Here is a 71,450-nt window from a genome sequence, read left to right as displayed (position 1 = left end):
CGTACTGTCGTTAGCCTACAATGAGACGCCGCAAAGTGATGTTACATGACGCTCAGGCTCCTTTTATTGGAGACGCCTGCCACGCGGGCTGATCGTCCCATCCCAACAGCACCGGAGGGAAATGATGAGAGCAGGGGCTTGATGACGAGAGGTTTTAAATTTCCTGCACTAAACGTCATTTAATTTGGAGATTTGGGCGAGTAAAAGGCATCTCGCGCAGTTTGCGGGATCAAGCTGTCTTGCAGCGGCGGGGTTTTTACGGGCTGCTGGAAAATGAGGTGCGCAGGATTCGGGGCGGGGGCCAATCGGCCCCCACGCGGGCTCCCGGTGACGCCTTCAGCTGCTCTTTTTGGAGCCGGACGCGAAACGAGGCCGAGTGCCGCAAATAAAAGGCTTTATCACAAAACACATTCAAACTTGCGTCGTTTTCCGCACCGGCTTTAATCGAATGTGCAGTCAAAATGATTAGCCGCAATGACTGAGATTATGTAGTTGTAATTACAAACAGATGGGAGGCTTTATCTGCACTTACGGCGACTATGTGCACGGGAAATGCAGTGTGAACAGCAATAATTAACAAGTTGAAGTCCTGCTTTTGTTTTTTTGTTTTTTCTTAATCCAACTTGTGTTTAAATAATCAGCGCTATAATGCAAATTTGTTCAAAATTAACTACGTGGTGAGATGAACGCTTTGCCAGAGGCGGCGCCCACCTTCCAGACTGGAGGTCAGGGAGACGCAGAGATTGTTATTTATTTACTGAGACCTGAGTTTGTTTCTTTTTCTGGCGGGAAGCGGAGTGTGACGGCTGCAGAGCGCCGTGCTGAGAGGACTCACAACACCCCCAGGGTGGAGACTGGCGAGGGTGGTGCGAGGATGTGACCTGCACCACATTCACCGTTTCATTTGTGAAAGCGAAGAACGAAGTGGCCCTTCAGCTGCAGCTGACACGAGGCCCCAAACAGAAGGAGAGCTGATTTGACATGTGGACAATGACTCCTCATCGGTGAACGCTGACTCAAATTTAAGGTGACCCACAAAGGACAATAATATACTAATACTAGAATAAAGAGAGAAAATAGAATTTTTTCTTTTTTAGGATGATTGTTTCCCACCAACAGTACTAGTTCTGAAAGGATCAATGATATATGTTACTTTTTGCATACATGTACCAATCATGACTCTTTCCTCTTGACTCCTATGGATTGGATGAATCAGAACTGCTGTCACTGCGTCCAACAGCAGCAACAACAATAATTCGAATGAAGATTTGAGAACTGTTCTATAGTTTTGTTTGTATTTCACCTGTCCAAGCAAAGTTACGCGGGACATTTTTCAAAATGGTGATTGGAACAAATTAAACATTTGCACTATATTGCATTATGCCTAATAGCGTTAAACAATTACATTGCATTAAGAGGTGTGATGTTTTGCTACGTGTTGGTGTGCAAATCCTGGAATAAGACCTCTATGTGTTGGCCATTAGAAACTGATGGAAACTACTTCCTTATTTAAGGTGAAATATGCAATTGGTCACTTCTGAGCTGTTTTCGCCGATAGAGCTCCCCCTAGAGTTCCCTAGCTCGTGTCACTGTCATCTGGCCATCTGCATTTGTTTTCATCAGTGAGAAGGAGAAGGGGGTGAGTAACTTAATATCCTTTTATAAGGTGTATTTTAGCATTGTGATAAAAAGTGGAAGGCCATTTGGTGCTTTAAAGACAAGAAATATAAAGACCGACTCGGTGTCCCAGAGCTTTTGCGGCTGGTTTGAAGCCTCGTTCTCCTCGCAACGCATTGTTTTAACCATTGCAACATCTCCGGAACTGTAGAATTATGTTTTTTTTTTTTTTTTTTAATGTTGCATGGCTCCTCTTTAACCTTCAGGTTTGGTGCAGGGCTCCCACCAACCTTGCTGCAGCAAGCGGGCTGAGCTGTTTTTCTCGCAATTCTCCTCTGTGAACAATAGGGGTCAGTAGACGCCGCTCTTGCGTGACGCTTGAAGTCTTTCTCCCAAGCCACAATTGATGAGCAGCTTTTTATCTATTTTCTTTAAGGCTCCCCCTTCCTCCCTCCTCCACTTACCACCCCCACACCCAACCGAATCAGCAAACCCGCGGCCTGCTGCTGTATTTATGCCGCTGCATTGTATTGACAGTTCTGCTGAGGGGAGAGAAAGAAAGGGAGGCGGGTGGGAGAGTTCCTCCTCCTCACTGTAACTCCTCTCCGGCCCCGCCCTCCCCGCTTGACAGTGGCTCTGCCCCGGATGTGACCGTGTGCGCCAGGAGTGTCATCGAGACAAATCACTGTTAGTCCAAGCTGGCACGGCTCTTCACCGGGTGGCAGAAGGGAGAATTCCGCGCGGATCAAATAAATACAGATGTGGAGCCATTAGTCGCGCTCCCAGTGGAGCCCATCATGGGCGTGTTAAAGATGTCTGGGATCAGCCGCCCCCAACCCACCGGCAGCTTTCATCCATTTAGACGTGAGCAGAAGTGCGGCGGGTCAGCGGCCAAGGCCCAGGCCGCGGGGCCCTGGTTTGCACTAGAGAAAGAACAAAACAAAGAAAAAAAAGAGAAGAGAACACCTTTCCAACACCTGGCGGAAAGATGCCGTTCCCTCCCAGTGTGAATGCTCGTTCAAACAAAAGCGGATTGTGCACTTGTGTATATTCCCAGAAACGATAGGCCGCAGATTTTTCACTGAGGATCTATTTTTTCCACGCTATTTTGAGTCTCTCGCCTTCATTGCTCAAAATGCAAAAGCAAATGCCCATTAATGTAATATCTCACAAAGTGGCCGGGTGGAAGAGCTCATTCACTGGCCAATTAAACGTGCCCCACATTTTCCTTTGATTTAATTACTCTTCTTATTTGTGCATTTTTGAGCAGCTAACGTCCCTGATTGAAACGCAGCATAAAGACAATATTGTCTATTTTTCAAAAAAATAAAATAAAAATTACACTACTTAGACTAAGTACAATTTGATCTCATTTACAACTAAATACACCTTTGAGAGAGTGTGCCGCTCCGACGGCCTCGCCTGGCAAACAAAAGAAGTTTGCTGCATTATACTGCCGCCGCAATTAGTGCTCCCACTCCTTGTGAAAATTGAAACCCACTTTTTATTCTTTCTTTCTTTATTTAATTATTTTAACCCCCTGTTTTTGCACACGCAATTACAGACTCCTTCAGGAGGGCGACGTATTTATGCCTGGCAGTTAGCAATGCATTGATTTAATATGTTTCTAATCAGGACATACAGCTTCGGGCCTGAGATGTTAATTTTTTTTTCTCTCCCCCTGCTGCTTACAAAGTAGCCTTTGATTTCCTGTCACGGCAGTAATTACAGTGTTTTGCCACTAGACAGGGGTAGCGCTTTGTCTCCTCTAATTATGAGGTAATCATTTGCTGTAGCACCAGCGTCTTGATCCCGCCTTTTTCTGCTACTGCTGCTGCTGTTATTGTTGTTGTTGATGCTGTCGCTGATGCCATTATTTTATTCACTTTCACTTTGCGGCTCGCGGTCGTTTCCGGAACGCCGTCAGAAGCGCCCCGTGCTTTGTTTCCCCCCGCGTGCGTCCCCACGTTCGGAGAGTTAGCGGCCCAGTGAGTGTAATTGCTGTGGTATGGGTGCCGTTAATTACTGGAGTAAACGGTTGAATCGCGGCCAGGGCCCCTTTTGTGGCTGCAGAACGGTCGACGGCAGCACGCAGAGAGAGACAGAGGGCCGGGAAAATTGTTTTCGCCATCTGGGGACCGGGGCGAGGAGAGAAGGGGAAGGAGAGAGGACACACAAGCACATACACACACACACACACACACACACACACACACACACACACACGCACACACACAGGCCCAATTGGTGGCCAGACCCTAAGGGTCTCGGGGTCCATATGGAAGGCAACACTTTGCCTTGCGCTTTATTGCACACCTTGCTGTTTTAATCAATGGCAAGCCTGTTCACAGAGCCTGGAGCGCCCGTGCTTGTCTCTCTCATTGTCTCACTGCTACTTGCACTTCTTCCCGCACCACTGCACAGCCACACTCTCAGCCGAGTCTCCGAAGAGCCGCGCGGCAATTCCAAAAGGCCTCGGCGCCGCTGTTAGCGAGACTGTTAGCGCTCTCGCGCGCTAAAGCTTCCCTCCTCCCCCCCGTAATTGCAACTGATGTTCTGATGATCTTTCGGCTCCTGCCTGTTTGCCGCCCGCCTCCCGAGCCTCGGCAAAGAGCGGATGAGACCGCAGACCGCCCGCTGCGTTCACAAGTCGTTTCCCACATCGGAGGACGGCGCTCCATCTGAATTTCCATTTGAGTGCCGAAAGTAATGGGATTAGGCTACGAAATCTAACGAGATATAGCGCGGAGACGCTGGGCACGCACTAATAAAGTGCCCAGCCAGAGTCAGCAGCGGTCCGACTGTCTCGTAGGCCCCCCTGCCCTGCATGACACTGATGGCTCTGCTCGGACCACGCGGGGAAGTGAGGATAACAGCCGGCGTCTATGTTGGAGGCTGATGGTTTGATCTGAACATCGATAGAATTGAATTGGAGCCATTTAGTGGGATAAAACACACACAAAGAAATCGCACAAAGCTACCTGTTTGAGGGGGGACGTCGTGCTGTTTTAGCTTTATTGCACAGACGTCGTCACCCCGGTGGAGTTCAGAGGGGCTCCGTCACGTGACTCCTGCCGAGCTGCAAATGCATGCGTTTGATTTTCATTGCATTGATCCACATGTGAGCTAATATTGTGGTACAAGACACGGTGCAATTTTATTGCGCGTAAAAACCTCAAAGATATTTTTGTACGATTTCTCTCTTGCATTGCGACATCGTATACAGGAGCAGCTGACAGCCTGACTGTAAACAGACAGGGATTTGCTAAAACACAAATATCAATTTGATATCACAAATAGCCTTGGGTTAGTGAGTTACTTGTTTTTTGATATGATATGCTAAATATGATTTTTTTTCGGACAGCAGAAAGTTTTTTCATATATATATATATATATATATATATATATATATATATATATATATATATATATATATATAAATATATATATATATATATATATATGTAATTGAGGCCACTAGAGCTGTAAAGATCAAATAAAGGACAAAGTTTTGGGCCTTCAAACAAGAGCCAATTCTTAACTAATGAGCAACTCCAAATGATGAGCAACTTTTACAGAAAAAAATAATTCTGACATAAAATGATGCTAAAGTCTAACGTTGTGCTCATGGTGCCACATAGGGAGCGTTCCCATGCACAAGTCAGATGGTCGTGTCTCTGCTGGTCGCTCGGCCTCCTCAGTTACAGCTTTTGCCATTAGTTGGATTTGTGATTAAATTTAGCCGAGTGCTGCCGATAGTCCACAATTGTCCAGCCACTCTCGATTACCGTCTGGGGAGGCTACCTGAGAAAGCTTAACACAGCAATTAACAACTTAATTAAGTGCTGCGGCCATTGTGGCACTTCTGGAGCCATGAGGCAACAAGGGGCCCATTGATTGCAGGGGATTGCCAGTTGGTCCCCGATTGATCGCCAATTGATTGGCTTGAATAGGCATTCTGCAATGACCTAAAGTGTGTGCGTGCGTGTGTGTGTGCATGTGTGTGTGTGTGTGCGTGTGTGTGTGTGAGACACACTGATAATGACCCGTCTGACAGGCCGCATGGCTTCTCCCAATCCTCTAAAGTGTGACGCACGTGTCTGGTGTCAATCACTAACTCACTCACTTAGTCTCAATCTCTCTCTCTCTCTCTCTCTCTCTGTCTCTCTGCCAGTGTTAGGTACACACCAAATCGCATTGACACACACGCATCACATCCATAAACACAGTCATGCTTCTCCACTCTAGTCTAAGTTTCCTTAAAAATGCTTGTTAATCCTTAAATGTTCTTAAAAATGTTTAATTTTCCTGAAAGACACTGTTCAGTGGGACGGTGGTTCGCATGCAGATTGATAGAGCAATTCGATAACAAACAGACACACTCACAAACACCAAGAGAAATCTTAAATTCATGCTCCGACACTGAATCTGGAATCACAATCACACTTTTATTTAAACTGAATCCCATTGTACATCAAAATGATCACTGATGTGTTTTGATTTCATTGTTTGTTGGTTAATAATAATAATAATAATAATAATAATAATAATAATAATAATAATAAAAATAATAATTATAATACATCAAATTTATATAGCGTTTTTTTTTTTAGGACACTTAAAGATGCTTTACATTAAGGGAAATAAATGGATTAAGCAAAGGCCAGTTTGAACAGTTGAGTTGCATCTCTGTGGTCGGACCTTAGAAGCCTGTGATTAACACCGAGGCCCAATTCCTGCAGTCGTTCTATTCAGACAAACAGATGAAAATTGGACACACAGATGGACACATCAGTTGGATGAGACGTGCAGTGGAAAACACACACACACACACACACACACACACACACACACACACACACACACGCACGCTGCTGAACAAATGGATTCAGTGCTCCCACGGGGGCAGTTAGGATGCGGGACAGCGGCTGGATGTGAGACGTCAAATAAACTGTCATCTCTTATTGTGTCAATGAAGTAATTCCCTTTTAAAGGCCTGACCTTTCACCCCTGCACAGCTCAGCCAATTGAGCCGAGCGTCGAAGAGAGCACGAGGTGATAACAAATGACAAGATGAGCGGGTGGGGGGTGTGGGTGCGGGGCCTGGGGAGGCGACTCGACCTGCAGCATTCACACCACTTGACCAGGTGAAGGAAACGTCCAAATCAATTACATAGAGGCCAAACAGACACAAAAGTCGCTCTCGCCAATGTTTGATAAAGTTGATACACTTAAATGTTTAACTCATTTATAGAAAACAAGAAACTTTTTCTTAATCTAAAATTTCCAAATTGTAGAATCCTCTTTAACGTAACCGGCTAACGTAGTTCCTTAACTCGACACTAGAGGGCAGTGTTATATGGGCAGACTCCAACGTTGTCACTGACATGGTCAGAAACAAGTGGAACCTATGTGCGGCTCCATACATTGAAGTCGAAAGTGTGTGTGTGTGTGTGTGTGTGTGTGTGTGTGTGTCAGAGTGGCTGACAGGCTCGGCTCTCCCTCCACCTGGCTGTGGTTCTTAGGTGGTCAACTTATGACCTGTAATTATGCTGCATCTCACCGGAGCCGGCTGGTCTCAGCCAGTCATTTTACTCTCCTTAAAACCAGTTTGGCTCTCGCAAGCCGAGCAAAACCCACAACTATAGTGCCGGAGGTGGTGGATTCACTCACACAAAGCAGTGGAGAAAGAAAACCTGCACAACAAGGCCACCTCTGGTTTTGGAGCCGTTAACTCTCGGGATATTTTAACGCCTCTTAATGAACGATATTTTACGGCTAAAATAGCTGAACGGGACTAATTATGCATCAAAATCCCCGCGTTCCCACTTCAGTGTCTGTGGCTTAAACAAGGAGAGGTTTGGGAAAGCACAGCAGCGGCAAGGCCGCCGACCGCGCCGCAGCCTCGCTCTTCACGGCGAACGGCGGGGAATCAATTTGCATTTAAACTTGTAAAATAGAGCCGAGCAAGAAGAAAAAAAAAAAAAAAAGATCCATCTATCGGGCCATATTTGAAGGTTGCGTCCAGGTCGCATATGTTTGCCCTTGTGTGGCTTTGTCACATTGTGGTGTAACGGAGCCTCAGCTGCACCGTCGCGGCTTTTAATGAAAAAAGTGGGGGGCCGCCGCACGCAGGTAAGACCCCTGGAGGTTTTCAGGGCTTTGTTGAGTCCCACAATGAGTCGGCGTGGACACACACTCGGGCGCAACACAGACAGACACACACTGATTTAAACAGACAATAATACCAACAGTGGTGCCTGAAGATGCGTACGTATGTCGCCCACCACCACTCAATCCTTCCGCCATGCATCACTTGATAGACGCCTCCTGTAAGAGAGGCGGAATTATACCAAGTTCTACCAAGACTGACAAATTAAACCATTCTATGAAAATAAGAATATTAATTTTAAAAAAATGATGAAAGAAGAAGAAATGATCATTTATTCATATGATTAACTGTTTAGAATTTCAGCTTTTTTTGGGGGGGTCATATTTCTCATTGTTTCTTCAATTATAATGAATGTTGTATTTGCCTTTAGAATAGATATCACATTTTTGTTTGCAAACTGTTTTAGTTAATCCATTTGAATTGTGGTCTAATAAATTTATTTATTTATTATGTTTTGTATGCTACAGGACAACCCACACCCACACCCACCCCTCTGCTGTCCACAATCACACAGCGAAAATGTCAATACTTTTATTTTAGAGCATTATTGCATAAAAAAGACAGTAGAATAAAGTAAAACTATGCCCCTTTATAAAAAACTGATTGAATTAATCCCTTTGCATGACATTATTTGTTTGATCATGTAATATGTGGTAGCCTGCCTTTGCCCGATGACAGCTAGCTAGACTAGCTAGCTCCAGCAAACCCCCCCGCACCCCCCCCCGACCCTAAGTGTAGGCAAAGCTGGTAGTAAAAAATGGATGTAATTGTGTTAATATCCTGATCCTTAACATAATGATATGTTTTTATTATAAGATGTTAATGCCAAAAAAAAAAGAGAAACAGTGCATGCTTAGAAACAGGAGAGCTTGCATTTTTCTCAAGGCCTCGTCACTCGGCTGTGACGTTCAAGAGACAGCGATCAAATTTACATCACGCCCCCCCACCCACCCACCCCACCACCCTTCCCCCCACTACCCCCTCCTCCTCGTGCACGCTCATTGTTTGCCGCCGCTGACCGTGTTGGGCTCATAAATCAGTTTACTCAGCAGTTTGGCTCTCGCTGCTGCGCAGCCCGTTCTCTGCGAGAGGACGACTGACTCATGATGCCTTGAAAATGATCAGCTCAGAAATTATTGGCAAGTTTAGCACTTCTGTGCTCGCCCTTGCGTTTGATGATTAATGGAGCTTAAATCGGCGGCCCCTGTCTCCAGTCAGCTGTTAATTACCCTGCTGGACACAGAGCAGGAAATAACCCCATCCCCATCAGTTTCAGTGGTTTGGGCTGCAATAATAATAAAAAAAAAAAAAAAGATTCTGTGTGTACAGTACAGTATATTCAGTAAAAGCGGGGGGAGGGATTTTCTCAATAAGGTCAGGAAGTCGCGATATCTGAAACTGCAGCATGGCTCTAAATAATGATAAATAAAATAACATTTATGCATTAAAACATTGATTTTGTATTATAATTAAAAAATGTATCATAAAACGACAACGAAAAAAGAGATGTGTATCAGTTAGAGCAAGTTTTCAAAATGACTTTTTCATTCATCAGAGGTGTCATTTTTCCCCCCGATGTAATATTTAGTCTCTCTATTATATGCGTGCATGAAACTCTCATATGTTTTGTTTGCGCCTCTTTATTACTTTCACTGTCCCCCGTGCCTGACTTTATGTGACATGTGAGCACTGACCATGAGGAGGTCCTTTCACACGCCTAAGGTCAGTGGCATCGGTTACCTCAAAGGAGAAGGACTCCCAAACACTCACTCAAGTCTTTTAGCTCACTCCGTATCAATTATTGACACGTGGTTGTCCGTCCAAAAGCCAGCCAGACTTTCCGTTGAGCTGTTTGATGAATATTTCAGCTGACAAAGAGGCCACCTGACACGCCGCTCCAAAGCAACGTGTGGCTCATACAGACGCTGTGCACGCATGCCTGTGCACGTAACGTGAAGTTAAAGGTCCCGCACCATGTGAAAGTTCACGTCACTGGTGTTGTTTTAGGAAGATGGCTCCAAAATAATAGCAAAAGTCCGTCTTATTCGTCTTTTGTTTGCGTCCAGTTTTCTTTTTAATACCATGCCTGTTCTGCAAATAGGTCCATTGTGACGTCACAAGGGAGCCAATACCTCACCCAGGTTAGTGAGAACCTCCCCGACTAGGTGTTTGTTCTGCCGTCTTAGACCTTTTCTCGACCCCAGCTGCTTTAGTCACCTCCAAAAAAATGTTGAAGGTGCAGCAAAGCATCATTTCCTGAAGTTATTTCTGCAAGAGGCTGTAAACTGTGTGATAAAAATGCTGTTTCTTGGAGATTTAGGCAGGATTTCCCCTCTGTAATTAGTTAAGCTGCTCAATAGAGTTTGATGTGAGAAAAAAAAAAGAAATCAAGATTTAAAAGTTGTCACAATATTAGGCATTCATCATGTGACGTACCTTTGCCGCACGCATTTCAGCGACGTCACATCTTGCATTAAATAACGTCACTTGACCGCGGCGTGAGACCGGGGCCAACAGAGCTGCGGTGAACCGGCAATATATTATTAATGTCTGCCCAGTTTAAAAACGTTCTCTACGGGAAAGACACACCCCATAAATTTCTCTATGGCCCCTATGAGCAGGTCAGAGAGGAACCAATATTTCCTCTTTATTAGAAACAACGTCCAGCCATAAAGAGGAGCTCCGAGCTGAATCTGGAGCGAGGGGAAACGGTGTGCAATGAGACAGTTTCACACTGTCGGTTTCCCGGTAAACTACTTGTCCACATACCGGGACAAGTACTGCTCATAACTCTCTCATTGCACCCACCTCCACCACCACTACCACTATCCACCCAAACCCCTCCCGGCTCTCTCCATGCTGCATCACAGGTCAACTGGAAGATGAACTTTGAAAGAAGACGTGACGAATGATCGTACCCTCACAGGTGATTCATATCTGGCACGGCGCCATAACCCCTCTACATATCCTGACCTCAATTTGGAAGCGGTGCGTTGAAGGCCCATCGGAGGGGAGGTGGTATCGATCTGAGTGGGAGATCTGGCAGCGTCAATAAACAACGGGCTCCAGAACCTCAAGGCCGAGGAGACAAATCTCCGCTTTTGCCGGAGGGTTCGAATCGGGATACCAGGGTTGCAGTGCCACCCCGGACGGAGAATGGGATGTATCCCTCTTCTTGACCTCTTGGCAGGCCCAGCCTGCCGTGTTGGCCCCCTCTGTTTGTGTCTATCAAGGTAAATAAAGCACCGTAAACAGAAACCTGCATGGCAAAGGGGTCGATATCCATGAGAATGATCAGTGCTTAAGCAGCAGATAAATAGTATTTCAAGAACTTCTATATCAGCACTTAGTAGGGGAATACAGTGCTGACTTTAGACCCCTGATCAATAAATATAGGGGGCCAGCCAATAGCTTTGGCCCCAGCTAATGAAATAATAATTATCATTTGAGAAGAAGGAAGCAAACCCATGCTGTTCTTATTTGTTTTGACCCCCCCTCTGTTCATGAGATTTCCATCTCCCTGCCCAGAGACTTAAATAAGTGTGCCTCATATATTTAGAGTCCGACCGAGCTCACTTTGCACTAAGCAGCCTGTCAATAGCGAGAGGAGGGGCACAGGGCAAGAGAGGAGGCCTGATAAAATGGGTTTTAATTACCAGACAGTGAATGCCGGCCTTCCTTTCCCACTTTCCTCTGGCAGCTAAGTCAGGTGTTTGATTTCTGATAATGTGGATTGCTGACTGGGCTTCATCCCGTCTGCCCCCTAAACCAGAAGGACCTAACGTCAAGTCCTGGGAGAGCTTTGTTTGACAAAGTGCCATATAGATCCTCTACTTTTCATCAGAGGCCAGTGCTGGTGGAGGCATTAATCAGAGAGCTTGATGGCCCAGCTTTGTTTTACCCCCTCCTCCTTCTTTACTTCAGTGTAACAATTAGGCAAAGCAGTAATTTCAGGCATTACAATCAATTGGGTGTTTAACCCCGTCGTTGTTACAGATGGAAGGTTTTCAAATTTGGTAAGATGGAGATCAATAAAATGAACTTACAGATTCTGTGTTTTTGCACGGGTAGATACAGGTATAGAGATGGAGATGAAGATTTACTTTGTCCGTTTGAAGGTTTTCGAAGGTTTTTTTTTGTTGCCGTTAACAAGTTAACAACTAATGGAGAAGTTCAGTCTGAGGCCATCCTGAGGTTGACACTTTCATTTAAGCAGCAAGTGAAAGTTTAACTTCCTGTAATGGCAGCATATCATTCATATTGTCATGCAGTGTCACATTTGATCCAAATGACTGGAAATGACAACTGTCTTTAATAAGTTTTAACCATTATTCATCCCTGTAATTTCAGATCAATGAAGGCACTTTTATTTTAAGCCCGATAATATGCATTTGAATTGTGAAAACGCACACCAAAAAACAAAAAACAAACAGAAAACGAATGTGCACAGTACAGACATAACCCCCCCCCCCCCCCAAAAAAAAAAAACCAAAAAAAACAAGAATTATGATAAATTAACACACTATTATTTTCATATGTAGCTCCTCAATATTGGACTCATCTATCTGCCTATTCAAAAAGCATATAAACTTGTGGCAGAATTCTTTCTCAGAACATTCTTTACAGACGAAATTATGAACAAAATGAATTGAATGGATTTTATTTACAGACTTGAGGAACACTTGTTGGTTTTTTAAGTGTCCGTCCTGAAAAAAACGATTCCTGCTGTCCCTTAGAAAGGACAGCGTGAGAGCCCGTGCTCTTATTTTGAAACACCCCGAGCGGATGTTGATTCGGAAGCACTGACAAGGAGGCGGGCAGCCGTGGTGGTTTCCTGTGAAGTAGCTACACGGCTAAATGACTGCTGTTTATACAGTTTAAAACTTTCCCCAATGACCGCACACCTTTAGTTCACGTCGACGAGCGATAAGGTGACGTCAGCTGTCCACGCTGAACGTTGACGTGTTTGAACGTTACTTCGCTCCACCTAAGAGTGTGGTGAAGGGAGCGGGATGCTGTAGCCCGCGTCGTTCTCCACACTGCAGGAAATGAGCTCGTTAGCTTAGACGACCAGAGAGGGTGTTGTTATGAGGCGTCCACTTTCCTCTTTATGCTCTTTGTCAGTTTGAACAGCCTGCGCGACATGGACACCGAGGCCATAGTGATCCGCATCAAGACGCCGTCAGGAGACATGGACTCGTCCGTTGACTGTCCATCTCTGCTGAACTTCAATGACTTGCTGGTGAGTCCCCCCAGAATGCTACTGGAGCTAGCATCGTCACCTGGCACTCTCCATTCCACTGCACAATGAAGCAACATAGTTTAGGGATCAAGTTTCCCTCTCTGTGCGATTCACTGAGGTGACACAGCACCATATTATTGTCACGTTAGCCCACATGTAAGGGCCCCGGGCTGATGAAGTTATGACTCTTTTCTTAAAACACTGACCAGCTGTTAACATCTGGATGCAGCTGACCGTGTTGTGCTCGTTTCAGGTCGCAATCAGAGACGTCATGCCCGAAGCCACTGTCACAGCCTTTGAGTGTAAGTTTCTGTTTCTGTTTCAAACTAGTTAACACCAGTTAGTCAAGTTTTAAAGTCTTATTTTAAACACTTCTTTTGCTAGATGTGGAAATGACTTTTTTTTCGCCCCATTAAACACCATTATGATAGTTAAAATAGATAGAAGAATTATAGTTTGCTAATCCGTCCACCCATCCGTTTTTATTACTCTTGCTCTTGGATCCAATCCCAGCTGTCTTCAGGCAAAGGTTGGGTTTACACCCTGGACAAGTTGCCTGTCTATTGCAGTGCCACATAGAAACACAAGGAGCCATTTGCACTCATTCCTATGGCCAATTGAGAGTTCTCAAGTTGCCTCTGCATGTTTTTGGACTGTGGAGGGAAGCTGTTTAATCCGGAGAGAACTCACCGAGACACGGGGACAACTTGCAAACTCCACACAGAAAAGCCCCTCGGCTGGGGAAACTTCTTGCTGGGCGGTGGAAGTGGTAACCACTGCACCGCCATGTCGTTTGCCGTTTACAATTTCACATGCAGAACAGCATGCAAGAGAGGCGTCCTGGTAAAAGACAAAGGCTAAGCATCAAGAGCCAGCGAGGTGCATGTGCTGCAGTGCTATTCGACATAATCCAATCATACAAATCTACGTGATCTATCAATAAAATGTCAAACGTAGTTGCTCACCTGCCTTGTGTTTCACAGATGAAGATGAGGTGGGTGACAGAATCACCGTCAGAAGTGACGACGAGCTGAAAGCCATGGTGTCCTATGTGAGTATCTGCATCGTTCTGGACGTTCTAGGGGCCTTGACGTGATGCAAACAGGTTGCCTATCTTCCCCAGTTCCCCTGAGGAGGACGCCATTGATAATTACTGAACATTATGTGCTGTCATGAGCCCCCACGTTTTGTTTGCAAAAAAGATGAAGTCATAACTTGAAAGTGACGTTGATGTTGAGTTTGATTGTCTAGATCAGATCTACAGCACTATATTGTGACTTAGGAAACACATTCAAAATGTATAGTGTTAGAAACTGAAATTGATAGGAAGAATCACAGGTAAATGACAGGAAACATAAGCATATGATTGATGTGGGTGCTGAACTAACAACACTTGACAGGAACAGAGATACATCCTGAGGTGCCCATCAGGGCCTGCTTTTCTCCCTTCTTCTTTCCTCGGTGATCCTCCATGTAGGAACTAGGGACGCTAACAATTAATTGATTATTGATTAATTGTCGAGAGAAGAAGAAGAAGAAGAAGAAGAATTTAATCAATTAAATTAACTTAGTTGCAATTAATTTAACATTTTTTACACAGGTAGTTAATATCATCATAATAGTGTAGTGGCAGGAAAGAGCAATTCACCTGTAGATACTGTGATGGTCATAATATACATAGAACAAGTGACTTTTAAACAACTTAAAAAAACAAAGAAGAAGTTGAAATGTGACCCATTAGAAGTCAACTTCAAATGATACATGTTTAGGATGTTTTTACTTTTCTCGAATGTAAAAATGGGTCACATTGGACCCTCAACATTATTGAAGGGTTAAATAATGTGTTCCTTACACATTTTTCACAGTGAAATGTTGGTTCTCAGGAAATATTCCCACTTATCAATTAATCGTTAATCGATTTATAAGGTCAATCAACTAATGATTAATGAATTAATCAATCATTTGCATCCCTAGTTGGAACAATGGAAGCTGGTGAAAAAATTTTTGTCTCTGTGATTTTATCTCTATATATTGACAGTGTATTTGTCTGCAACTGAGTGAAAAATGAGGCATTCTGGAACCGTGTCCTCAGCCAGTTGCATTTAACCTTGGGGAACAGCTTATTAGTAGTTTACACACACTCACACGCACTCTCTCTCTCTCTCTCTCTCACACACACACACACACAAACACACGCACACACACAATGCGGTACATTGTCGTATTCCACCATACTTACTGTTCACGCCACGGACAATGAGAGTAATGGTGTGTAATGGGTTTCTCTACGAGGTACACTGAAAGCTAAATGAACTGTCAATTTTTATTATTTATTATTCAGTACTTAAAGTTTTGCCTCATTAAGGAGCGGGCCCCCCCGGGCTGCAGAATTGTTCAAAATCTACTTTCATCTGTGGATGTCTTTTACCCCCTATCAGCTCACAACCATGCCGCTGCAGCCACAGGCACAATTTACACTTGTTGTTTTCTGTCCAATCTTTTTATTTTTTTTTATTTTTTTTAAACCGTGCGTTCATTTGTGGTTGCTTTTTAATCATTAAGTAACACAGGGTTGCAAGGCGATTAAGCAAAAAAGAAAAAAGTGACAGCTGTTGCTAAAGTGTGATGAAACTCAAACACCTCAAACTCTTTCATTTTTTCTGGAAACAAAGAAATAATATTACATTCCTTCTTCTGTCAAGGTTTTTTTTTCTTGCATGCCATGAAAAGGTTCGGTTGACTCATACAAACCAGAGACTTTACACAACATAAAGTCGATACATTAAACTTGCATTCTAATTCATTTGCAAATGACTCGTAGAGAATGTCAAATGGCGTGTGACACAACTAATCATAACCCTGACCTGTACCTCCATCTAACCGGCACAAATGTCAAGTATTAATACTGCCCATCCTTTCCTGCTTCATGCACACATTAAAAAAAAAAAAAAAAAAAAAAAAAAAAAAGAAGCCATTTCTGCAATGAAATTATTCTTCATTTTGGTGAGCAAATCCAGAGGCCGTGTTGTAATGGTTTTCTGGCCCTCGTGGGGAATCCAAGAGCTCAAAAATCTGCTGATCACCTGAAAAAAGAAAAATACCGTTTACTCCAGCAGAGTATGTTAAATGTTACAAGGGTTATGCATTACAGCCCGTCATTTGCATTTGTTTGCACTTTTTTTTTCTACCCCAATCTCTTGTTGTTTGCTGTGTTTGCCATTTGGCCTCTGAAGAGAAGCCCAGTGGAATTACTGCCTCAGCCGCTGTTAACGCCAGGTGAGCAGACAGCCATTATGGGAAATTAATAGGAATTACACCAAGCCAGCATGTTAGGCGAAAGGTGGGACAATTCATTAAGAGTCTCTCATGGTTAGCTAGTGCAAGTGTGTGAGTGTGCAGTTGGATGTTTGTAAAGGTAGATTTTAAAAACAGACTTTGAAGCTTTTTTTCTCCCTCCTCTCATATCTCTGCTTTGACATTACCTTGTAAAACATTCACGCTTGGTTCGGTCGGGCAAAATTAATGCTCAAATTCCACACTTAATTAACATCCGTCTGCAGAGGGCATTTATTGCGGAAAAAAAAATACCCCCCCCTTCCCTCCACACACACACACACACTCACTTACACACACCCATCACAGAGAACATTGATTGCTACATGCTCCTGCGAGGCCCACAGGTCTTCCAGGCATCTCTAATCATTGTTCGACACCTTGAAAGACAGACGCCCCCTGTTCAAAGTTAAAGACTGGCCTGTGTCAGGTGCTAAAAAAAAAAAAAAAAGGAAAGAAAGAAAAAAGTGACCTCATCCCTTCGTCAACTCGGCTCCCCCCGGAGGTAGAAGCTCTAATTCCAGCATCCTTACTCCCATTTTCCCCTTTGTCTGTTAATGATGATGAGACCCTCAATCGTGCTCTCCCGCTCTCCCGCTTGTCCCTTAAGGCTGAGTGATAGTATTTGGGATCGGACACTGTTTAGTTATTGGCCAACAACGGAGAATGTCTTTTAATAACACGCCTACTTCAGATTAGGTGGTAATTGTAGCCTTAATCAATAAGCTAGCTGTGCGGAAAATTAAAGGTATGTGAGGCCCAACACCCCCGGTCTTTAAACACGCAGGCACACACGCACACGCACACACACACATACACACACACACGCACACACACACACACACACACACACACACACACACACACACACACACACACACACACACACACACACACACACACTGTTAACATACACAACATGTTTTTTGTAGTTTTTTTTTTTTTTTTGTCGCGGGGCCCATTGTTCAGATGTGGCCCAGTGAGAACGCCGGAGGGCGAGAGCAGAGGGCTGCGAGCGAGAAGGGACCTGACAGTGATAAATAGGCCTTTTAATAACAGCTGTGCCACTTGGGTAGCCATTCTGATCCATTCCCATCCACGCCGGCCCCATCAAGCCACCTACCCCACCGCAACGAGAGCCTGAATTTACATAGAGCCTGGATGACGTGGAAGTTTTATTGGGAATTGTGCGTGAAAAACAACAAATGTTTGCCCGAGAACATCGCAAAAAAAAAAAAAAAATATTATTATTATGAACAAAGGCTCGGTGTGGAATCTGCTGGTCTGCAGCCTCTCAAAGGAGGACACACACACACACACACACACACACACACACACACACGCACACACAGTGAGACACTCGGAGTTTTAACAGATGGTTTGGTTAACTGAAACATCAATTATTGCGATGCCTTGGCAAGCAGTCTGTGAGGCTCGTGTGTGTGTGTGTGTGTGTGTGTGTGTGTGTGTGTGTGTGTGTGTGTGTGTGTGTGTGTGTGTGTGTGTGTGTGTGTGTGTGTGTGTGTGGGGGATGCAAATGTTTGGCGAGCTGGTGACCTGCAGGAGAGGAGGGTTAATGCTACACTCCCTCAGAACAAGCCCACAGGGCTTTGGTCGCCGTCGGCAACAGATTTCACCGCAGAACGCTCACATGTTTTGGAAACCGTGCAGATTTGTCGTGATCTCTTCTAAATAAACCTCACCATGTGCTGAAGTGAAAATTAAAACGAAACAAACAACAACAACAACAATGAACAAAAAAAAAGAAGCTTAATTTCTCATCAAATTTGATGTTTTTATCCTTCTGTTGACAAACACGAAAGTTTTGGGCAAATTTTATTTAATGGCTGCTCTCATTTTTCGTCTCTCCAAACTATATTTAAGTACCAATATGTCTAATTATCACCTCCAAGCGCAATATCTGTAAGCTCTGTTAATGCGTCGCTCTTATTTCCCCCCTCAGTACTGCAACACAATGAAGGATCAGCGAATAAATGGACTGCTGCCCGACCCGCTGCAGATCTTTCCACGGGGTACGTCACCAAGAACAGATTTTCCTGCTTTTTTGCTTGTAATTATGGCCGGCACGAAGCTCATGAAAAAAAAAAAAAAAATCGGATTATTGTCACATTTTGGCTAAATCAGGTTGCTGCTGTATTCAAAGAATACAAGCATGTGGAGGCATGTGGTGGATGGAGCCTGTGGACAGCAGTAAAATTGATTGGTTGGACCCTCTTTTATTTTGTTGGCTTCTGTGTATAAATCTCCCCTCTCTTTGCTCCCAGGTTATTAAAACTGTACTGTTCAGATTTAGCTGAGAACTCTCTTTTTTTTCTTGGCTGTTTCCTGTTTTGTTTTTGCAGGTGTAGCATTTGCACCAAAGTCAGTCTAACAGGCCCCCAAGTTATGTGACACAACATTATGTTGTCCTTCACTCCCTTTCGCTCGTCCTCTTTTTCTCTTAACTGAAGCGACTGCGGTGCTCTTTGCACTCCCTCGACGCTTCCATCACAACTGAAGTCTTATTCTGACTTCAGTTTCACTCCATTTCTTTTTCCACCACCGCCTTCAGAGTTTTTTCTTTTTTTCTTTTTTTTTTGTTGAACTTCCTCCATATAAAGAACCGATTCCTTCTCAGCACATTTGTAAGTGGCCCAGTGATGTGTTCTACAATCTAGTCAATTACTGTTTCAGCCGGCAAGACTCCAGGGATCCGGAACATACATGGCCTGAAGGTACCTATCTCAATAATTGTTTCAGCTGCTGTACACAGAGAGAACAAGGGGAAGGTGGAGGAGCGGAGGGCGATGGGGGGAGGGGCGGAGGCAAATGGATTGGTAACGCTGTGTTCCACTTATTGAAATGTCAATTGAAGTCAAGGCTTCTCCTTCTCTTTCACTCGTTTCCTCGGCCCCCGTCGGCTCCCCCCCACCCCACTCATACCCGTTTCCTGCGCGTCTCTCTGCGTTCTTCCGATATGCCCGCATGGCCATTAAAGCCGTTTTTTTTTTTTCTCTGTTGTTGTTGTTGTTATTGTTGTAGCTGAAACCATTATGATCCGCCTCTATACGCCGAGCCTTGTGAAACCGAAGCGATGAGGGGGGACGCCATTCCTCAAGCATGAAATCATTATTGCGCGCCGCGCTCCGCCGTGTACAAATGGCCTTCTGCAGACCCTCCCATCTCGCGTCGGGCATATGTCGCCATTGAATTGCTAATTAGCGCGGGTTAAATGACTTGACACTTGTGCCGTCAAACCCGGGTGATCCATTTTGCATTCATATCCACTTTCAATGATAAAGTTTCCCCCTCAGCACGCATCCGGTCCGAGAAGTGCCTTTATTTAAATGTATCCTCAGAGGAGGTTTGCTAACAACCGATGGCGCTGATGATGTTTTCCAACAATGATGATTGCCCCACCCCCCCCTTTCGCCGCCGCAGTTTCCTCCAATTTTAATGTAAAAGTAATTTGCTAAGGGGAGTCGTGTGCACTGTTTAAATTGGGTCTTCCTGGGCACTAATTAAAGAGAGGATCCCCGTGCCTTAGTGGACCCAACACGCTGGCTTCTTGACCTCAATTAAGTCAGTTATTTTTAGCCCGGCTCCTCTTCGCAGGGCCCTGTCTGTTCTTTTGTCTTCATATCTGGGTTAAAAATCAGAGGTCTTGGAAATAAATATTGTCGCGACGAAAGCAAAGCAACGCGGCGTCCCGTGGAATCTGTCGGAATCAAAGCTTTTGCCGTCTCTCCCGTCCTGTCCCCCCTCCCCCCATTTCCTCTCCTCCTTTCACATCTTTCCTTGTCCCTTCACTCGTTCTCCCCCTGCTCTCTTCTCCTTTCTACTCCTCCTCTCTATCTGGACACTCCTTTTTTTTTTCTCTCCCTCCCCTCTTCCAGCAAAAGCCAATTAACCTTCAGGCTGAACCGAGAGCTTTCTTCTTGTTCATTACGAGGTCCGGCCATGTCTGGCTGTCTGTCTCTTTGGCCTTGACCACTTTGTGTGTGTGCCTGTGTGCGCGCCTGTGTGTGTGTTTCTGTGCCATTGCCTGCGCCCATTTGTGCATTAGACTATTCCTCTGCTCTCTCAGGTCAACACTCGGCCAAACCCGGCTAACGACTGTGCCCACACTGTCCCGGACTCGACGACCAACAACAGGTGAGCGCGGCGCAGCGGCACGAGTGGCTCTGATGAGTTTGGAAGAAAAAAAAAAAAAAAATCTGTGTGAGTTCATGTCGTACAACTGCGCTCTGCTCCTCCTAGTCTGAAGAAGTCGTCTGCCGAGCTCAAGAGGATTCTGTCAAATGGTCAGGTGAGCACCTTCTCAGCAGGAATTCAGTCACTGCCGGCTTGTTGGCACCTCTGTGCGTGTTGTCTGCGTCTTTACGAAACGGGAAAATCCAAGGTTCCTTAACGACAAACCTACTGCAGTCATGTCTCACGCTCCTCCTCTCACCGTCTCCATTTCTGTTCCACACAAGCACACACACACACACACACGCTCGCGCACACTCAGAGGGCTGCGAGCGTGTCGGAAAGACAATTAAACTCGCAGCTTCTCAGGTTCACTGCAGTAACACAGTTAACTAATAGAGCTGTTCTCGCCCTCCTCCATCCTCTCATCCATTTCTGATCATTCCCTCAGCTCCCTCGCCCCCGCCCTCACATGTTACCTCACCAATTTAGTGCAATTTAGCAGGGCGGGGGTGGGGGCGTTCGGCTCATGATGACAACGCATGTGTGTTGCACATGGAGTAAGTTGGGTTGGCTGTCGTGCCAAAATGTACGTTTGTGACAGCAACTCGAAACCAAAGCAAGCAAGGAAAAAGTAATAAACAACAAACCTTTTCGAACCTCGTCCCGTAAGACCAAGATCAGCCATGAGTTAAGGCTAGCGGAAATTTCTGGAAACTAAAGAGAAGTTGTTTTTTTTTGTTTAAAAAAAAGAAAAAGAAAAAAAAAAAGGTAATTAAGCAAGACTACTGCAAAGGATGGTAAAGAAAGTTCTGGAAAGAGGTACAAAATGGGCCTTTTACTTACTCAGGCCTGTGATCTGTCAAGAGAAAATTCCTTGACCTTCTAGGAAAATTTAATTGGTACTAGAAATAAAGTACATCCACATTGCTGGCAAATGCATGACATTGCACCGACAGGTTTTGCCGGGGAAATTAAGGAGGAGTGGGATGTCACGGCAAACAAATTGTCAATAAACTCCACATCAATCACTCCTCACTAAAGCTTTGCAACAGTGTCGCTTTATAAATTGGACGGCAAATGTTGTATTGATCCGCCGCCTCCCGTTTTCTCTCCTGATGTCGCTGAACTTGGCGTGACCTGAGCGGCCGCCTGGTTTATAGCCTGCGGCGACAGTACAGTCCCGTCTTCTCCACTCGGTCTTCCCCACTCTTGCTTTTCTTCTCTCGTTCACTGTTTTTTTTTTTTTTCGCAGGCCGTTGTCACATAAATTGGCATCCGTGGGTGCGTGCGTGTTTACTTGTAAACTTTTACAATTTTTATATTTGGTAGGTTAGGTCATGTGCACAAACTAGTCGTCCGAGGCCTTCAGATGATTGGTACCTCTAAGAGAAAGGCTAAACAGCTAAAAAGGTATCGCTCAATATCTGCTATCATTGGTAGCCGCTTAGCATGGAGAAGACGCTGCTTTTTGCAACCACAGAGTGGATGTGGTATCACAGTGTTGCCTCCTGATTGTATGTATACATTAACAGTTTCACAGTTTCGCGAGCACAAATGCATCCGATTGGCTCCCAACGATTTATTTGCACTACATTAGTATTTGTGTCCTTATTGCACTTTGTACATACGTGGACCTAAATAAAGTTCTTAAAATGTGTGTTTTTGGCAGATTAATGCCCAGGATATCCACTATCAGGAGCAGCTCGGCCAGGGAAACGGTGGCACAGTTTACAAGTAAGTGTTTTTTAGCCTCACGTTCAAGTGCTGCCACAATACGAAAACAATGCCTTCGACACCTCGCCACAATATTTCCATACAGACACTAAAATGAAAAGCTGAAAGGAACAGAAAAAGTGCTTCCCGGCTTCGGTCGGCGTCACAGAGTGGCTAATTCAGTTGCGCCAGTGTTGTGCTCTCTATGATCTGCCCATTCATCTCCGAGCGTTTGGTGCGACATCAGTCAGACTGCTTTGTGTCTATACCTGCATTTATTTATGCTGCTTTGAAGGTTGCAAACGTGTGTATGGTATTGATTTTGGGGCGGGGGGGTGGCTGTAAGGTATGAGAGCAGTCGGCTTAATCCGTCTGCGCTACGGAATATGAGCTGCCACCGCGGAACAGCTCCATCCTCTTCAGCGGGACACATGTATTACCGCTCCGCTGGCGTTATGACAAGGTTGGCATTTGTGTTGGTCCGTCTATATAGATATATATTTTTCCCCCCACTTTGTGTTACCTCTTTCCCATCAATCCAACCTATTGAGCTCTTTTATTGAGATTGAAGTATTGATCACTGCTCAGACTGACCTTGAGTTGACGGAGTGGTCTGCCTTTACCCAATCCCCTCGCAAAAATAAATAAATAAATAAATAAATAAACGCGTAAATTTGTATCTAGCAAATCCACAAAGCAGCCCCTCCCCCCCACCACCTCTTGTTTCTCAGGCACCTTTTTTATGACTTGATATAATTTCACCCGGGCCAAGAGTCAATCTCCAGAAATGAAAGGCGAACACACTCTCAAGGCTAGGAACACAATCCCAGCATCGCTTTCACTTCGAGCGGCCCGGGAGAAAAACAATCCGACGATCTCACTTGTAAGTTTCGAAAGGTCCCTCCTTTACCAGTGTCCTCTTCTGTTCGCCTCTGACCTTTCACTCAACCATCCACACTGAGTCAACTCAGCCGTTCATTTATTGTGACGCTTGCACTTTTCAGCAAGTGTGCCCTTGAAGAGTTCTGGGAATCAGCCCTTTGTGATGTCACAAATGACTGTGATGCCTCAGTGATAATTAACTCCCCCATTCGGGCGGTCATGGAAGGTGTAAAGCGGCTTGAGATTTAGCAGTAAGTTTAAAAACCTGCTTGTTTTGCAGGAGGCTGTTAGCTGAGTGCCACACATTTGTTTGTTTTCTGGAGTTCTGTAGAGTTTCTGGATAATTGGTCACAGAGAAGTTGCCCCACTGGACAAAATAATAGAATCTGACATTGAATATGAAATAGGGCCTTTAAAAATGTATCTTTATTGTACGTTATTGTAAAAAGCAAATGTGTTCTTCTCTTTTAACAACAAATCTTATGTTATTATTTTTCCAGCGACTCAACTGCACAGCGACAGCTACTGGGGGATTTTTTATTTTCTCACAGCAATTTTGATTGATTGATTGATTGATTGATTGAAGGTGTTTCAAAGGCCTTTTAGGTCCATAAAAAAGAACCAGGCTGCCATTGGTCTTAGCCTTTGGGTTCCTCTTCCTGTTGAGTTGACATCAGCCGTCGACTCTGCCTTGCTGCACCCATCCTCCAACCCAACAGTGTGAACCGGCTCAGTGATTTGGATTCATTCCAGTCTGAATTGAACTCTTAACCAGGCAATGCCGGCATCCGTGAGGCCCAAAGTGCGTTGGGGTGGAAGGAAATTGTAGAGTTGGACCACTCTGTCACTGCGAGCGAATACGAGTCGATACAAACATTCATTCATTCATTCATCTTCTATACCCGCTCATTCCTATTCAGGGTCACGGGGGTCTGCTGGAGCCTATCCCAGCTGTCTTAGGGCGAAGGCAGGGGACACCCTGGACAAGTCGCCAGTTCATCGCAGGGCTCGATCGATACAAACACACTGTCTTAAATGTTATTAAATTGGATTTAAAATGCTAATTAAGAGAATACAAGTAACAGTTGTTTGTTTTCAGCAGGGAATTATTGACTGCATATTTACCAGAATTTTTATATTTTCAAGCAAGACACCACCAGGCGTGCGGCTCTCTCTTTATTTGTGCACACATGGAAAATTCTCCTTGCCAGCTGAAAGGCACATGCCCTGCTGTCTCCGTCTAATTAATTTTTGAAAGCACTCGTCAGTGACCCGGACGGGACCTCCTTGTCCTGCCGCTTTAAAACAATCCTCTGCCCTCCGCAGCGTCTTCCCTGCGCTCCAGCTTATATTAGGCTTATCACATGTGTGAAGCACTTCCACTCTCCACCCCTTAACCCCTCAGCCCATTTATAACCTGGAACCATTTAGACTCAATTGGATGTTACCAACACCTCAGCTCTCCAAAGCCACGGCTTGACCCGGCCATCCGTCAGTGTCAGCCTTCTTCTCCTCTATTTTTTTATTTATTTTTTTTTTATTACACACACTCTCAGGGCTCCATCGTGTCGACCAATTTAGCGGAGTCAACGGCTTAGACGTACAATAGCAAGGACACATGGACAATTCCTGTTGGTCGAGTCAATAACTTGAGTATATTTTAAGGATTATCATATATATTTGGATAATTAATGGAAACGCCCTTCTTTTTTTAATCCCCTTTTTATAACATTTTATATTATGACCAGAGTCCCTTTTATGGTTTTGTAGTTGCCTGACATTAAAGCCTTCATTTAACAAGTTGTTTCTTTTCTTAAAGTCGCTATAATCAACTGGTAATGGTTGATTAGATGTTAGAATATTATAGCATTGATTAAACAGTTTGATGTTACCTAGAAAGCGATGCCTCTTTATACAGCAGTGTTGACTTTCAGCCAATGATTGTACGACTAACTACTAACTAACTACACTTGTAAGTAATGGTTAGATCAGCTCTTCTCACTACATTGATATTTTTTAGCTTATGGCAACTTGACTATTACACTCTCATCAGAGTGTTGTTTGAAGAGCTTGTAGCATTCACTTCCTGGTTTCTCAACTGAGGTGAAGCTGATTGGTCCTGGAATCAAGGAAAAAACCTTGGTGCATTTATCAGTCGGAGTTTGGCGAGATGGACGAGTCCGGTTCCGGGTGGAACTCTTAGTGATCCAGCTGGAATTAAAGCTTACAGAAGTCATGATGTGCTTAATAGTGCTCATCATCTGCAAAGTAAAAAATTAAGGAATTTTGAAGTATTAAAAAAAAAAAAAGGAAAACAAAAATGAGCAAGACAAACAGCAAAAACATATTTTTTTTTCCTTGGAAGTTAAAGTGCTGATACAGTTAATTGTTCTGGACAGACATCCACCCCTATTGTGTCTGCATGTACATTATTTGCACGTGTGTGTTCAGGTTTCTATCTGCCCGCGTCTGACTTGAGACTCATGACGGCAGCGTCGGGTGAAAGAGAGTCTGGCTGAGTGAGACGGCAGCCCCGTTGTCCATGTGTCGGTATAAAAGTACCACGTTAGCCCTGATCTGCAGGCCGGTCCGGCCGACTTCGGAGACACGGAGAGAGGCCCTATGAATACTGCATGATGGAGCTTTTATTACAGCGCGAGCTGGAGTGTAAATAAGATCCAGGCGACGGGGCACGTTTACTGGGGTCAGATCAGGGGGAAGTGGCGGGGGATTGGCTGGGTAACCTTGTCCCCACGTCTCCTGCTGTCACCGCCCTGTCATAGTAACTCATACGGGGACACTCGGCCCTGAGGTGGTCAAGGACAGCCGGAGAATTAAGCCTTAAACTAGCTGTAGTCACAGCGTCTCTTTAGTAGCCGAGTTGTGGTTTACATTTTGTTTTTTTTTTGTTTTTTTGAACGTCGGCTTGTCCTCGGCCTTAAAGTTAATGTCACGACTGTCATGGTTTTAGTATGTTTGACTTCCAGCGTGTCCACGTCTAGTTCTTCCATGCAGTGCCGAGCAGAATTTGTTTAATTCCTTCTTGAGTTGCCCTGCACGTTGAAACTTCCCAGACAGTATTTAACACGTCTAACCCTGCAGACCTGCCTCATTTAGCATCTTGATGTTAATTAGGAGCGAACGGTCATCCTTAACCAACATTGATCGAAGCTTAAAGAAGCTCCAAGACATCAAATGAAACCTTGTCTGTCAGACTGGTTTAATGACGGTTTTTTTTTTTAAGTTTTTTTTAATGAAAAGTCAAGAGTTGCCCAAAATCAAAAATATTGAGATACAAAATCTTGAAAAAAATCCCCCCCCACAAATGCAAATGATACAACTGACTTAAAATATTTAAAATGGTCTTTGTGTGTTTGTCTTTAAGAAACTTTTTTTTCATTCTTTTTTCACAAAATATCATTTAAACCAGAGGTGGGCAAACTTTTTGACTGGTGGGGCCACAGGGGGTTGTTGAATGTGACACAGTGGGGCGGAGCAGCAGCAGGTGGATGCGGTGCTTTGGCGAGCCACCTCATAGGAGGAAAAATTATATGATGGGATATGTAGAAAACATGTGCTTTAATGTCAATTGGAAATGAACAAGGGTTACAACAAAATATGTCTTTGAAGCCCCCACGGTATTTAGCTCTGTATTGAAATGACTCTTAAAATACTGAAAAAATGGATTAAATGCAGCTTTTTTATGACTTATTATTATGTTATCATTGTTACAATTTCTTCAAGTTCGGCGGGCAGGATTAGAAAGTTTAACGGGCCGCATATGGCCCCCGGGCCGTAGTTTGCCCATGCCTGATTTGTACCATCACATCACGATACGTCCTGCTCCGAAGCTCCCTAAGCACGAACTGGAGATGCCAGCAACCAAATTTATCTTATCAAGTCGTGGGGTTTTTTTGTTTGTTTTTTTTTTTGCTCAGACATACCAGGCGAGGTCCATTCTTGCCTCGCTATGATTAATTAAAGGTGCGGGCCCCTTTTTTTCGGGTGTCTGGCCAGAGAGCAAGGTGATAGTCCAATCCAAGACGCATTAATCACACCTTGCGCCGTACACACAGTCTGCGGACGGACGGCTGACAGGCGAGCGTCCAGTATCACGTTCACCGAGGCTGTTGGCGAGCTGACCAGACTGCGTGACGTGCGCTGCCCTCGGCCCGGCCCGGCAGCAGCAGGCAGCAGCAGCAGGCAGCAGCAGCAGGCAGCTGCCGGCCAGTATTCATTCCTGCAGGATTAAATGTTCAGAGGTCCCCGGGTATTATCAGCGGTGCCGTAAACTAACCTTCAAGGGCCGTAACTAAAGCCGAGGTTTGTCACTGAGGACTTGGATAATTAAATTATTACGAGGGCAGTCTGCGAGGGCTACTTTACTTGCAACTCAAAACTCCTTTGTCTGGAGCGACGTAGGCATTGGCTTCTTTACCTGGTTTTGGGTGGAAGCTCGCTCAGTTTTACTGTAATTAATTTTAATTACTTTAATGATTAATGATTGGATTGCATTGGATGTGCTGCATTTTTCGGGATGAAATCTGGACAAAAAAAAATCGAACAAGATTGTGCATTGGAACATGTTGGCCCGTTTATCAAACCTTTCGTCTGAACCTCTGTCGTTTCTTGATATCTGCCCTCTCCCTCCAGAGCCTATCACCTTCTTGGCAGGCGGGTACTGGCGGTGAAGGTGAGAAAATGTCTTTTGTCTTTTGTTTTTTGTTTTTAAATAACTGTCCGTCTTGTCCACATCACTGCCAGTTGGTGACCTGATCCTCTTCCTTTGCAATTGCCAACACGCAGGTCATTCCGCTGGATATCACGGTGGAACTGCAGAAGCAGATCATGTCAGAGTTAGAAATCCTCTACAAGGTCAGTGGTCACCTCGGCAGCGTTTCTACTTTATTCACTGGCTGTTTCAATCACATCTATTATGTTTTCAACTAAATGAAAGCAAGAAAAATTTGAAAATGAAAGAAGCTCGACCAGTTGATTGACCGGGAGTGTATTCTTCCACTATTAAACAGATAAAATATAATCAGTTCCTTGTCACTAAATGGCTTTGTCATTCAAGTGGTAAAAAGGTCGATTCATTCCGACACTCTTTACGACATATCGGTCCTGTTGTGCTCACACTGCCTCCTGTCTTGATTGCAGTGCGACTCGCCGTACATCATCACTTTCTTCGGTGCCTTTTTTGTGGAGAACCGCATCTCGATATGCACAGAGTTCATGGACGGTGAGTTCTCCCTGCACCCCATCACGTGCTTCTCCGTTGCTTGTGTTTTGGGAAGACTTTGGGGAACCTTGTCTCTCCACCTTGTAGCCATTTACACTTCTGCACTCCCACCCCCACCTAAAAAAAAAAAAAAAGATCTAGTGGCTGCGAGCTGCTTAGCATGCCTATGCGCTAAAAGCTACAAGGGTGTGATCAACGTTGACTTGAGTGCATCTGTGCGCAGGTCTCTGTACGTGCACAGATTTTTTTTTTTTTGTCTTTGGATTTGCGTGTTGCCCCAGTGCGTGTCCATGCAGTCATTCCCATGTTTCACACATTTGCCGGCTTGTCGCCTCGGTCCGTCTCACCTCTAAACGCTCGGAACTTTCTGAAAACTTTGTTTTCAGACACAGCCCTTGGTTACAGCAGTGCGTGCACACTGTGTTTGGGAAAAATGTGTTTTCATTTGTTTTGATGATTTAGGGGATGGATGCCTTTCGTATGATTTGTGGATGTTTAAAAGCAGACAGTTCGAGGCACTTGATTGCGCTTGTGTCAAAAACAGCTTAAGCAAATTGCTATTGTGACGGTAAAATACAAGTCAAGTCTAAATCTGTTTTTTTTAGAGGCTTGCGTGTTTCCAGAAATGGTAGCAAATCACTTTTAAAATTTTGGCAGGTGGTTCACTGGATGTGTTCAAGAAAATCCCGGAGCACGTCCTGGGGAGGATTGCAGTGGCGGTAAGTTTTACACCACAATCCTCTTTTTGTACTCTGACTTGTGTTTGTGAATTTGCATCGTTTCCACGCTTACAGCTGTTTTCACCAACTAAGGCACATTAGGCAGTTGCATTGTGTTTGGCCCTTGTCGGCCACCGTACGCTTCAGTGCGACAAAACAAAACAAAAAAACGTACGCTCTGCAAGTAGTGACGGATACGCAATCATGGCCAGTGATGTAACTACATTTAAACGGGCTACTATCACGCTGCTCCAGTAAACATAGTTTAACCATATTCTCGTCCGCTGCATGTAACGTTCAGCTCATCACCACCAGACAAATGTAATTCAATAATTCAGTAAGATAAAATAGCGCTGGTGTAATTTTTTTTAATTAGCTGCTTTAGCAAAAAAGAAATTAAGGTTAAAGTCAGTGTCATCCTGCCTTTATCCTCTCTCTCTCTCTCTCTCTCTCTCTCTCCCTCTCTCTCTCTCTCTCTCTCTAGCCCTCTCTCTCTCACACACACACACACCCAGCCTCGGTTGAAACCAGCATCTTGATAGAAGTGGCCTTGATGTTGATTAAAACATGTATCTTTACAACACTTATTAACGTCGTCTCTGTTTGCCTGTAAGCAGGCAGTGACATCTATTTAGTCGGTGTTAATTCCAATTCGCAGCTTCACCTCCTCTGCGCTGTCACGGTGGTTAATTATCAGAAGGCAAAGCAGCCGGGAGGTGTGCGAGCGAGGCTGCGCTTGTTGCTCTCACGTCTCCGCCTTTAGAGGCAGCCGGACTTCAGAAAGTCTTTCTGTGCCTTTGATTCCACTCAAAGGGTTTTTGCGCATCGGGGGACGGGTGACGGGAGCAGACGTGGGCACAATCAGAATAGTTTCTTTGGCTGAAATGTCAGACGTGGAGAATTTAAAAAAGAAAAAAAGGAAATGAGGGAAAATGAAAGGTTTTATCCTCCCGGGTGTGGGTTTGTCTCGTCCAGTGGAGCTGTCGCATCTGTTGTTGTCGTCCATCGCTTGTCTTGTGCTTGCAAATTGATTGCACACTCCAGTTTTAGACCCACCGCCGATTCTTCTGCAGCACGTTCCGGTGTTGCTGTGGTAAAATTGTGAACAAAAACTGCTGCAATGCGAAATTGATGCCAACCCTACAAAGTGCTGCCCAACGCTGCGTTATGGAGCTCTGGCTGGTTTTTTAAATAATTAATCACTGGGGGCTGCGCCAATGCAGCCCGCAGTGAAAAGCAAAGGCGTGAAAGTAAGTTTAAATTTCGACATGCAAAATGAAATTGCTATGGCCGCGTTTAGACTGCCAGCCAGAACCTGATTTTTAGCGCATCCAGATTGAAACTGGATGGCTCTTTTGTAGTCTGAACAGTCACAAATCACACCGATGAGTTTTGGACTCGTCTCCACTGGAAGCAGAATTCACAGACATTTAAGAGTGAATTGAAGTTGCTCCTCCAACTAAGTTCCCCCTCCGTCATCCACCTCACTCACTCAAATGTTTGCTCCTCTGTAGGTCGTCAAAGGCCTGACTTATCTTTGGAGCCTCAAAATTCTCCATCGGGGTGAGTAAGTCAGTGCCTGCCTGTGTGCGTCTGCGAAGACGCGACGCGCTGACGCTGCACTTCCATTGAGCCGTTTGTCTGCGCAGATGTCAAGCCGTCCAACATGCTGGTGAACACCCGGGGACAAGTCAAGCTGTGCGACTTTGGCGTCAGCACGCAGGTGCGCTGATTTTGTTTGCGCGAGTGTGACATTGAGAAACGGCGAGGAAGAAGGAAAACCAAACACAAGAGTGTCATTGTGTGTGTGTGTGTGTGTGTGTGTGTGTGTGTGTGTGTGTGGTCAACCTGTCAATCACTGCTTTTCATTTTCAACTTGTCCCGAGGGGTTTCCCGCCATATGAACTGCCCCCCACTGCTATTGTTCTGCAGCTGCAGAAAAAATCACTTGTAATAATTATGAGCACGCACGCACACACATACACGCACACACACACTCACTCACTCACTCACTCACACGCGCACGTGCATTCACACATAGCAGCCGAGCCTCATTGATATGTATTTAGTAAATGTGGGAGAGCGTGGGTGGAGGACAATGGCCGTGTGTGTGTGTGTGTGTGTGTGTGTGTGTGTGTGTGTGTGTGTGTGTGTGTGTGTGTGTGTGTGTGTGTGTGTGTGTGTGTGTGTGTGTGTGTGTGTGTGTGTGTGATTGCTGTTTTGGCCTTGTGTGTGTAACATAATCATCTGGGACAGACCTTCAGTGAACCCCAAAACATCAACCCTGAGTACTCTGTCACACACACACACACACACACACACACACACACACACACACACACACACACACGTTGGTATTGCTATCATTGTGAGGGCTTCACATCCACTTCCTCACACAAGCATACGGGCCCCTCTGTCGTGAGTTGTTATTCATTTTGAACCTTCGCTCCCTCAGGATCCACAAGGTGAATTTTACATGTGATGCGTGCACCACGCGCAGCTCGTGCACATCCTCTTTCTTTTAAACTCTATGCTGCCTGTTTGTTCCACTGCTTCACAATTGACTCTGTCCCTCCTCCCCACACAGTGGAGGCTATCCCACACGCAGTCAGAAGCCATGAGGGAGCAGACACTCATTATCACAGTCCTGTCATTGATGGCATGTGCCATTGTCAACACACACACACACTGCCGCTAATGTCTCCCTGCCTTGCTCCGCCCCCTATGTGTGTGACTTTAAATCAGTCCAAAATATCACCCTGACCTGCCATGAAACTCATTATTTAAACAGGTTGCGGTTTTTGTGCAGTCATATCAGTTTGTGTTGTGATCCGGCATCATCATTTCCTCATTTTCCTTGTTTCCAGTTGGTTAATTCCATTGCCAAAACGTACGTGGGAACAAACGCATACATGGCGGTGAGTGATTAGAATTAGTTGACTCAGTTAATGACACAAACCATTTTTGTAGCATGTGAACAAATTTTCATTTGTGCCCTTTTTTGTTTCCCAACAGCCGGAAAGGATATCCGGAGAGCAGTATGGCATCCATGCAGACGTGTGGAGTGTGGGAATCTCCTTCATGGAGGTTGTCCTTTTGCATGTTATTGCTCTTAATTCCCTGAAATTCGCACCTGCGCTCGTGACTAACATGGGAGTCGATGGAGTGTTGGATTGACAACCTGCTTTTCCCAGATTACCTTTTAATGTCACTCCCGCATCTCCCTGCTCACTTGTCCCCCACCATTGACATTATTGATTAGCCATTTGTTTCTGTCGGCGTCTCACCCTCGGCAGCGTAATAAATGACTCGCCTTTGTTTGTCAATAAAGTTTAATATCATTATAATTGTGCCGGTAACGGATGTGTTCCGCGGGACGGAGCCGGCGTCAAAGCCGTCGATATGATCTTTGTCGACGGGAGTTTTTACAGTGGCGGTCCCCTCTGGTCAGCATCTCTTTAGTCCAGCTTTTGGCTTTGTGCATTAAGCTAAATGAAATGGGCGTGCAGCCGTCCCACTCCGCCCGCATCGATCTGCCCGCTGCTTGTTCTATTTACGCTCAAGGAGAGACGGCGAGCGTTTTGACATTTTAATAACCTAACGTTGCCAATAAGCTGCCCTTGACCGGGATGAGAGATGCCCACTCTCCTCGAGGAGTGAGTTGGCAAATGTCACACGCTGCCAACCCACCTCGCCCAAGACAAAATGACACACGTGCGCATTCTGTCTCCTCCTCTTCCTCCGCCTTCGTCTCCTCCTCCTCCTCCTCTCTGTCCCCTCCATTTTGTTCGCCACAGGGGTTTATGGCGGAGGGGGGGTTATTAACTAATAGCTGATGTTTTTTTTTTTGATGATGAGGAAGTGGTATCAGCAGGTGGGCACTAAGCTCACCTCAAAGACAGAAAGCCTCCACTGCCACATGCTTCAGCAGCTTTTCCTCTCATCCGTGCCCGCTTCCAATCTCCACTTCATTTAAATGGTGGAAATAGCGACGCGTCTCTGTACATACACATCAATGCGACAGTCCTAAATCCTTTAGGGAGGGAGTGCTTATTCTTTAGACACACCAGTTGGTGTTTCCTCAGATTAATACATGTTATCCAGACCAGTCTGACTCACCTGTTTTTTTCTTTTCTAATTATTCAAAGTATGTCTGTACTAACCTAAGAAAATCCAGAAGTTCTCATAATTTCTCTATCCTTTGTTCTCTTTATAGTTGGCGCTCGGTATGTTCCCGTATCCTCAGGTGAGTTCTTCTGGTTGCCAGGTCACATTAAAATTTAAATAATATTGTAATCAAATGAAACACCAATATGGAAGTATTGAAGAGTTTTTCTTATGCTTCTGACTTGGTGTTTAAGTGTCAAAAAGGTGTCTTAATTGTTGTAAAATGTACATTCTGCCAAACGCTGAGCTAAATTTGGCTGCTACATGAGGGGAAGATGGATGGAGACAGAGAATCTGTTGACCCAGATGTATAATTCCCTGTCCATATGACTTTCCAGATTCTTCTATTTTTTTTTTTTTCCTAGACGTTGACTTCAGGGTTCATATGTTTTCCCCTCATTACTTTAAGCTGTTTTACTCAAATGTAATTGCCGGCCACAGAAGTGACTTCTAAATCCCATCAAGTCTTAATTAGTCCTTTAAGATGGGTTTATCTCTCTAATCCCAAGCTAAGCAATCTAAACCTGGTTACCTCAGGTTACCTTGCCTTTTGGAAAATTAGCCTTGAAGATTTGTTCCCCACAGTGCGGTGGAATGGAATTTTGTGAAACACACCAAAACTCAACTTTTTGGGGTGTCTTTTTTGATTTATTTGGGGGGTGCACTATTGTCACATTTGTAAATTAACTGCAGACATAATTTCTATTTAATGTGGAGTGCCTCAGTTGAATTGACCTTCTTTTTTACTCGACAACACTATGGCAAAAGGATGAGCCATATATCTGAATTCCTTCAATTGGTCTTCCAGGAAACGATACTTCTGGGTTACCATGAAATTAAAGGGCAAAACTGACTCTAACAATCCCTCTAAGTAATAGTAATTTAACTGTTATTTCACCTTTAAGGTCCTATATCAAGCAAAATTCACTTCACCAGCGTTTTCTAACGTGTCAGTTTGTGCTAAAACCTAATGATGTCAAAAGGGACATGGAGCCCTCAGTGACGCTGATCTTCCCAGGTTAATCAGGTTAATAAAAACACTTCCAGACTCACAGCTGCCTTCAAAAAATGCGGAAAATTCAGCAGAACCCCCGCAACCATAAGCCGTCTTCTGCTTTTGTGGGATAAATCCGAGCAAGCTCGCTCCACTGGAGTCCGGATCAGGACGAATAAAGATCTGGAAGTGGGCATTAGGACATATGCTGTGTATTTTCACTCTTACCACTGGTCTCCAGGACAGCCTGTGGGTTCCTTTGCGTGTCACACTGGAAGCATACAAAGTTTTGATTGAGGTGTAGTTTTGGCGTCCTTATCGATGTCGATTTTCACCGTGTCTCGGCGCAATACGCCGCGAGCAGGCGCTTTGGTTTTGATAAAACGGTGGTTAACTCTCGCCTCCTTCGCGCCAACGACGGCCGGCGGAATTTCGGAGACGCTCTTCTCTCTTCCCGCGGCGTACCTTTTTTTTTTTTTATTATTTATTTATTTTTTCCTTTTCCGGTCTGCCCAACTTCCATATGGCGGTGCAGACAGTTCACCTGCGGGCTGGAGCAGAGTGGTGTGGCGAGAGCGCTCGGATCCAGCTCGTCAGGCGCAGCCAGCCAAAGTCCTCGGGCCCAAACTGTCATTTTGTGCAGACGCCGGCACAGCTGTCTGTTGCCGAACCCCCTGCTACACTTCGCAGAGAACAGTCGAGCGCAGACTTGACGCTGGCAGAGAGAGCAGAGGCGGAGTGGGCGAGGGAGGGAGGGAGGCAGGCAGGCGTCTTAATTTTCACTCGAGACTTCGTGGAGGAACGGAGGTTAAGTCGTCTGAAATGATTTCAGGATTTTGCACTTTTGGGAAGCTAATGTAATCATTGTTCGGGGTCCCTTTGTTCACTCAAAGCGGGCCTTCTTTTTTCGTAGTCGGTTTGGTTTTGCTTTGTTTATTGTCTCTTGTTATTTTTACTCCGTGTGTGTGTGTGTGGCACCGTCGCTTGACGTCTGCCGTGATTAGAGATGGCCTCTTTAATCCCACTCCGCATGTCAGCATCCATTTGCGCCCTTTGTCGGGAGTTAATGGAGTTTTAGTTGGCTCGCTCCGAAAGTCTTTGAAGACACCAGAGCTGATGGGATGTGTATACAGCCGCCAGCACTGTTGCTTCTGATTGATTTGTTATTGTCGAGGGAGGGGAGGGGGGCTTTGGCTCAGCGCTTGTACAATGAGACATTGTGTCATTCGTTGTCTCATCTTTCTGTTCATCAGAAGCGGTGAAGAGCATTCTGTTGTTGTTTCTGTTTTTCCTCCCTTAAATCAAATGGGACGGAAACGCTCTCTGTTGTCTGTAAGTTGTGAACAGTATTTCCGACAAGCTCTTGACGCCAATAACCTGATGAGACCTCCAGCCAGCAATTTCTCCCAGTTTCCTCAACAGCACTGGAAGCCTCTCTTATCTACTCAAGCTGGAATTGAGAACGGTATTCTTATGAATACATGAAATAATACATGAAAAATTCTCAAAAGTTCTCTGGTTTATTTGTCACATTATCACATAGACTGCAATATTGCATTAATACATGTAAAATCAACTTTTTGATTTTCAAGAGGAATTTGACATCCTCACAGAAACCACTTGTTAGATCCAGACTACGAGATGTGACATTTTTATGCTGAAATGTTGGAAATCTAAACGTTCTCATCTGGATTTGAGCCCTTCGGCTTCCTCCAGTGAGGGACTTTGCTTAGAGGGTGAAGACGAACCTCTGTGATATGAGGTCAACTGAAGTAGAACAAGAAGAGCGATCACTCAGAGCTACTGTTGGCTTCTCACCCTGCAGCCTCAACTCCTGGAGCAGCAAGCAGCTCGGTCCTAGTAATTATTTCTGAGCAAATTACTTTTCCATAAGATGCCTCTAATGCGTCTGAATCAGGCAAAACTGGATATAGAAGCATTTTAGGAGTCTCTTGGCATTTGGGTGGGAGAGAAAAGCTGTGTTTAATTGAGCAAATCAATAAGTGTTCCAAAGTACTGTCAGAGACCCGGCGAAATGAGCAATTTATTTACCAGCGTTCGACATTTAGCTCAGGCCTTATATCCATTTAGTCAAAGTGGTGAAGTTTTAAATTTAGGCTTTTAATAAATTCTGTCTATTTGTCCTGATGAATTCAGTCCTCGGGGGCTTTAAATTGGAAACGTTGAAGCTTTTTTATTTATTCACCTCCATGCTCTCGAAAGACCCGCTTGCAGATTCAGTTTTTGATCCGTCAATTAAAAAGTTCTTGCACTGGTTCTTTTGCACTGGCACTGTGCTTTCAAGGCCCTGCATTATGAAGAACTCTAAAAATAATGAGTCTATAGTTTCCAGAAATGAGAAAAGTACACTTTTTTCTTTTGTTTGTTTCTTTTCCTCATATCCAATAATAAAAAAAAATGACATCTGGTAGCCTCTCCTAAGTTTGTGACAGTACTCCAAATCTTTGTTTTTTCTACCCTCTGATACCAAAGCATCAGTTTTAGCTAAAAGCTAGCCATTTTAGCAGGAAGCTGTAAAAAGAACAGTGACCTGGAGATCTGTGTAAGAGTTTTATGGGGATTAAAGGCTGGAGTCGGAGTTGAGCTCATGGTGAGTTTGGTTTTCAATATCTTATTTAGTGTTCTTTGCCCATTTCGCCCAGTTTAAAATTAAAAACCCGGTACTTCACCAGGTTCGAGTTCGTCCTCATCGTGCCCCCCCCCCATGCCAAACTGATGCATTGAACTTGCTAAATACAAATCTTGCTCTTAGTGTTCACAGCAAATATTCAACATGCCGCCACATTGAGTTAACCTGGAGGGCAGAAATAAAGCGCTGCCGCGACTGAAAATCCGCTCCTGGATCTTGTGTCCCCATTTCAACACAAATGAGAACGAGACCATTAACATTTGTGTGTTTTCATTATGTAAATGGTGTTAACGCATGCTCACAAATTGCCAACAGGAAAAGCGATAATTTTCTCCCAGTGATCATAATGTGTCCAAGTGCATCATCTTGATTATGATGCGCTAATTACATATCCCCTTCTTTCTCCCCCTCTCTCTCTCTCTCTCTCTCTCTCTCTCTGCCCTACAGATTCAGAAAAACCAAGGATCTTTAATGGTAAGTTTTATTGCATTAGAATAGGAGGAAGGAAAATTGAGGTCCCCCACACGGCGCTCTTGCTTGACTCCATTTGAAAAAAAGAAACAATTTGAGTGCACACACACTCAAATTGTGTTTTTGCCATGAAATATTAGATCATGCTTTAACAGCTGGTATTGCATTAGGTGCTATTATGGAATAATAGAAACATTGAGAGGCTGAGGGACGGCTTTGCCTGGGCTCGCTGCATCGGATTAATTTTAGTTGATACCTTTTTTTGGGTATCACGCCATTGATTTTTCCTATTGCCAAGAAATTCCATGTAGGCGAACACATTTTTTTTTTTTTTTCATCTTCTCACATTTCTTTTTCCTCTTCCAGCCTCTCCAGTTACTGCAATGCATCGTTGATGAGGTGAGTCGTCGTCTTATGTGCTTTTGCATCTAAAGTCAGCCCTAATGGCCCGGAAAGCTTATATTTTGTTTCTTAATGAAGCAAACCACTCAGGCGGCTTTGTTCCCCACTCACTCAACCCTCACCCTATGCAACTGCCTTAGGGAAGTACATGTATGCCCCCACCTCCCCCACTCACACACAGACACACACGCGCACACCCACCCAGACACACACTCACCTGCTCTCAGCAGCAGCAGCAGCAACACAGTCGTAGATTCTGATCCAGAGCCAAATCACACACAAAAAAAGGCTTATCTGCGAATTAACTCACTATGTTTCTGGGCAAGTGTCTCCATATTAAAAACAAAAGTCGCCTCAGATGATTTTCTTTTTTTTTTTTTACAATATATTATGCACACAACACACATGTGTTAAAAGCAATAGCAAGATAATGCAGCAGTTCTAAAATAATTCATAAATCAAATCACTTCAATTTTATGCACAAAAATATGAATCTAAATGAATTTCATCAACGGAGTATTGTGTGCACCAACCACAGTGAAAATACTATAAACTGCGTTCTGTAGCTGATCCAATGCAAGGAGATGCAAAAGTAATTCATTTAGTATATTTTCACCGGTGTCATCTGCAGTAGGTGTGCTTGAACTACAAGAGTGTTTGCATTTGGCATTTTAGTGCTTTTCAAGCTGAACGTTGTCCTGAACACAGACGTTCCTCTTGTGGAAGTCTTTAAATGTTGCTCTATTCTTTATCTTGTTATGTATCCCAACTGAATCCAACAATAACAGTAAGAGGCTCCCCACTTGGGGCGTTGCTGCACTAGTTTTACCTTGTACAGCTTGAAACAAACTTACAGCAGTTATTTGAATCTTCACAAAACATAAAAAAAACAAAAAAATACCAATGCCTTTAGGCCAAAGTAGTTCTCCCCCAACCCACATTAAACATCACATCACTTGTCCTCAACTGACTATAGATTGCCCATAATGAATAATTAAAAGCTTTTGGTTGTAATGGATTGGCCGTGGCCAAAGTGTTCATTAGTGTTTAGATGGATTCATCAGTCAAACAATTTTTCATGCACTTTATGCTGTATTTGTACCCAAGGTGAGAGAGCACTCTGTTATCCCAGGTCAGTCTGGCTGTTTCCAGCCGCAGTCGTCCTCCTTTAAAGAGACAATTGAGCACTTCCTGAAAGGAAGGAGCGAGTCTGAGAGAAAATAAAGGTTGGGGAGTCCACAAGAGTAGAGACCTGAAGTGCAGGATAAAATACACAAAGAAATTTCACAAGTGTTTCCAGATTCTTGAGCTCACAGCTAATACACCGTGACCCCTTTGCATTGGCAGTTATTTTACAGTTATCAACCTAAAATCTTTGGGTTTTTTTTACTTTCCAATAATGTGTCTGTCTTTTTGATTTTTTGCAGCCATATTATCGCAATTTTCAAATGGCTTTAATATCTGATTTTATTTCAAGGTTTCTGGTTAGATTGCAGCACCCAGCCTGCCCTCGTTGAAGTAAACACTCATTCACTAAGCAGACAGCGGAAGCTGTTTGATTTCAATCTTTATCATTCACAGTAAACTCACATATAACTTGTACTGGGTCTCAAATGATTCTGAATATCCTATAAATAGCAGTTATTTAGTTAAGTTTGATGAAAAAAACGTGTATTATAGCTTCATTTTAGAAAAATATCAATATATTGAGATGATCCGCTTGCTGGCAGTGGTGTTATGACATAAAGAAACTGTACTGAGGACACCAGCACAGGTTGGTTAAAATTGCCCCCTTTTTTTCTTTTACATATCCATGGTGAACCTGCACTGTCACGAAATGAGCAAATGCTCCCTTGAAATGCTATTTGTTGGCAGCATCGACTAGAAATACACGCCGCTTGATGGAGCCGCTGTCTCCCGCCAGAACTTCTCTGCAGTCGTCTTCCCATCTGTTCACTGTCCACCCTCATTAATGCTCCTCTCGCCCCCTCCTCCCATTCGCTGAATAGCAAGCGGCTTCACTAATAAAGAACTCCCACTTTATTTCCAAGCCTGTAATTACTGATCTAATTCTGCCTAATAATTGCTCCGCGGCAATGACATGTATATTTACTCGTACCCTCGTAGCGTTGTGTGTGTTCCGTCTCGTCGTGATGCGCGGTTGACAGGCGCTGGAATAATTCACGCAGACGAGCCACTTTCATCAGCCTGCCCGCGTGCCTTTTGTGCGCGCCGCCTGCTGCCACATCAAAGCTGCCGCTGCTGCGCTTGTTCCTGTCCGCTGGAGACGTGAATACATGCATAAACGCGGCCGGCGGAGGAAAAGGGCGCATGCGCGCGCGAGACGACGACGTAAATGAGCAGGATCGGCGGTAAAAACCGGGGCTCAGAGCGTGTGTTATGCACTACAGCGGCAGCAAATTATTTGCTGCTCTCCTTCTAAATGGAGTGTACACTCCGGCTTGTGGTGTGCGGCGCTCAAGGGCATTTTGTTTGTACATGCCTGTGTGTGCGCGCGCGCGCGTTTGCACGTGCGCGTGCTATGATATATTGCTCATCCGAGCGGCGGCAGCGCTGTGAAGTGCAGCGAGATTAGAGGAGAGCCCATTCCTTTGTTAATTTAAATGGGTTCATGCATCATGCTTTGCGGGGAGCCTGCCGATCGGAGCATTAAGGAATGGCGAACACTGCCCAGAGGTGTTTTTAATGGCACAGCAGGGCTTCAAATTTAAAGAGGTTTAATTCCCCGCATTTGAATAAACACCCAGGGTTGTTTTTTTTTTTTTTCTCTCTCTCTCTCTTCTGCTCATATCACTGGATGTCACCGCTGTGTCGTTTTGAAATCTCTCAGGATCCTGACCCGCTATTCATTTTGCTGGTCATCTTTTAATCTGCTTTAATTATACCGCTTGTAACCAATTCAGGCATCTCACAGGCATTCGCTGTAGACACACGAGGTTCTTTACGTCCCCTGAACGTTTAGAAGAGGGTTTTTTCCTCACAAAGTCCCAGCAGTGCAGCAGATGTGGAAATGTCAGTTGTGACGAACAAAACAGGGCCACTTCTCTCACGTGGAATCCATCGGCTCTAGGGGAAAAAAAAATGTTACAGTATTATTTGTCATTTTTATTACCACTTGTGTAAGACATCAGACAATTTGTCAAAAGGCGATTTGAACTCAGGCAAATTACTTCCAAAGGCCTGTTTGTAAAGACTGAGTGTTGCAATCTGTAGGTAGCACCTCATATTATAAAAGCAATTAGAATTTCCTATTTATACAGAAAGAGTATGTGTATATTCGGACCGTTGCATCGTTTTGCTTAAAATACTGTGTGCACAATGGACAAACAGCTGATAGGCCCATCACTCTATATTAAGGTTTGGCACCATTAAGTTTTGATGCAATCAAATGTAATCTTTTTTTTTTTTAATCTAATAGTTAGGATAATTGTTTCCTCTTCCTTTGTCTGTCACTGTCTTTCTGTATTTTTATGAAATTGTGCCAAAGTACAAACATTTATTACCTTGCAGAAGGGAGTAGAAATTGTATTAATAGTAATTTAACACTAGACTGGGTCTTTGCGCTATTTTGATAAATAGAATTGTACACCAGCCCCAAAGCGCCTACTCCAGGGAGTCACCAACATCAACTGCCACAGCAGAGCAGATCCCTTTTTGCTTTTTACACAGGTGTTATATTTAGTCACGCCAATAATGACACAGTGGCAGATCACACTGTTATATCTCCTCATTCCTTCTGAAGAATGCGGATTCCAAATACTAAGCCTCTGTGCGAGGAGCCTGCGTTCAGGGTTGTTGACTAATGAGGTGAGGGAGGCTGAAACAGAGGTTCTACATGACAGAGTTCAGGGGGCCGTGGCAACATTTAGCCTGTCTGACACACCAATACGTCACACTGCTGCTTATTTTATTACATTTTTGATGAAGTGAATGAATCTTTGGCCAATACACCTCATGCTCAAATAATGTTGTCTTGTTCTATCAGTGTGGAAATTGTGTCTGTTTGACTCCATTGAAGATCTACCTGATATTAACCACCTTCCAGCCTCTTTCACAGTCAAGTAGTTTGATCCTTAAGGCACTTTATTCCAAATTTAAAAACTTTTTTTCCCCTCCCCCCTTTGTTGTTTTTCTTACCAGGATCCTCCAGTGCTTCCTGTTGGCCAGTTCAGTGAGAAATTTGTTCACTTCATCACACAGTGGTGAGTCAGTTCTTCTCATTATTATCCTACCAGACTTTGTTTGTCGTGTAATTTGAGAATCTGTGCACTTGGATAGACTTGAATTATCCTGGGGAATTATTCCTGTATTGCCTCTATTGCGCCGGGATGGTTAAACATAGCAAAGACCACAGACTGCATTTCAAACGACTGAATGACTAAATTGTTGCTGATGAGCCGACTCTATAATGGATAAGTGCATTTACCTGTGTGCACTGCACTAAAGCCTTGAGGTTTTTTAATAGCCGGCGCTATAATTTCCACTGCTGCTGATTTTGAATAAAAAAGGAAGGACGGTTTACCCACTGCGGCGGGACAAAGACAGTGTTTACCCTGCACTTGCCTCGGATTCATTAGCCTTTGGTAACCTTAACAAATAGCTACAGACACACCCAGTGCGTGTGCCCAGTTGGATGTACCAGCTGTTGTGTATCCCCAATGCCAGCTTTATTTACTCAAACATGGATCCTTTTCTCTCAGGACACACTGGGGTCCTTGTAGCCCGCCCGGCCTCCTCCAAGGCCAGTTTTATATAGCTGCTGCAGATTTACAGCTACGCGTAGTCCTGATACAGCAATATGGGCCAGAATGCCCTCTGCTTAAATAACATACCTAATGTAAGTCATTAGGTAAACAGTGTAAAAACAGAGGTGCCACACTTCCCTCTAAGCAGGTAGTTTCTTTGAATTAAGATGCTCCAATCCCAAAGGGCATCAGTCAGCGTGTCGGCCTGGACACAAAGCGTAAACTGTAAAGTAATTCTTCCTCAAGTGATGATGATCTGAACTGTTAAACTGATTCGTCTGTACGTATAAATGCAGAGTAAATGCCTTTCATGTTTTGTGAACGTGCCAAAGTTTATGGAACCTGCAGGTTAATAACTACTGCAGTGTGCCTTCAGTGTTGTGAGTTGAAGGACATTGAATATAAGGACATCTGGGGGAAATTGACCCCCCCGCACCCCCCACCCCCCACGGTCCTCTTTAATAATCCCCAGTCCTGTTTTTTAGCAGCTACACTTTGAATCAGTGGTTGTAGAAATATTAATTAAACTATTCTATCGAAGATAATTGTCCTGTCTGGTGGCGACCCTCACTGTCAGCTTCTTTGGAGTGAAGTCACCTTTTGAATATTAATTAGTAAGTGAAAATTATTCTGCTGCCGTGTGAATATCGACTGCTTTTCATCCATCTATCTATATTTTTTTTTTAGCATGCGGCGGCAACCGAAAGAGAGGCCTGCCCCGAATAACCTCATGGTAAGTTAAACTTGCATTGACGAGTTCCAAGGACCACTGAGAGACAATATTCCATTTTTCCCAAAAGAAAAATTCAATTAAACAATTTCTGGGTATGCAATTGAATTTGCAGTGATTGGGGTGTTTTTGGGTCAAGGACCCTCGAAGCTGCTATTACTGTCTTAGAACAAGAGTATTTTCTTTTTTAGTTATTTTAATTTTTTTTTTAACTAATGAACTTTTTTATTACCAATATAAGATGTCAGAGAGGTTAGTGAGGAAACCTTGATGGGGGATTGAAACCTCCTCAACCATCATTTGTCAAATTTAAATTGAAACCAAGCTCAAAGTTTTGTTTCTGGACAAACAACCATCAAATAATAAATACAGTTTACAAAAATACTGTTTTAAAGCCAAATGAAAGGTTGAAGAAATCAAACACAAAAGAAACCTAATAACAGTGTTTTGAATGTTCAAAGCAACAGTAAAAAAAAAAAAAAAACTTTTTATATAGTTTTTTGTTTTGTTTTTTTGATAGCTGTGCAGCTTTGAACTGCAAACTTATCATTTTATTCTACTAGTTTCTGAATATGTTTTTTCAAATGATTTATTCAACTTATCTCCAATATCTGATGTTTTTTATTTTTTGATTGAAATTTATTTTTCCGGGTAAACATTGGCATCGATTGGAGAATCAGACAGGGCAGATACATGTACATATGTAAATGTATATGTATGCATATATGTATGTATACATGATTATACATACATATATATGTATTTTTATTTCTTCACTTGTTTGCATAGCAAAGTTACGGCTCACCTTGTCACTGCTCGGGCGACTGCGCCTGCATTTGCCCGCAAGGCCGGAGCAGTTTGCACAAACTGCCTTTTAAGAGCTGCGACATGCTCTGGCTCCTGCGTCAGGACCGCGGACAGCGACACGCCGGCTCCGCCGAGACGACGCCAGCTTACGGTGCTGTTGTGTCGGCAGTTGGGGTGTGAATGCAGAGCCGATGACAGATTTGATGTTCTCAGTCTCACACCCCACAGAGGGAGCGAAGGGAACGATTATTGACAATTCACTGCAATGGGTCGGGGGGGGGGAGGGGAGGGGAAGGTGTTACTCCTGAGGAAACCTCCAAGCGCGGCTACTTTTCCCCTCTCCCTCGTTCACTCACTGGAGGAAGTTGCTGTAAGGAATCGAGCGCCACTTCAAATATACTAAATCCTAGAATGTTAAGAGTATAATATGGTGCATTTTTCCGCAGGTCCCTGTCTTTTCCACTTGCCTATTGCCTATTTTTCTCCAGATCTCTAATCTGCAACCTCTCCACCTTCATTGAAATCATTTTACATTATATCCATATTTCTTTTTATTTTCTACTCCTGTTTTTTTCTCTACCGCCGACTGTCTTTCTCATATATTTTTTGGCCTTTCCTTACTCTTTATGTCTCCCTGCTCGAGGATGAGCTGAGATATAAGGTCATGGATGCCTGCCTCTGCCGCACCAGGCCGCTGATTGTCTCCCCGCCCCATCCTCTCTCTTTACCTCCAGCCTCCCGAGTACATTAAAACTCTTTACCTATTCCATCTGTATGTTAATGCACCCAGCCGCGGCTTTCTTCTTTTGTTCTCCCGTCGCTGCGGAGAATGTCCCGCCATTTGCTCCCGTTTTTCTCTCCGCGCGACTCGATTCTGCTGAAATGTGATGTGGGAGATTTCACGGCGGCGTCGAAATGTTGTTTTACGACCACGCAAGGTCACCCAGAAGCCCTCTGTTACTCATCAGGTTTCAGCGTGTGGTTTTCTAATCACTAGTGCAGCTTTTTATTGTCAATATCTGTGGGATTTTATCCTATTAGATGTTCTTTATAGTGCTGTTGTCAATTGCATGGCGGCTCTTTATGGCCCCTGTCCCTGAAGCTTTAAACAGTAGTATACCATAACTACTTTCACTGGATGCTTGGCTCGTACTATTTATACTTGGTCCAATACAGTTTTCAGAATTTTTCCCATCAAAGGAACACAGTGAGAGACAAAGTATTTTCTTGGGCCTTTTTTTTATGCCACATAAAACCTCACAAACCACCAAAAAGGGCATCCGAAGTGCTGTCCTGTCTAGTCCTGTCAGTCACATAGCTGCCTCATGGAAAGGAGTAGCACAAATCACACCCCTTGAGAATGTTGTCGTATCTAAATGCTTGAATTTGTTTACTTGTATGTGTGTGTTTTTTTTTTTTTTTTAATGGATTTTCATTTAAACTCCCAATATTGGGCTATAAACTTGAATAAATGTAGTTCAAATCGCCCATCAGACCAAATGTTGTTTTGGTTTTGGTCTGCTTGGCGTGCTGCTTGGTGGTTGCAGCTGCTCTGATGCATTCACAGACATATAGCTCTATTTAGCTGCACACTCTCATCATATTTTCTTCCCCCGACACATTTTGGAAGCGTCTGCCGACGGAGATGAAAGTGAGCGCATTCGTCTCTCCGCTAATGCATCTTTCATTGCGGACACCCAATCCTGTCATCATAAGATCATGACGTCCTGTCCAGGAGACTTTCCATTGGCCGGCTCCCAGGACATTAGTTGCACATGTCACACATACTGGTGACCCGTGTGAGGATTATTTCTTAGGGGTTTTTTAGGTGGATTTTTGAGGGTCATGCAGCTACCCTTTAATATAGCACGAAGGATTTTAGAAGTAGACAGGCAGAGCTGTGTTTTAAGTATTTTTGTGCTTGTTGCTTTGTGTTAATGAGTTTGCAGAAAGGATATTTCTGTTGGTCTCTGGCCCGTTTTTGCTCATCAAAGTCTAAGAGTGTTGAAGCCGCTCCCTTATTTTCTTTGATTGAAATTTGACATTGGACAATTTAACCCCCCACCACCATCACCACTACCACTACCACCTGCCCCCACCCACCTCCCCCCATCAAAACCCCACACCGCTCCATTCCCCAGTCAGCAGCCTTCACGCAGCCTTTTAGCACCCTTGTCAATGCGGCCGTCCCATTCTGCCTCTCTATTCAAAGACACACAAACACAAATTTCATTGCGCCCCCCCCCCCCCTCCACCACCTCCCCCCCCCTCCCTCCGCCCGGACGTACCAGATGAGCCCCTCGGCTTCTCCACAAAGGGACCCCTCCTGTCGTCGACTGTCCCCCTCATCTAGTTTAAACACACAAACAATAACACAATCAGAAGCAGAAAGTTCCATCCCCTGACGCTACCAACACCCCCATCACTGTTTGTTTAATTATTTATTTTCAAAAATCTGTTTTTAAATACCCTAATATAGTTAAACACAATAAGCATTGCGATTTTACCACCTCACACTGCTCGACTCGTTTCAGTAGCTGCATTTCAGTAGCTTCTTTAGTTGTTGTCTCTATTAGCTGCGTGTCTTTTACTTTCCGTTTTAAAATATGTCCATATTACCAAATCTGCGCATTCTTCCATTTCACCATTAATCTTTTTTACTAAAACTTTGCCTCTCTCTTTTTGCTCACGTCACATGTCTTGACTTAATCTTTGGTAGCAGCTTCAGTAAGAATCTGTCAGGCGGTGCACACCTCTGTATGTGCAAAAAGCATTTTAGGGTTTCCTGTGGTCCCCTCACAGACTTGTGTCAAATCCACTGGTGTCTCTACATCACTAAACTTTTCTGTCAGCACCTTTGCTGCCAAATGTTTTCACTTGTCACCCTTGGGTCTTCAGCGACATAAACTCCATTCACACTTACAGTGATGTGCACGGCACTGGGGTCTACTTCATTTTTGTCATTTAAGTGGTAAGTCCCACAAAAGAATTTCCGCTTTTGGAATTTAAATGTTTTTTGCTAATTATTTTTCTCTTCTACATTCTATTTAAGGATCTAAATTTCTTTTATTCAAAGCAACATATTTATTATTTTTTAGTATTTTCAACGAGAACTCCTTCTCGACATTAACTTCATTAACTTCATTAACAGAAATTTTAATATGAGCTCCGATCACAAAGTTTGGGGAACAACAGCATTTTAAAATTCTGTGAACTTCGCAAAGTGCAACCAGTGTGTGCGCATGCACGCACGCACGCACGCACGCCCGCACGCACACACAGTTCATCCATACACATTTCAACTCATTTCAACAAGCCAACCAATTTCTAGAGGGAGCTGGCAATTACCTTGCAAATCTCTAAAAGATCTAGTTTTTCTAGCTACCTTTGTAACCCTGCTGACACACACACACACACACACACACACACACTATCACTCCTGCGCTGACAAATACACGACGTTGGCTCTGACATGTTCTAATGAGGTGATGACCAGTCTCCGGTTATAATTGCCTCCTACGCGGTTTCATTTCTTCCGAGCGTATTAATCATGTGTAGAGTTATTTAAAATGGCATAAATTAATCTTAGATTAAACGGACCCTTCAAAAGGCTTCAAACAATTAAAGACTTAGGTAGAATTTCCCCTGGGTTTGGCCCATTGGTATTTGAGTGCAGCAGTTTCAGGTGATTATCCCATTTTGGTGTGGCCAGACGGTGATTAATGTTATTTTTAACTGAGTTCTTCCTCATCTCACCTCCGCCCGCGACCTACTGCAGCGCACAAAGCACTTGAATGACCCCCGACGAGGAGTTAAATCACTCCCCATGCCGATTTTCTTTGCGAGCCAGCGTGCAGGCACGCGGCAGCTTTTGCTCGTTGGATAACCTGACATGCCAGATGGAAAATTTTCCCAATCTGATTAATTTACTTCACGTATCAACCTGAAAAGGGCCCTGTCAAAACCTCAGTAGGGGAGGCTCAGCCCAGTAGATGGCGAGTGGATAAGCCTCATGTCTGCCACATTCAGAGTGGACCAATCAGACTTCATCTTTGTCTTCCGAACAGGGCAAGGGGCCTTTGGCTCTCACCTCTTTCACCTCTTGATGCATCTTCAAGAAATCAGACTCTTGCATGGTTTGCCAAAAAAGTAAGGCCTTGAGACTACGACATGATACCACAGGCAGACCTTTGAGAAGACATTCAAAACATATTCAGTTGTGTTGCTTCTGCGCCAAAACCTGCTGCTGCATTAAAACTGGGTGGCTAAAAGCCGCTTCTGAAATGCCGAGGCAAGAGTTTATTGGTCCATTCTGAATCCTCGTCCTTCTCCCAGCATCTCTGCGTGCAAATGGTCTGAGAGCGCACCGTGAACCTTTATCCATCTCCATGTGGGTCGGGCTGGGATGTTATTGCCGCCTGGCAGGGACCAATGTGGAGGCAGCAGGGCAGAGTTAGAATTTGGCCAAACATCACTTCTTTTATTTCTGTTTTACTTCCCCCCTCTAACTGAGGCCGGGGTGAATGATTGATGAGATGGGTATCCAGCATAGTGGGGCACCCAGGAGCGCCCACTTCACCCGTCTCTCTCTCTCACACACACACACACTGATATGAGAGTAATTAACCTCAGACTGCGTTAACCCCAGCTGCCCATTAGAAGGACGACAGGATTGATGGACCTCCTCTAGTCCTTCAAAATCTTTGTAGTTTGTGCAGGATTGTGGCACAGGAGTGTGTTCCAGATTTCCTACGTGTACACCGACTTCACCGCGTTGCTTGACCGTTGTACTTGAGGATTGGATTTGAGATCACTGGGCCCAGTGGCATCCTTGGCTTCGATGTGTAAAATGTGTTTTTTGAGAGGAGCGTTGTGTCGCCGTTGGAGCTGAATTTCTGCTCATGGAGGCCGTGATTTGCAGTCCGGATAGTCGTCGCTCAAATCAGGATTGACAAGTCAATCTAAACTGCTGCTTGTTTATTTAATTGGGCGGCGACTCAGTGACAGGAGTCACATGGTCGTCTCAGTTTAACCGTCTCGTTTACAGCCTCCCCAACTCTCACCTTTGATCCCTTCAGTGACCTCTTTGACCCCACAACTCTTGTCCGGATCTCCCCCCCCACCCCCCTTGTCCACTCACCTATCTGTCGAGGCCGGTGATTGGGCGTGCCGCCATTGAAATATCACATGTGACGTCTCTGTTTGAGCTGTAACAAGTGAAACCTGCCGCCGTCTGACGAGCTCTGTGAGCTGCACGCCGCTAATGAGCAACTTAAGCAACTACTGCTTTCCGTTTATCCATTTTATCACATTTAAAAAGCAAATTAGATTTGGAAAATCTGAAACTAAATGTTGCCAGTGTGCTTTTATTGTGAGCTTTCTTTGATGGGCTGCGGTGTTTGCTGTAAATCATCAAAGATACGTCTCCAAAATAACCCGCCAAGCCGTTACTAATCTGTTGCACATAAATATTTAAGAGGTTTTGATAGCGCCCCTTCTTCTTTTATTTGCCTTTTATTATTATCTCCCAAACCATAATTAGAATAGTTATATAAGTCGAACTGAACCATACACTTCACATAAAGGTGTAATAATGTTTGTGGCTCCAATCTGTCGGACGATAAAAAGTAATCCGGCACAACAAGTACGAACATGTTTTTAATAGCTGCGAGAATGTCTTTTTATTTGGGCTCATTACTGGGTTTTACAGCCGCGGAAGCCCATAATTTCAGTGAATGACAAAAAGATAGATATATAAATAATCTGAAGGTTATGTTTGGGAGAAAGATTGGTTGCGGCGGATATTGAGTCTGAGTGGCGCAGTCTTTTGTCAAACTTCATTTCTGAAAAAAAAGAAAAAAGAATCGCATAAATGATTAAAAGGGGAAACGGATAAACCTGAATGGCGCTGCCTGAAGGTGACGCTGACCAGTCGCACACGGCCGGCCTTTATTTTGGGGATAAACCTGCCGGGGAGTGGAGGGGTGGAGGGTGCCATGGTGTCTGTCACGGAATCAAAAGAGTCCATTGTGGAACACACACACACACACACACACACACGCGTACATGGCTGTTACAGGCAGTTGATTCAGCGCAGGTGCCCCGTGTTTGTTAGCGACAGCGCTACGCAGATACGACAGCGGTACGTCTACGTGATACGCAGTTTATGCTGTTTAACCACTACAAAAGGTCCCGAATTACCATACAACCACTAAAAAGGTGCAAAGATACATATCGTTATGTTTTATGTTCTTATCTGGTGGAGTCAGCCGTTGCTTTAGCATCTCTTCAGAGAATGTATTTGTGTTTGCACAACTTTTCACATTTCATTGCTGAATTTTTTTTTTTTTTTTATAAGTGTGTTAATTATTTCATCAATTTTCTTTTTTTTCAACACATTTGTTTTGTGACTGCTGTGAGTTGGAATCTTGTGTTGACTTACAATACGTTTACATTTAGACAATACATAATCAGTCTTTCCTGATCTGAGTATACCCACCAATCGGTCTTTCATGAGTGAGTATACCCACTAGAATAAACTAGACTACACCACTGGCCAGCGAGTGTGTCGCTAATTTCTCATCTGTCGCCTCAACGGGAGCCACAGCTCCTCACACCCGTTTTCCTCATTCCAATCCTCTCCGTCTTTCCAGGATCATCCCTTCATCATCCAGTTCAACGACGGCAACGCCGAGGTGGTGTCCATGTGGGTGTGCCGCTGCCTGGAGGAGAGGCGAGCTCAGCAGGGCCTCTGACCTCCTGACCTGCACGGATGCAGTTTCACCCTCCCCCAACAAAAGAAACAAAAATATTATCCCCGTGAAGTGTTTCTCCTGTGTGGCTGCAGTGACGCAGACGTCGCACGAAGATCAAGCGGGGCTCTCTGTCCCCTTCTGGCCCCGTTGTTGCAGCGCTGAGCCGAACGTTGCGGGAGACTCGAGGTGAACGGCCCCTGATCGGAGCCCGTCTGGAGCAACATGCTTCCGGCCACCTGTGCTTTACTGTTGACAGCCCTCTAGTGAATGTTGACGTTTTCGCCTGTGAGTTTGCTGCCCGTGCCTGTTCCCCCGCCCCCACTGATATAATTTCTTACCTCAGCTAGCCTAAAGATGCGACCACAGAAAAAAGAAAAAACCAGCAGGTAAATGAATCGCGGGACCGTCGGGTTCCAGATTCTCCCTCATTTTTTGATAAGGAAGCGGTTGCATCTTTTTGTAAAGGTGATTTTTATTATTTTTTATTTTTTAACTGAACCTCTTTTCATAAAGCTAAAGTTTTCACACCATTTGCCATGAGCCGTGATTTGCCTTTTTCCACTTTGAGTCGATTGCACATCTTTCATTTTTCTTTGCACGGACACGCTTGGTGTTAAATACTGCTGCGGAGACAATTCCCCTTTATTCAGCGGCTTTGTTTTGTTTCTCAGAAACAAATCTCAATCACAATCTCAGAAATCACTTTTTCCACTCATAATTCATAGCTTTGTTTTTTCCGCCCCCTACCAAACTTTAATTCTGTTAATGCTGTCTTGCTCCACACAGAACTTTCACATTTATTGTGTTCCCTTCGTGCTCGAGTCATAAAACGTGAACGCAAAAAGAGAGACCACTAAACAAACAAACAAACAAAATGTAACACATTCTTACATGTAAAGGCAAATGAACAGCTTTAACTGATAGTATTGCTTGATACCCTGATGATGCCTTCATGTACAGCCGCAGAAGTCTGGTAGTTCTCAAAGGCATTGAGATTCCAGTACATCTACATATTCATAATTGTCTGTCGAAGGTCAATGTAGTGCATGGACACTCTCATCTTAAACTCTTCCTAAAAAGGGTTGTATAGCTTTAACAGTATTATCACCTTTGCCTGTAATCTTGGTTGACGTCCGCTCAGCCTCCGTTTCCTGAAACCCCAAATAATGTTTCAAAAATAAGTAACAAATATTTTCTAATACAAAATAATTGCGCCCACAATAAACCACATTGAACATTTTGTCTATCGTTGCTGCGTTACACTCGCGTACAACAGCATGGAAGCGCCATTTCGCATAGCGCCCCCTACAGGTTGTGTTATCAGTTTATCGAGTCAATATTTCGCAGTGGATTTACGCATCATTAAAAGATTTTCGGGTGGACCACGCCTCCATTTTAAGCACTTAATCAAATTAAAAAAAAACAATCCATTTCAACTGTGCCACAAGATGTCAATTGTGTAATAAAAAAAATGTTTTAAATCAATATTTAAAAAAGAACTTTATACTAAACTTGAGCTCTAGGTTTTTCAAGATTGTTTTAAGAATTGCATATTCTGCATTAAATTGCATGTATCAAAATTATTATTAATAATTATCACATCAGCTCATCTGCAAGATATCCAGCAGATACATTTTGCAAATTGGCTGTTTGCAAGTGAAGCCAGACATTGATCAATCTGGTCAAATCTGTTCATGCTTGTCAGTTGTTTATTTGTCTTTTGTTTTTGTCTTTGCTACTGTCAGTCACCCCTCGAGTTGCACATCAAACCCGAAATTCAAAGACGAAAAACATTTAAAGTCTGAACTGATGTATCTTCAGCTGCATAAGCTTGGACACAGCTTTTGTGTTGTGACTCTTATTTTTATATACATATGTATATTCATCTTCAAAATAGGTGGAAATATTTATTAGTTTGTATTATTTTTTAAAACAAGGATGGCTCTGCTGTTTTTTCTCTTCTTTTTTTTTGCCAAAGAACAGAGCATGATATTGCTGATGGTGCTCAGAAGATTCCCGAGTGCCCGCTGATGATGCTGCTTCTTCTGTAATTATGTGTCGGCACATATTCCAAATCACACCTAGCGAGTAATTATGAGAAAAATAAAGCTTAATAAACGTGACACTGTGGGTGAAATTCATTTTTGTGCACATTCACATTTGAACTGAATTTGTTTTACATAATTTTTAATGCTGAAATGTGTTTCTCAGTTAAGGAAAATATGTGCCAGAAGAAAAGGAAGAGGTATTGGGGGATGTTTTGGTGGCTCCTCCGTCCCAACTGGGCATCTCGGAAAGGTCTGTCCCTTTATGACCTCAGGGGAAGATCTTCTGATGGGCGCTTCCTGCACGATGGCGCGCCACGTCACAAAGCTGCAGTCATTTCAATCTGGTTTTAACCGTGGCAGATTCCACTGAGGTAAAACTGACCTCCACAGCCACGAGAAGGTCTCGGCAGTGCCGTGGACGTACAGCCGAGGTCTTGGCAGTTCTGAAGGCTATTGTTGTCGTATTTTGTGAAGCAAAGCAAACTTTTTTTTTAAATGGTTCAAAATAGCTGGCAGAGCAGCAAAAAAAAAATCAAAGACAATTATTAAAATGCACATTGCTGAAAAGAAGTATTGCTGTTCCATTTATGTAGAAGCAAACTTGAATAAAAAAAAAAAAAAGACCCTTGTCATTTGTTCTGTTTTGTTGTGATTTTTCTTTGTTATATACAGACTTGGTCTTGTCTCGATCTCGATCCTCTCTAGTCTTGATAATGTCTTGGTCTCAGTTGGTGCGGCCTTCACTACAACACTGCTGAAGGCAAAATAGAATCCAACCAAGTCGACACCTGCAAGGTGGACCAGATGAAGGCGCTGGTGAGTACTTCACTGCATCATTGAGCTTGTCCCAGCGTTGTCTTTACAGGGTTTTCCAGTGACAGTAATGTGTGTCAACGACTCGACTTAAAGACCTCATGGAGACGGACTTTGCAATTAGTAATTTGACATTTTTCATGTCTTCCCAGATCATGACTTGATCCCTGCTGTCCAAAGTTCAGTCACTAATTTGCATTCCATTATTAATCTTAGTCAACCTTTAATTAACGTATGTAATACTGATGAATATGTGCGTTTAAATGTGAAAAGTTCAAAGTTTAAACAAACTGCGTTCGCGAGTCGGTGGGTTTATATACTGACATTCAGTTGGTCTCCACCTGTGTCATGCAGTGTTTTTTCTCTCTGCAGGTTAATACATTTCATTTGTAACAATCTCTTATTAGTTTATAATTCATCAGTTCAACTTTAAAAAGTAAAAGCAAGGCATGAGCATCTTAATAACACATCTATGTTTCTGGTAAACCAATCAGTCTAACTCAATAGTTTCACATGCACATTTAAACAAGTTATTCTGTTTCTGTTGCCGTAGTAATGCCTCAAAAATATTCCACAAAAACTCCATTTACAGTGAAATTATTAACGCAATAAACACCAAAGGAAAAACATATCATATGTTTTGTATGATTAGGTAAAGGTCAGCACAGCAGTTTGGTCAACAAGTCAACTGATCCATTTGGCTCAAATGTTCCAAATTGAGATGGGAAGGATCTTTATTTAATAAAAAGGAAACCAAGTCAGACTTTAACATTCATTCATTTTCCATGCCCGCTTCTTCCCGAGCTCAGGGTCACGGAGGTCTGCTGGAGCCTATCCCAGCGGTCATAGGGCGAAGGCAGGGTGACACCCTGGACAAGTCGCCAGTTAATTGCAGGGCCCATACTTTAACAGACACTCATATTTACTTATTTATCATTCTAATGTATTATTATCATTCTATCTTTGTGTTATTTCGAAGTAAACAAACCCAACATCTACTCTTGCTTCCACTCTTGTGGCCTTGGTAGCCTCTCGATCCCTCCAAAACCTTCTGCAATGCCAGTACAATTAAGTACAATTTTCCCAAATGCAGTCTTTGAAGGCCAGCCACATTTTTACAACTCTGCACAAGTGTGTGTGGCAAAGCGGCATAATAAATGCTTTGGAGGACCCTGACACACTCCTAAACAGCTGGTGCGTCAGAATATTAATCATATTGTAATAATAATCATGGCTGTTAAAGCACGAGCATTCCTGGCGTTATTTGGTCTTTAAATGAAAACATTTTTACAGATGAGCCAAGCAGCAGCAACTTGAGGCTTCCTATATCACAGTGCTTAACTAAACTCTTACCAAAGCCTGTAAGCTGTAACTTTAAGACTATTTTCCACCCAGAAAAGCCTTCAATGCGGGTCTTTCCTTTTCTTTTAATGCCAAAATGCCAGTCACTTCTAATGGAGATGGATGCGACCAGCTGCAGCTTTAGCAGCAGCACGGTTTGCACTCATATCCTCTTATTCTTTATCAACTCACTGACTTTAAAGAGGCATTTTGTACCCTGCTTTCCTCATCACATCACAGTGCTGATTGCAAATGCTTTTGATCGGAGCTCGACATGATGGATGTGTGCATATGTTTCTATTTTCTGTAGAATCCTCTTATGTCAAATGAAAAGCCCCCATTCAACTATGTTGACAACTCAACTATGACGGCACCTCTACGCAATGACGTGGCGGCTATCACTCCTCCCCATCCCGTCGTGTCAGTGAAGCTGATCTCCCTAAACTGCGGCGGTGATGATGATCCGTCAATCCGACCCCCTCGGTGACAGTTCCCCCACCCTCCACCAGCGCCGCGCGGTATTATCAGGTGATCTATGGCCGCGCTCCATGTGACCTATTGTGATAATATGTCTGGGATGAAAATCGGGACGCTCCATGATCTCATCTGGCGGGCCTCCGCTCGGGATATTGAGCGCGCTTTGTTTGGGGATGCGTCTTCATTTGCGGCGCGCCGGGACGCCCCGTATTCCCAAAGTCCCAGTGCGCTGCGTCTCCGCCTTGTGTCGGCCGCTGACCTTTCCCTCCCCTCCATCCCACATCAGTCCCACTTGATTAGCACATCAGGCGGGACAATGCGCGGCCGCGCCCGTGTAGCCAGCTATTACCCACACTGCCCTTTTATCAATGTCCTGTAATTAAAATGTCACCGTTTAATTTTCGATCCGTCGCTCTCCTCTCGGCGGACTTTCTCCTCTAATATAAGAGGCGGAGGGTGGGGGCGGAATCGAACCAGTCTGTTCACTGGAAATACAAAAAAAAAAAAAGGGGTGGGGGTGGGGGGTAAGGAGGAAGCGTTTAGGTGAGGCGTTCAGGGATCAATAGAGTCCGAGGGGCGGATTGATCCGCGCGTTAAATGGAATCTAAAGGCCGGCGTGGTTTTATATGACGCTTATATGTTAATGATAAAGCATTTGGCTCTATAGATGATGCACTTTCAAACCCTGGCCTGATCTACGGGGGGGCTTCATCTGTTTTAAAGTCATATGATAAAAAATGTATCAAAATTACAACCTAACAGATTCGGCTTCGAAAGCAGCTAAATTCAAATGGTCGTTCAGCAGGTGATGACGTTTGAGACACGTGGAATCGCCTCATCCCGCTTGGGCTACATTTGTCGCCAGCAATTAAACGAGTTGCTTTGAATCAGCGTTAATTAATCACGTGACGCCAGGGCCTTTTTAAACTTGACCCCAAGCAAAAGTTCACAAACATAATAAATGACAAAATTAAAACATTTTACAAATATTTCAAATGGATTAATTATTAGACTTGTCCAGGGTGTCGCCCTGCCTTCACCCTCGACCCCGTGACCCTCAGGAATACTGGGGGTTTTGTAAAGTAGTAAATCATAATTTGCCAATAATAATAATCAAGGTTGGGGTTCACTTAAACGTTTTCATTTTCGAAAAGAAACTCGAGGGTCACATGAAAATGTGAACAGAAATTTAAAAAAAAAAGAAAAGAAATTGCGATGAATTCAACAATACACACTGTCATCTTCAGGGAATAACAGGATATTGCGGATACTGCCTGTAAAGCCTTCCCTCTGTTCACTTTGCACTCCGTTTGTGCTCTTCTTATGAGAATCAGAAGTCTTCGGGTCGCCTACACGAACCTGTCAGCCAAAGTCTTTAAGTCAAACGCTACAAAACGCGGCGCTGCCTTCACTGTCCTCGTCAATAATCCATCAGTTCACCTGTCGCGTCCCTAATGACTTAAAGCCGGGGCCATGAATGTTTCAGGCGAACCGTTTGTTTAGACAATCGGTCGCACATCAACGAGCTCGTCCGTGGTGCGTCGGACAGTAATAACGCGCGGCTCGCCGCTGAAATGTCTAATTAAAAACTCCCCTCCGCCTCCGCAGCTCCTGCCACGTCAGCTCACGTTTCCCCCGGAAAAAAAAAAAAAAAAAAAACAGCGACAATGGGCTCTTTTCACGTCGGCGGTCTAAATAATTAAGAGGAGAGGAATAATTACAGTATAAAATTGTAATTATTGGTGGCGGCTGCAGGCAGGGAGGGGGAAGCCTGCCTGCCTGCCTGCCGCTGCTTGGTGAAAGAGGAGAGGATGCGCTCCGGATCAGGTTCGACATCAATAATGCACAAAGGTTGTATGCACGCTTCATACACACACAGATTGTGTGTGTGTGTGTGTGTGTGTGTGTGTGTGTGTGTGTGTGTGTGTGTGTGTGTGTGCGCGCGCGCGCGCGCGCGTGTGTTTGGTATTTTAATAACTTTCAGGGGAAACAAGTTATTTTGTAATACTTTTCTTTTGTCAAATTTTTAAAAATTGTGTTCGTTTTTGCTTGGATTTTCACATTTTGAGTGCACTGTGTTAATCTTGACTTCTTGACATTTGGAAGTATTGGTTTGTTTGTTTTTTAATTATTGGATATAGTTGTCATTTTCTGGCAATGTGGTCATTTTCTGCTTGTTTAACCTGATTCTGTTATTTTCTTTTTCCGGAAAATTTGAGTCTAACCTCATATACTATAATCCTCATTACTGATAATTTTCCCAGTGTAATGACAACTCTCCCACTGGGTGTATGGAAGGTCTCGCAAAGCATCAGTTCTGAGCAGCACGCTAACGTTTTTTCAATGGAGGCAGTGAACAGAGGGTTAAATATATGGTTTAATGTAGGTTTTGTTGAAAATGACAGCTAATTGTGCTGCTTCTAAGATGAAAAATAAAAATGGTAATAAGACCTTTCAATTGGAAAAAAAATAATATCACTTTCATCTCAGTATGGCTGCCGCTCTTTACTTTTATGTTTTTTTTTCTATTCATTTTCTAAATGATTAGAAACAGAGGGAATTGCACTATCTGTTGCCTTTTTTCCCCTTAGCAAACCCTGAAACTTCTAAATCAGCAAATATTGAAAATGGTTATGAAAAAAGAAGTGTATCACCAAAGCAGATGTCCTTGTGTTTGGCAGAGTCTGATCAAAAAAAGCTACATTTTTGTAAAACATGCAAAAGTGCATCATTTAGTGACATCACAAAATGTAAACCTTAAAGTATGGGATGATTACAAAGCAGGAAGGTTTTCATCAAGCAAAGATTTCCAATTTTTCCAGTTTTTAAATCCCAAAGCCTTTCTATCAATACTAAACTGAAGACCCTCTGCTAATAATAATGACAGCAAAAATTAATTTTCACTCTGTTAAAATTTCTCCTGAGAATGATAACACTGCAGGTCAGGTGTGACGTCACACTGTGGTCTTCCTCTCTTTGCGTCCTGCTGTGTGTGTGTGTGTGTGTGTGTGTGTGTGTGTGTGTGTGTGTGTGTGTGTGTGTGTGTGTGTGTGTGTCTGCCCACCTGCTGCAGGTGAGCACGCATGCCCGTCCCATGTCTGTGGAAGCGGTTCTGTGTATCTGAGGCTTGCAGCGTGAGTCACAGTCCTCCTCGATACGTTCTTGCTGCTTAAAACTCTGATCACCCTTTGCGTTTGTTATAGTTTTTCTTTCTGTTTCCGCGCTCCTCCTCTTCCTCTTCCTCCTCCCCCTCATTCTCTGCCGCTCGAGCCTCGATCGGATTGATTTTGCGTGTCAGGCCCGCGGTGGAAGCCCTAACAGATGGTGGTGTAACTTGATAAATGAGCTCTGGCCTTTTGTCGCTCCGGCTGGTCGGCCGAAGTGCCGCTCGGGTTTGACTCGTGTTCGGTCGGAGGGGGTGAACGCAAGACCTCAGAACACAGCCATCATGTGTGGGGTCAATACTGGCACCGTGTCTTCCACTGTTGGCCCGGAGGCGGCCTCAGGGGGCTTCTATAGACAACGCTGTCATCTTTTTATTTCCTGAGCTTAAAGGCCCAGTGTGTGTGGCATTTTTAGTGACCTAATGGCATAAAATCAAATTTCAAAAAACATTCACATGTATGTTTTTGTGAGAGAATATTACTTGTATTATTTTTAACTCAACTTTTTACAAATTAAAAAGTGAGAATTAATCCACTTGGTTTCCCCGTTTGACCCTGGTTTGACCCTGATTTTACCTTACCTGACCTCAACACTAGTGGGTGATGTGACCCTTCAGATCCAATGGGCCAACAAAACAGGGAGTAGGACAGAAAGGCCTGCTGAAGTCACATGATTTTTCCAAGGCAGCTCACTCAGCCACTCTGATTGTAATTTTTTATATATACACGTCATGTACATGTCATGGCCCGGTGACAACATGGCCATTGACATCATCATGTGCATGATAAAAAAAAAAAAAAAAAAAAAAGGCCTTGTTTGCAGTGTGTTTTCTTCCCACTGGATGCCACTAAATCTCACACACTGGCCCTTTAAACCCACAGCCTCCATGTCCCTTGATTCGCTTAATTTGCCTCAATGTGGAAGGACAACAGATATTTTCTTAAGATTGACTCTCAGTGTGTCTCCACTGGCAGGTCAGCAGGGGCCTAATAGTGCGTTTTATTGTTACCATATTGATATTATATATATCTTATATATGAATATATATATTTATTTTTTTTTCGTGTTTTTCCTTGCTGAAAAAAAGAAACAAACGGTGAATTATTAACGGCGGGGAGGCTCGGCGCGTCTAGTGGAGGAGAGGGAGGGAGGGACGAGCTGTTACATATCAGCCTGAGAGGAGGAGGAGAGAGGAGGAGAGAGGAGGAGAGATGTGTCATGTGCTTCCTGTCACGCCATTCACCCCCTCAGCATCCAGCGGGATGGAGGTCCTGCCTGCTGCCTCCTGCTCCCAAATAAAGTGAAGCAAAATAAGCCGCGCGCTCAGACTTTTCTCCGCTCACACCTGCAGTCACGCGCCGCTTCCTGGACGCAAACCGAGCCGCGGTTCCTTTCGGTTCTGTTTTTCTGTTGATAATTTTTTTTTTCTTTTCATTTTTCTATTTATTCTTTCTGCATCTATATTTTTTGGAGTGTGTCGTCTTTTTCTGGTGGACAGGTATGTGATTTTCCCACTGATTATTAGCCCAGATATTGTGCCTTTTGACCGCAGTCGGTGTTTCTCCCTCCCCGTCTTAACGTCCATAACGTCCGTGAATTTGAACTTGAAGTGCACCAGGTCTGTAAATGTTGCCGAGTCCATTGTTTAAACAGAGTTGCCTTAATGTCCGTTGTTTAAACGCGCTTTAAGCCGCTCCGAGCCGCAGAGTCACCGGCGGGACGCGCGTAAGTAAGTACGGCGCAGGTGAACGTGCCATAGGCCCGCACTGGAAGCCTAGTTCCGCGCACCAAGCCGGGGCTAATCTACACAGAAGCTTTAATTATATATAGGGCTGGTCTTTTATTAACAATGCGAAAGACGCGCTGTTGGATCCGTGTAATTGCCTGCGAAAGCGGCTTAAGGCCTGATCTTTTCCTCCCGGCTAAGCGCATTGGCGCAGCTCAGAGCTGATTTTTCCTTCTGTCCTGATCCGCGTCTAAGGATCTTATGTGACTCTTAAGCAGTTGGCCCCGTTAAGTGCAGAGCCGATTTCGAAGATAAGAGGAGCAGCAGATCCACCTCCTGCACAAGAGCCCTGATAACCTGAGAGATGGAGAAGGGGTGGGTGGGGGCGAGGGGGGAGGCGAGGGTGAGAGAATTCACCGAGGACCAGCTGATAGCAGAGATACATTTCAGCACGTCTGATTGATTTCACTTTTAATAGAGCAGCCTGCAAATAATGATAATGAGTTAGATTTTTTTTTTTTTAATAATATTATTATTGTGATTATTGTGATCAGACCTTGTTGATATTTCGCCATTAACATAAACATTATCATATTTTTTTAAATTGCAAAATATATTTCAGCAATAATTAGTGTTTTTTTTTTTTGTTTTTTTAAATCACTCCATATCTCAATATGTAAAAATGTTCCCTTTATTTTAAATGCCAATCTCTGTTACAAGCTATACAGTCATTACGAGGTGACGCACTGGCTATCAATCAATCAGACTTGATTTCTGTAGCACTTTTCATACAAGGAGAGTAACACAAAGTGCTTCATACAGTAAAAGCATGAACAAAATACACATGAACATACACGCACACACAAACAAACATACAGTAAAATTTGGATTAAACCAAAACTGGAACTGAATAAAAAGTGGCTCTATGAGGCTGAGTAAAAAGCCCTGCGGTCACTCCGTCTTCTCTGTCCACAGGCTTCCAGGGATGGAGTCGATGCCCGGGCAGCTTCGAGACGCAGGCCGAGACGCCAGCTCCCCGTCAGCGGGCTCCAAACAGGACGCGCCGAGCTTCTCCGGCCCGCCCGGTTCCCTCAAGCCGAACCAAGTGAGCGAGACCTCGCTGTACGGAGTCCCCATCGTGTGCCTGGTCATCGACGGCAAGGAGAGACTGTGCCTGGCGCAGATCTCCAACACGCTGCTCAAGAACTACAGCTACAACGAGATACACAACCGGCGCGTGGCGCTGGGCATCACCTGCGTGCAGTGCACGCCCGTGCAGCTGGAGCTGCTGCGGCGCGCCGGCGCCATGCCCATCTCCTCGAGGCGCTGCGGCATGATCACCAAGCGCGAGGCCGAGCGGCTGTGCAAGTCGTTCCTGGGCGCGCACTCGCCGCCCAAGCTGCCCGAGAACTTCGCCTTCGACGTGTCGCACGAGTGCGCGTGGGGCTGCAGGGGCAACTTCATCCCCACCAGGTACAACAGCTCCAGGGCCAAGTGCATCAAGTGCAGCTTCTGCAACATGTACTTCTCGCCCAACAAGTTCATCTTCCACTCGCACCGCACCTCCGAGTCCAAGTACCTGCAGCCGGACGCGGCCAACTTCAACTCGTGGAGGCGCCACCTGAAGCTGACGGAGCCCAAGTCCGACGACGAGGTGTACGCCTGGGAGGACGTGAAGGCCATGTTCAACGGGGGGAGCAGAAAGAGGACTCTGCCCATGAGCAGCTCGGCGGCGTCCGCGTCCATGAAGGCGCAGGCCGCCTCCAGCCTGACGCGCGCCTCCCCGGAGATCCCGCACAAAAGCCTGCGCTGCGTCGAGGACCAGGGCAGCTCAGCCAGCCTGAGCCTGGCGGGCGGGACGCGGACCTACCCGGTCATCCCGGTGCCGAGCAAGAACTTTGGCATGCTGCAGAAAATCCCGCCGCCTCTCTTCCCGCACCACCCGTACGGCTTCCCGGGATACGGCCTGTGCCCCAAAAAGAGCGACGGCGTGGCGGACGCGAGCAAAGTCGGCGGCAGCCCCGGTGTGTTCTGGCCCGGGCCGAAGGACACCCTCTACCCGGCTTTCTCCATGTTTTGGCCCACAGCTGGAGGCCTGCCCATGCCCCCCTACCCGAGCTCCCCTCCTAAACCCCATCCTGAGCTGCCCGCGATCCGGCAGGCCGAGCTGGACCTGTCGGAGCAGAGCGACCGGGGCGCGCACACCCCAAAAGAAGCGCACGACGCCGGAGAGCGCTGCTCGAGCAGCTCCCAGTCCTCCTCCACCACCAGGAACGACGAGGACAAATCCGGGGACGAGACCTCCCAGAGGAAGATGAGCTACATCTCGGCCTTCAGGCCGGTGGTGAAGGACGCGGAGAGCATCGCCAAGCTGTACGGAAGCCGAGAGGGTTACGGCGTGCGGCCCGGCTACATGTCCCCGGATTTTATCAGCGAGAGCTCCAGCTACAGGTCGGCGTCACCGGAGAGGGAGAGCGTGGCGGACGACGACGACGACGACGACGAGGACCCGGACGTGGACGTGGAGTCGAACCGCGGGCCGGACGAGGACGAGGCCGTCCACGTGTCACCGGGAGCGGAGCGCCAGGACTCCCCGGTGTCGGAGCGGCTGTCGGTGGGCGCCGAGGAGAGCCACGAGCGCAGTGACGGAGCGGGAACGTCGCCGGAGCGCTGCGGGTCACCGGAGGACGAGGACGGGGACGGACGGATGCGCAACGGCTCGCCCGTCCGTGAAGTGAGTGACCGGGTGGAATGAAACTTTAGCGTTCCCCCTCCCCTGCGGGGAGAGTTTGTCCGCTGTCGCAGTGGTGCGAACGGTTTGGAAACCGAAGTAGCAATTGATCCGAGAGAAAAATAAAGAAACAAAATTTGTTTTATTTTCCATCAAAGCATTTTATTTAAATACAAGTAAAATATGGAGGGAAAAGGGAAGGAAATTGAACAACAGAGATGAATCCTTATTTAAAATAAATAAATAAACAAATGACCCACGAAAAAATAATTTTAATCTACAATTATTCCATTTTCGATCACTGTAATTAAATTAATATTCCTAAAGTGTTAGGGTTAATTTTATTTACCCCTATACCTACTTGGAAATGCGATTTAATTGCAGCCCTATGATATCTGTATTTAAAAAAAAATGTAAAGTGTAAAGTGTATTCTTTATGGGGGGAAATTAAGGGTCTTTTTAGAATTGCGGGACTTTGAAGAAAAAAGGGTCTGTAATTGCGCGTGTATTTGCTGGAAATGACATGTAATTGAGGCACGTGATTAAATTCGAGTGTGTGTGCTCCGTGTTACAGGTGTACGCGCATGAAAAGGGTGGCCACGTGATCCAGGACGAGCACCCGTCGTCCGTGTCGAAACAGACGATCAGAAACAACGGTGATTTATTCTACATACACAAATCAAACCACCGCCAGCTTTTGCAAGAATGGAGAATTTCTTTTTTCTGCTCTCACTCTCTTTTTTATAATGTGGCCTTTTTGTGTTTCAGGAGTCATTCACATGACTGACGTGCACAGCCAGCGGACTGCAGCATCTCAGCAGGAGCTCAAGAGCAGACAAGGTTTTATTATTTTTAAATTATGAATTTAAATAAAAACCTGCTATAACTATTTTTTTGTTGCAATTTACAAATAAATAATACATAGTATGTGTTATGTATATATTCATTTTATGTGTTCACTTGTCTGTGTGCAGCTGATGGAGCTTTGCGCATTGACATCAGCGTGCACGAAAATGATCTGGAAAACATGGCCAAAGGTAAGGAAGGCACTGTTTGACATCAAAGCAATTTAAATACATTTATTGTTCTTTGTGAAAAGCGTTAATTGTTATTTTAAGTGTAATTTGGCTTGCCTACATTTATTTAAATGTACATTTAATAATATGGGGCATTTATTGCAAATACATTCGTCAGGTTCTGTTTTTTTTTTTTTGTTGTTGTTGTTGTTGTTCCGGACAGTCACATATTTATAAAATCTTTAAACAAACTCTTTAAATCAAATCGAGTTTAGATTTTTTTTTTTTTTTTTTTTTTTTTAATTAAGCATCTATATTTTGAAACCACTCACCTTACAAAAGCAGCTAAACTGGATGGTTATTTTATTTCATTCTGCTAATTTGCAGGCCTATAGAGTGTTTCCCTTCGTTGTTAGAGCCACTTAATCACGAGATGTGGGAGGTTTTTGACTTATTATTGTGAGAGGAAATCGTTTAGAGGCTATTAATATTTTAACGAACGAAGCCATAACCCCGAGGCGCGTCAGCTAATTATTTTACAACGCTTGGAAAAACCCTGGGACTCCATTATTATTATCGTCTCGAGCTCCGGGCGATGTGCGGCAATTACTGCGGCAGCGGCGGGAGTAAAGGCGGTTAAATGGCTGTTAGCGGAGACCGTGAACGCACCTGAGATTCGGGCTCGACGAGCGGACTTTCAAAGTAAAACACGGCGATGAAGGTGGGGGGGTGGGGAGAGATTTTGCGGATCCTTTGTTTTGCCTTCGCGTGCTGCACCCTCGCCACCATTTGGTTGTTATTCAGAGGTTTTGCTGCAGGTGCGCGTGACTGTGGCAGGATGAATAATGAGACTGCACGTGGCAATAATTTGCTATTTCTCTTCTTTGTCGGGGTGAACATTCGCAGAGGAATTACAGAAGCAGCTCATGGAGCAAGTGGAGCTGAGGAAAAAGCTGGAGAGAGAATTCCAGCATTTGAAAGGTAGGAAGTAGTTTAATTTGTAATCTCCATTATATTTTAAGTACAGTGCCCAAAGTCCGGGAATGCGCCTTTAAATGTGCCACCATCTGACTTGGCCCTCGGTGCTCTTCAGATAATTTTCAGGATCAAATGAAGCGTGAGCTGTCCTACAGAGAGGAAATGGTCCAGCAGCTGCAGATTGTTCGAGGTTCGTCTCTCTTTGGATTATTATCTCTCACACATAGACGTGTTCTGTAGATCAGTGCACTTCAAGTGTAGCCACAGAAAAGGCCGGACGGGACCTTATCAGTCACTCTCAACCATGCTGGACCGCAAAACTAAATCAGCCGATGAAAAGTTGCACTTGCATATTGAAGCCGTCTGCGGCCCTTTCCTGTAAAAACCACAGTGTTGCCTTTTCCCCTTGCTGTTACATAAATGATTCAGTAACAGGAAGTTGAAACTGAAGCCACGTTGTTTTGTTTGCAAAAGGTTATTTCTCTCCTAAATCATGCTCTGGAAAATTGAATAGACAGACCATAATGTGGCACTGTATCGGTTACATGCAGTAGACGGCAACTAAAGCCGCCTGCTAAAGGATTGGTTTAGGGTTACGCAGGTTTAAATACAGGGCCGGAGTTACGCTGAGAGGTCAGTCTAAATACCAGAGGGGGACAAATGAAATGCATGAAGCCTCCACCAGAGACTTACGTCTTCATTGTATGCTTTCCTCTTCATATTATTATTATTTATTTATTTGCTTGCAGCCAGCTGAACCGTGAGAGAAAAAGGCTCGTATTGCAATACAGCAGAAGCTTGCAGGTCATTTTATTTGGTCGGAACTCATTAGAAATGATCATTTGATACAAATTTTTCCTTTTCATGCACAAACACAAATATGCAAGCGCTACTTTTTCTTAGAATCAAACGCAGACGACAGTGTGTTTTATTGTGAAAAATAAATCCATGTCTCCAACGGTGAGAACAGGCCTTTGTTCAGTGTGAGAATTCTGCCTTTAAAACATGTCCCCATTGCAGTGTGAGTGACGAGACATTCTGCTGCTTCTTAATTATTTAGGTTCAGTCAAAGATCACTCAAGGCTTCAGCTCTCTTCAGCATCTTTTGATTCAGAGATGAATAAGTGAAGAGTTTGGCAAGTCAAAGCTTTGAGAAAAAAGAAAAAGAAAAAGCTTGACGCAATGGAAGCCGTGACCCACATACCTGAATTTCCAGGCTATCCCTCATCAAGTGAATCACAATTGTTCTGTGTGATCCGTTTCTGGACGTGATCCTCACACCGATGTGCCTCATATCATTGGTTGATTAATTAAACACTAAATATTACAACTGAACTTGATGATTGGAAAAGCCTGTAATGTCAACTCAAACTTACACTTGGAGGTATAGCGCAGGCCTAAAAAGAGCATCTATGGTTGAAATTGTCAGACGCCAAGATGTGACGAGGTGACGACTAAAGTCACTCGACGCTTCGAGTTGATGAGAATGGGTCCTATGTGCGAAAAATAATAGATGTGAAGAGAGAGCACCTGGTTCAAAGTGTTGTGTCTGTGAAGTGTGGAAGTGCCCCTTCTGACCGATGGGTTCGTTTCTCCCCAGAAGCTCACGACGCTCTTCACCATTTCTCCTGTAAGATGCTCACGCCGCGTCAGTGCAGCGGCGCCTGCACCTTCAAACCGCCGCTGCTGCCTCCGTAGAGCCCCGCTGCACCTGCACCTGCACCAACACCAACACCTGCACCTGCACCTGCACCTGCACCTGACCCCTGCATCTGACCCTGGCACAGCCAAATAACACACACACACACACACACACACACACACACACACACACACACACACACACACACACACACACACACATTTCTGCAAGGTCATTCTGTACAGTCACACTAGCACTTGAAACTCACTCGGAGGTTTTGACTCTTGAACTCCATGAACTGTGAAGTGGAAGAGATGAGGATTTTATTTATTTTGCGTTCTGAACCAACGGCTCGTCGACCCAAAACAACCAACCAGAGAGTCTCTCTGAATAAAAGCTGTCTGCTTTTTAGTCTACAGTAATAATAATTTAAAAAAAACAAAAAAAAACAACAACACTATAAACAAAAGTATAAATATATATCACGTGACAATGTGCAATGGCTTGTATTATTGTGACATTCAGTTTGTGTCTCATTCTTTAGCTTTTAGTTGCTGGTTTTCAATGTCTTTGATTTTTTTTCCCCTGAAGCATATATTTGTTGATGTTGTTGTCGTTGTTGTTAAATCCATTTTGTGTTTAACTTATTGTTTAGATTCTGTATGACGCCTGTTTGTTGTTGAGCACTTTACACCAGCCCCATCACCACCATGCTGTCCTGTACCAAAACCTTTCATGTTATTTTTTAGCAAAGGATATGACTACTACAACTGCTACTACTACTATTGCTACGACCACTAATTCTAATAATGATTAAAAAAAAAAAGAAAAAAAAGAGCACACTGATATGAGCACTTATTTATTTCAACAGCAGTCCAGGTTCAAACAAAGATCAGATTTTTTTATTTAAAAAAAACAAAACTAAAAAACTAAAAAAATAATAACAACAAAACAAAACAAAACAAAACAAAAAAAAAAACTCACTCGTATATATTTTTTTTCCATGTCTGTCACTTTGTGTATCACAAGAGACAATACCAAAAGTCGATTTCCTGCCATGTGTGTCTGTTTTTGTAAGAATGTTGTCAGCACTGTCGGTCACGCTGCTGTTTTATTTCTTCACCCTTGCTGGATTAGATTTGTTTAAAAAAACAAAACAAAACAAATATTGCTAAAATAAATAATAAAAAAACAACAACACAGAGATGAAAAGCAGAGGGGAATAAAGAACAAAAAAAAAAAAAGAAGGTTTCTAACCCAACACGCTTTTGAGTTTCCCATTTCTGTATGTAGCCACGTCAATAATAAAACGTGAAAGCTCCCTCGTCTCCTCCGGCGGCCTCGTTCTTTTTTTTCTTTTTTTTTTTCTTAAAAAAGAGCCTTTCCACATCCTTCGCCTGCCCCCTGCTGGCACAGCGCGGCCACAACTCCTCATGGGACCGATCAGATTTCTCCTTATTGTATTTTGAGTTCAACATGATCTCTTTCATTAGTGGACTACATCGGTGCATGACATGTCCAGTCAGCTTATGATGTTTGATGTGGGAGTCACGGCGAGCAGGCTGATCTAATAGTGAAATCTAATTCTTCTGATGGGACCACTAATAGATATTGATTACGCCGCTCTGGGGCCCCTGGATGCTGCTGGATACTGAGGCAGATACCGCACATAATGTCACTGACACACGATGCATGTTAATTTTCTGCCGAGGTAATTGCCCTCCGTGGCTCTGAATGCTAACGAGGCCTGAGAGAAAGTGGAGCGTACGGCGGGCTGTGGCCTCACTGCGGCGTTGCTCAGCCAGAGGATGATGGATGGAGGTGACTGACATGCGGCACAGATGAGGAAAAGTTCAACAAATAAATATTTAAAGACACTGGAGTCGTTTTGAATCGCTGTCGTAATGTCGCGTTTTGGAAGCATTGCCAGCTTCTCTTGGGTCTTTTTTCGGGTCGTCGGCCCTCTGCTTGTTCTTTACTGGCAGTGTGGTGTCTCTCTTGGATCAGCGTGCGCTCATTTGATCACATTTCTCCTTTGAAGATTCCATATTGTGGGAATTCACATAATGTAAAAAACAACAACACATACGTACAGAGCATTATGTCTCTGCACAGTCGGTGAACTCATCAGACATGGGGACGGTTCACCCTTCACCTCTCTTGTTTGCTCCACCTTGCAGAACAATCAGCGTCTTGTGTGCTGCAACGCACACACAAGTCAACAAATTGTCCCTGTCTTTGATTGACAGCCCTACCAGGTGAGTGACAGCGACCTCGGCCAGGTTTTCTCTCCATCTATACATGTGGAAGATCCAACAAGGCACACATGGGCAAACTGCAGCCCGGAGGCCATATGCGGCCCGTCGAACTTGAAGAAATTATATCAATATTAAGTAAGTAATGAAATAGTTGTATTTCATTCATTTTTTTCAGTGTTTTAAAAGGTGTTTCCTTAGAGAGCTAAACACCGTGGGGCTTCAAAGACACATTTTCTTGTAAATTTTCAACTGACATTGAAGCACGTGTTTTCTACATATCCCATGATATCATTTTTTCTCCTATGAGGTGGCTCGCCACAACGCTCCTTCCATCTTCTCCTGCTCCGGGCACTCTGTCAAATTTTAGAACCCATTGTTGCCCACCAGTCAAAAAGCTTGCAACAAAGCATTGGGTTTTAACATAAGGTGGTTTAAACAGAAGACTAAATGTGCACTTCTCAGGACATCTGGGGAGTTTTGCAGGTGTAAAGCTGCTCTGCTGGTGAGCCGAATGAAAAATTAAAGACGCTTTATTGTTAAAATCCCAACTGTATTTGTCTTTAATGGCTGTTTGCGTAAACAACTTATCTTCACTTAAAGTCTCGTCTTCCGTCGGTCAGTCTTCCTTCTTGTGGTCTTCTGTCCACGCGTGCTTTATTTTCGGCCTCCCTGAGAAGTTTGTGGTCGTTGCTCAGATACGCTGCACCTTTTTGCGAGGCACTTTCCCCTCACACGGTCTGAGTTTGGTCGACCGGCTCTGCCGTTCATCTGCCCCCTGAACAGTTTCAGCACCTCCCCTTTCTTGTTACAACATTGCTCCATGTATAACGTTATAAGCACGTTTCACAGTGGAGTCTAGCAGACAGTTTGCATATTAATGCCGTCTTAAAATACTGACGTTATTATACCTAGCGGATCTCCGTTTATATTAATGCATTAAAATACAAGAAAGGAATGTGTTTGAAAACCAAATCAAACAAAAGATGCCAGTGGAAGTGATGCAACAGCAAACAACCCACTGTTCATTGTGCTTCATTTATTATGAATATTGAGACTTATTTAAGGTTAAGGTTGAATTACATCTGAGGATTTTCTTTATTTCTATTTTTTTCTTTTCCAGCCACATTGTGTGTTCTGAGTGTACGCTTGTGGGCCACCATTAACATCCATACGTTGTGATATCCAACACTTTAAAAGGGGAGTAATGTTTTATCCTCCAGTTGGACATATTGTCTCACAGTATTTGTAGCCTGAACCACCGGCTCTTTATCTGCTTGTCTAAACATGTGTGGTCAGTGAACACCTGTCCCTTCGCTGGCCATCAACAATGCAGCAGATGGCAGTGATACATAATGATATAATAAAAACCTCTGTATGAAACATGCAACACAACTAGTTTGTCAATAGAATCTTTGTATGAACCTCCAGGGAACGAGCGTTTCCTCATAATGGATCTGGGCCTGAAGCCTAATGTGTTTGGTGTAATAATGATTTTTTTTTCCTCCCCCCCCCCCCCTCTACTGAGGAAGTAAAAAGGCATCATATGAAGGAGCCCAAACAGATTCAGAAGGATGCAGACCTCAGCATCACCTCCATTTCCAAAAGCAAGATTAAATGAATTAGCAGTATTCTGGGATAATTATTATTATTATTATTTTTATTTTTTCATCCCTTTTGTCTCTAATAATTCTTTTTCAGAAATCCACATGCTGGATGTACTGTAGTTTGTAAACAGAAGGGAAAATATCCATTCAAACCTGATAAGAATTTGCATAGTTATTAAACTGTAATTTTGCCATGCAACCGTGTTTTGTACAATGTGTGTTCAGCCCTCATCTGTCACCTCTGAGCAGCCCGGAGAATCTAATTTCGTGGTGTGATCTATTTATGTACTTATTTATTTATTTGATTCTTTGGTTGACGAGAGAATGAAGAAGCACATTGTATAACCAAGGTTTTGGTTCTATCAACAAAGACAAACTGAATGTTTTCGGTAAGCTTTTTTTTTTTTTTTTTTAATGTAGAGAAATATCTCTCTGAAAATAATAAGAATGAGGATGATTACAGGTGTTGTAGTTGCTGTCATTTTGTTGCCTGACGCAACGGCGTGTACTGCCAACAGATGGCACTGACGTTGTAATTATTTGCAGTTCAACATCCGTTTTCCGACGACTGATAAACAAATTCATTTGTTTCCTTATTTTCTGATAATTTTGTGAAGTGTTTATTTATTGCCCTAAATTTTGATTATAGCATTGTATTATATATTGTATATTTTGAATATAGTACATGAGTATTTTTTCAACAGAGCGTGACATTTCGGTCATTGTAATTACGTTTACTTAAACAATTAATAAATTATAAGTCTTAATTGGACAAACAAAAAAGAGGGAAATTGA

At 44.1% G+C, this 71,450-nt stretch overlaps 2 protein-coding genes across 5 annotated transcripts; both read left to right on the top strand.

Annotated features, from left to right (window-relative positions):
• Positions 1-12,573: 12,573 nt before the first annotated feature.
• Positions 12,574-52,979, top strand: map2k5 (mitogen-activated protein kinase kinase 5). Of its 2 annotated transcripts, XM_076019875.1 has the most exons (23): positions 12,574-12,720; positions 12,914-13,031; positions 13,285-13,333; positions 14,015-14,082; positions 18,328-18,397; positions 19,059-19,099; positions 20,452-20,519; positions 20,625-20,673; positions 22,228-22,292; positions 27,807-27,846; positions 27,960-28,028; positions 28,314-28,395; positions 29,053-29,114; positions 30,629-30,677; positions 30,764-30,837; positions 31,982-32,032; positions 32,130-32,201; positions 33,331-33,360; positions 37,373-37,399; positions 37,763-37,795; positions 41,960-42,021; positions 43,252-43,297; positions 50,755-52,979. In XM_076019875.1, exons 2-23 carry the CDS (start codon positions 12,933-12,935, stop codon positions 50,854-50,856), a joined length of 1,308 nt encoding a protein of 435 aa, XP_075875990.1. In that variant the 5' UTR covers positions 12,574-12,720; positions 12,914-12,932; the 3' UTR covers positions 50,857-52,979. The 2 variants fall into 2 exon arrangements, with proteins under 2 accessions (XP_075875990.1, XP_075875983.1); XM_076019868.1 differs by having other exon boundaries at positions 12,582-13,031.
• Positions 52,980-59,896: 6,917 nt separating this feature from the next.
• On the top strand, positions 59,897-68,108 carry LOC142884292 (SKI family transcriptional corepressor 1 homolog-B-like). 3 transcript variants are annotated; one of them, XM_076019819.1, is made up of 8 exons: positions 59,897-60,198; positions 61,402-63,160; positions 63,732-63,813; positions 63,926-63,997; positions 64,132-64,194; positions 65,080-65,154; positions 65,267-65,341; positions 66,752-68,108. In XM_076019819.1, exons 2-8 carry the CDS (start codon positions 61,412-61,414, stop codon positions 66,847-66,849), a joined length of 2,214 nt encoding a protein of 737 aa, XP_075875934.1. In that variant the 5' UTR covers positions 59,897-60,198; positions 61,402-61,411; the 3' UTR covers positions 66,850-68,108. The 3 variants fall into 3 exon arrangements, with proteins under 3 accessions (XP_075875934.1, XP_075875929.1, XP_075875921.1); XM_076019814.1 differs by lacking the exon at positions 59,897-60,198 and having other exon boundaries at positions 61,334-63,160; positions 66,755-68,108; XM_076019806.1 differs by lacking the exon at positions 59,897-60,198 and having other exon boundaries at positions 61,334-63,160.
• The last annotated feature ends 3,342 nt before the right edge of the window (positions 68,109-71,450 follow it).

The sequence above is a fragment of the Nelusetta ayraudi genome, unplaced genomic scaffold (assembly GCF_046127955.1).
Source record: "Nelusetta ayraudi isolate G7.1 ecotype Tasmania unplaced genomic scaffold, CSIRO-AGI_Nayr_v1 ptg000002l, whole genome shotgun sequence".
In the NCBI taxonomy this organism is placed as follows: Eukaryota; Metazoa; Chordata; class Actinopteri; order Tetraodontiformes; family Monacanthidae; genus Nelusetta; species Nelusetta ayraudi.
This window is presented reverse-complemented; position numbering and strand designations above follow the sequence as displayed.

Excerpts from the sequence above, each read along its gene's own strand:
- map2k5 (XM_076019868.1), top strand. The coding sequence starts at position 12,900 with ATGCTCTTTGTCAGTTTGAACAGCCTGCGCGACATGGACACCGAGGCC. Across the intron at positions 13,334-14,014 it reads CACTGTCACAGCCTTTGAGT|ATGAAGATGAGGTGGGTGAC; the intron begins GTAAGTTTCTGT and ends TGTGTTTCACAG. Across the intron at positions 28,029-28,313 it reads AGTTAGAAATCCTCTACAAG|TGCGACTCGCCGTACATCAT; the intron begins GTCAGTGGTCAC and ends TCTTGATTGCAG.
- LOC142884292 (XM_076019806.1), top strand. The coding sequence starts at position 61,352 with ATGAGGCTGAGTAAAAAGCCCTGCGGTCACTCCGTCTTCTCTGTCCAC. Across the intron at positions 63,814-63,925 it reads ACAGACGATCAGAAACAACG|GAGTCATTCACATGACTGAC; the intron begins GTGATTTATTCT and ends TTTGTGTTTCAG. Across the intron at positions 63,998-64,131 it reads GGAGCTCAAGAGCAGACAAG|CTGATGGAGCTTTGCGCATT; the intron begins GTTTTATTATTT and ends GTCTGTGTGCAG.